This window comes from Platichthys flesus, chromosome 8, assembly GCF_949316205.1.
Source record: "Platichthys flesus chromosome 8, fPlaFle2.1, whole genome shotgun sequence".
In the NCBI taxonomy this organism is placed as follows: domain Eukaryota; kingdom Metazoa; phylum Chordata; class Actinopteri; order Pleuronectiformes; family Pleuronectidae; genus Platichthys; species Platichthys flesus.
The window spans coordinates 4,341,980-4,414,068 of NC_084952.1; the positions used below are offsets into that span (position 1 = coordinate 4,341,980).

The 72,089-nt window shown below is 40.8% G+C and overlaps 1 protein-coding gene across 1 annotated transcript; it reads right to left on the reverse strand.

The window, feature by feature from the left end:
• Positions 1-335: 335 nt before the first annotated feature.
• On the reverse strand, positions 336-47,458 carry rxfp1 (relaxin family peptide receptor 1). Its single transcript, XM_062393857.1, has 18 exons — positions 47,386-47,458; positions 41,208-41,345; positions 24,529-24,612; positions 19,606-19,711; positions 16,844-16,915; positions 15,519-15,590; positions 14,310-14,381; positions 14,087-14,158; positions 13,896-13,964; positions 13,713-13,784; positions 13,435-13,506; positions 12,827-12,898; positions 11,763-11,834; positions 11,285-11,356; positions 10,200-10,429; positions 4,466-4,876; positions 4,079-4,297; positions 336-3,077 (listed from the first exon to the last, which is right to left on the reverse strand). The coding sequence occupies exons 1-18, from the start codon at positions 47,426-47,428 to the stop codon at positions 2,671-2,673; spliced, it is 2,355 nt and encodes a 784-aa protein (XP_062249841.1). The 5' UTR covers positions 47,429-47,458; the 3' UTR covers positions 336-2,670.
• Between the last annotated feature and the right edge of the window lie 24,631 nt (positions 47,459-72,089).

Here is a 72,089-nt window from a genome sequence, read left to right on the forward strand (position 1 = left end):
TAATCCATTATTGTTGTATTATTGTGTATCTAAATAAAACTGCACATATCAAGAAATATACTTTCTCTTCTGAGTGTATGTTCTTCTAGGTGGAATTTAACTGGTTAACTTCCAACACCCCTCTAAAGATATGGAAATCTGAGTTAATTCTGATTGAAAGGTCCGTCGCTGTGCATTAACATCTTCTTTTAACTTCCTTGCATTTGTGACAAATTCCCCAAAAATATTTGATCTTTCAATTTGCATGCAGAACGCTTCATAGCAGCTGCTTTGTACAACATGTAAGTTCAACAAGCAGATTTAATTCAACTTCATAATTTATTTATTGTCGGGCACAGGTCAATACAACAAAGGAACCAATAACACAAGTTTAAAACATACGTTCCCATCAATATTCAATAGAATTCTTTTCAGCATGAATGGTAATGTGATGCAAACACAAACGGTCACACAAAGCACAATGTACTCGCAAACCATCACCTTAGTCTCTAATTTGTTCTCTTGTGTTGTTTGCAAATTATTCACACATTCAACGTGGACAGAAAAAAGTCCTTCACAGAACCAAGTATGCACAGATGCATGCATAATGACCATTGTACAAATGTCTTTACTGTACAGATCACAGTGTTAAGAATGTGTTGTGTGGTTGAGGGTGAGGTCAAATGTTCTGACCCCCAGACCAGCTGGGGAGAGTCTGCACAGGATTTTATAAAAGACAATTTAAAATTGCTGCCTGTTTAGCTGCAACTCACTTTTAACTTTCACCAATTCATACCCGTCCATTTTAAATACAGTACAATCTTTACCAAACCCATCTTATATATTACATTCAATATTTCCCAAAAATAAATATTGGTGACAGAGGCAACACAATGGACTAAAGACAAAAATACAGAATAAATAATGTTAATATTTGTTGTTTCCCTTGCAGACTGCATGAGAAGATTAAAAGGATTTACACAAAGTCAAACATATCTTTGCCGCAAGTAGGTTCTTTGTACAGTGCTGTTGGCAAGATGAGAGCAAAGGAGCAACATACAGCATGAAATGAATTATGTTATATAATGGATCAGCTCATCCATCAGAAGAACTCCCCACAGGCTCAATTTACAAAAAAGAAAAAAAAAAAAGAGTATTAAACCTTGAAGTTAATCATATTCTTTTCACAATGTACAGGTTTGCATTAACTCAGAGGGTTCAATGACTTCAGCTGCACATGTAACATATGTTCTGGTCATGCAATGTCCCCACAGGACGTCTTCAATCAGAGGTTGATAATGAAATTGCTGCACTTCTGACCATTTTGTTTGATGGAATTCAGATCCAATCTGAACACCATTATCCTCATTTTATTAAGCCTTCCTTCCAATTCCTATTTCTTTTACTACTTACAGTGACTTTTACAAACATGTAGGAGCATCTTTGGTGATAAATGTGGGTGTGATGTTTTGCAGAGTGATTCCCATCAGATAATTTGCATGTGTTTTAACAGTTCCCATATTAAAATGAACCGTCACCTGCCATGGCAGCATAGGCTGATTTACAGCTACAGATAATATGATACCAGAGTTTAAGCTGGTGCATCATTGTCAGGAGTGATGCTGATCAATACAGGAAGAAATGTATCAAACATGTCAATATAAAATTATATTACACCAAACGTTATATTTTGACTGCAGTAAAAAAACTACAACAATAAAACCAGTTTAAAGGAAGATTAAGTGTTTTAAGTAACTTTACAAAGAATGTAGTTCAGTTGTTGGTAGACCAGTCCCAACAGTCCATGGATCTATGTGGTTCTAGGTACTGTGGAAAAAACTTGAAATGATATTCAGGCTCGAGTGTGTTCGATCAGGTTGACTTATCTACTTGATCTTTTCAGGAATCAGGACAAATTCATGACTTCCAGTGGACGTTATATTGTATAATTACAAAAATTATAAAAAAAATGTTCGCTCAAAATGTTTAAGACCAAGTGGTCGATCTACCGTGCTAATGCCATAATAACTAAAAGTAAGAAATGCAGCTGTTATACCTAATGACTGCAGAGAGTGCAAATGTAGTTAATTCATAGATGGGATCTGAACCTCTGCTATCTTAAGCCTTAAGTAGCTGCCTCTGCTCTACTAACTGAATTAAAATGTGTAGATTTAATTAAGAGGACATACTAAATAATTAAAAACAGAGCCTTGTGTGGCTGGGAAATGAAACTAACTGGGGTTCAGTGGGCAGAGTCATCTGTGTCTGAGAGATACTTTAACAGTATTTATCTCTAGGCAAGAAAATCCTGTTTTTGTTATTAAGGGATTTATTTTATAACAGAAATTGATTTGGCTGGCGACATTGTCAAAAAACCCCAAAAATGTGTTAATCCGTCTTGATACCACCAGTGCCATGCTGTCATCCCCCAGGTCAATTGACCTCCACAATACATTAGCCCCAGGAGCCACTTATTAGCGGATTTCAGAACCCAACCCTACGTATAACGGATTTGCAGACTGACTTCACGCTTCTGCTGGTGCTCCGGTGAGACAGGCACAAACCAGGATCTCCAGAAAACACTCATGAATACTGATGAAGAAATCAACAAGTGTATCTTTGAACAGGTTAAATGCTTGTAACTGTGGAGACGGAGGAAGCTGGATCACGTTTACCTGCAGTGAGACACAACTAGATGAGTTCATTTGTTTGTGCGTGAGTGAGCGTGTGCAGCGTGGTTTGTTTCTGTGAGCACACCGACACGACCGTACACTGCTTCTGCTGCGTGCACGCCGCAATGACATTGAATCCCTCATCGGGTTCTTCCACGGGGGTGAGCTTGGCTATCGTGTTTGTCATTTCCAGAGCGTGGCCCGGGGTGAGGCCGTGGCTGTTCTCCTGCAGCGCCCACGTTTCCTGCCAGGTGAGCGACGGATGATGAGCGGGGTGGCCGCTGAGCAGCGGCCTCCTCTGCCTGTAGTTAGCCCACACTTGCATAATGGTCTCTTTGAAGGGCCGCGTGGTCAGTGTGTACAGGATGGGGTTAAGGGCACTGTTGATGGGGAGGATGAATATGACCACCCATGAGCTGATGGTGCCTGCAGGTGGAGAGGGAAAACACAGAGAGAAATAAAACAACAGGCCTGGTATGTGGTCTGGGTTTAAAGATGAATACAATAACATGAAAGCCTTTTTTCACAGGCATTTGTATGATAAATGGAAATGGTTTTATCCCCACATGGGGCCTCAGCTCATAACTAAATAGACTGGAATGCAAACACAGGTCTTCAGCAGATATTAAACTACTACATTGTAAGATTAACACAAGATTGTTGAAAATTTAAAGGAAGATTCCACTGAAAATACACCTTTTGAGTTTTTCCTCCTTGTAAGATTGACAGGTGTCTGTAAAACATTTGCAGCTCTGCCAATCATCAGCTTGGATTCACAGCAGATGGATGGAGTGTGTCGAAACATTCATCAAATATCTTTTGGTCCAACTTTTATAGCATTCATATGCTCTGTATCTTCCAAACAATACTTTTCTCATTTCCTGTGATATTTTAGCTTCATTTCTGGATAGTGGGAGAAAGACGTGTCTCCTACTATTATTTAGTGTATATGTTAAACAAGTGAAACTAAAATAAAATTTAAAGATGCAGTTCAGTTTACAAACCATGATTATATATCAAGAAAATAAATAAAATGGGTTTAGCATGGTAACGATTTAAAGGTTCAGTTCGTACTATTTGGTGACATCTAGTGGTCAAGTTGCATATTGCAGCTGGAAACCCCTCACTTCACCCTATCCTTACAAACACAATACAGTATCTGTGGTAGCCTTTACTTGTCTTAAAAACTCAAAAGGTGTTTAGTTTCTCTAGCTTGGACGTCTGTAGAAACATGGCGTCCTCCGTAGAAAGAGATTTTCTCTAAATCCAAACACAGGTTGCACTGCCTTGAGCCATGAAGACTCTCAAAAGTATAATTAATAAAATTTTACAGCTGCACTGAGGGAGCACGATATTGTACTTGACACACAAAGCACAGACACACACTGGAGCGTTTCCTTTAAATGTTTGTAGCACTTCTACTATACCGGGAATCTCCACCTGCAGCAGTGACAGGATCTTGAGGATGAAAATGGGGATCCAGCACAGAGAGTCAGTCACGACGATGGAGAAGAACCTCTTGGCGATGGTCACCTCTTTCTTGATGTGGTTGCTGTACATGGTGGTCTGAGTGCCTGTTCTCTGGATGTTATAGAACATGCTTGCATAGGCGAGGACGATGATAAGGAACGCCACCAGGTTCAGACCTACAGGGGAGATTTGTTGTTTGATTCTGGATCAGCTAAAGCAGCATGTGTTTGCTCTGAGGATTTGCATTTTCAACAAGCTATGAATCCACAAGCAAGTAAATACAAACACAGAAATAGACTGCACAACAAAAACCTTGACAGATTATTGAAAGTACAGATTCCCACCTAGGAAAATCACAATGGAGTAAACGTGAGCCCAAAGCGTCTCCGGCTGCTCCGAGTGCAGCGGGAAGCAAACCCCATTTGTCCCGTAGAAGTTGCGGAACAGCCCCTTGCAGGCCAGAGGCAGGAAAGCAACGATAAAGCCAAACACCCAAATCCCGAGGAGGATGGTGACAGTTCGTCGCCAGCCGGGCGTCAAGTACTGGAAAGGGTAGACGATGCAGATGTATTTCTCCAGGGTGAGGTAAGTGAGGAGCAGCACGGACACCTCGGTGGACAGCATGGCCAAGGAGCCGATGACCTGACACTGACCGCTGTCCATCCAGGCCTGAGCGTGCCGGTTGTACTCGCCTCGAAACTTCAGGTCATAAGCGCCGATCATGAAGAGGTAGACGCCCATCAGCCCGTCTGCACCTGCAAGTGAGAAGAGCTTCTTTTAGATCAGTGGTTTTCAACTTGTCTGAGTCCTGATCCAATGTTATAAATCAGGCGGATGCATGTGACCCCGCTGAGCAGAATATGTTTTATTCCGTTCGTCTACTTTACAGATGAACACGAAACTGGGTGGAAGGACAGAATATGGGGCAGGAAAGAGCTCAGAGAAGTTGAAGGGACTGTTATAAATGGGTTTGTGCAGTTGGTGCAGCTCCAAATAAAGATCTAGTGAGTTGAAATGTGGTTTCATCAGGGGTCTGTCGGGGCTTTACGTGGAAGTATGATCTCTCCATGTGCCCTTCGAGTTCATAAATCCTCTTTTTATCCCACGGTCACTCACTGATGTCGGGGGACAGGTTGGGTCGCTGGTGGCACCGCATCGCAGGCCTGTAATGCTGCTCTTGTCTCATCGGATGGGGAAGCTGAGATGTGTTTTCTCCTCACCGTCTTCTGCCATAACTCTGAAGCTTATGATTAAATTGAGCTGAACCTTTGACTGTTTTATGAGTCTTTTCTCACTCTAAGAGCCAATGAGTCATAAGGAGCACGATGCTTTCACATGAGCAGCCACACATCTCCTGCACGGCCAGAACAGACCTGACTTCTACTTCATTCCAAGCACTAACTCATGTGGAAACGACTTTGACTTTCAAAACAAACTCAATAACATCCATTCTAAAGCAGATCTGGCACAGAAATGTAAATGTAAAAGCAAGTCTCGAATGGGCAATTTTATTCTAAATATATAATTTTCTTTGTTCACGGCCATCTAGCGACCTCAAGATATTATCTAGCAAGCCCCGCGTTGAGAATCGCTGATTCAAAGAACTTTACAAACTTCTGTGCAATAACTATAAAGCAGTGACCTCACAATATTCAGAAGCATTGTGACGAACAGCAGCCGCTCAACCTTGAGTCACGTGACAGAGGACAAACCGCTCGGTGCAAACATTCAAATGGCCTTTTTATACAAAGCTGGATATAAAGAATGGAGCATGTGCAGAATATGAATTACACTGCATACATTCTGAAATCAGAAGCTTTATCCTCTTGGTCACACTGCAGATCTGAAAAATAGCACATTGGATCATATTCCAGCCAGGGGCAGCCGATGTAATGATTTTGTGTCACGATTGATGGTGAAGACGTCCACATCGACTTTTAGAGCAAATCATGAAAGATGCAGCAGCTCTGACATGAGGGAAGGTATTGATTGTCTCTCGTAACTCTCGCCAAATAAGCGAGTAACATCTTATCCTCTATGTCAATAGTCTGTTTTAAGATTGATTGGTTGAACAAATGTATTCAATCCGAGGCTGTTTGAGCTAGAAAAGATCGACCTTGACTATTTCCAAGTGATTAAAAAGGAAGTTGTCAACATCCACTCAGTCCCTTTTCCACAGGTCAAAAAGCTATAGACACCCACTCACATCTGGCTGTTTATGTTCAAGGAGATGGAAGCAACTGGCATTCACTCCAAGGTCAAAGGACCACACGACTCCAGCAATCGAAAACATTCATGGAAACATGCAATCTGGGTGAACTTATTGATTAGACAAGACCCCGAGGTGACGACGGAGTTTCTGGAGCATTGTGACACCGAAAGTTCCTCACCAGTTTTCAACAGATAAACAACTTTTTTTAGCTCAAAATTAAAAAAAAATCCATGTATCTGTTCAGAGCTCAGATAAAATCATCAACAGGGTTGGCCAGAAAATTGTGACCTGAGCCGAACTCTAACATCCGTATATGGATATTTATGGATAAACAATAATTACATAAAAAACACTGAGGGGTTTATATTGCTCATCTAATGAAAAGACTGCCTGTGCATATTTTTCGAATTGAACGCGTTGGCTGTTTTCCTTTAATCTTCACAGATGTCAAAGCATTTGGCTCCAAGCCTGACCTTCAGTGAAGGTTTTCATATGCAGAAAGGTTGCTTGCAAGAAGGATGCAAAGATACTGGATTGATCCCCACATCTTGTTTCCTTTACGTTTCATACTTTATCCGTCCTCTGCAAATTCATCACAATGTTTTGCTGACACACAAAGCAGAAATTTTACTAACAACTTACGACCTCTGAGAAATGTTTGCTTCATGCTGTCACTGCTTGATGTTTAGGTCCTCGACAAAATGATATAGTAAATTCATGACCCCTCCCCCACCCCCCCCCCCCCCGAGGGTCTTTTTTCTTTGATACGCAAACATACCAGTGATCATCAAGAGGCATTTTTAATTCAACATGTGCTGCATATGATCATAAAAGACTCATGTTGGAAAATTGAACGGGACAGCGGGGGTGAACGTCCACCTGGATGATTCTCTAACACAAACGCCTAGATGCCACTTAACAATTCAGGTTTGCCAATTTTCTAATGTGTGTGATATAAATGTGAAATGATACTTCAATTCAGAATGCGAATGTAAATCAGATCATCAAAGAGTAAATCTTGACCCTCAGGTTGACCCTGCTGGCCTGGACGCGCCCCCGAGCTCAGCGTGGAGACGACACTGTGGTCCCATTTGAATGGATACCGAGATAACTGAGAATGAAATAGTAGAAAAGGCGATGAAGATAAAATGTTGGATTCAGATCACATAAATGTGTGAAACGACGCTAGCAGCTCCAGCGCTAAAAATATATGGAATTACAAATTCTATATGTCGAGAGGAACCATTGGTTGAAGTTAACTCAGTCTGCATGGCTTCACTCGGTTCCAGCCCTTTATTAACGGGATGAAAAGCAACATGCAGACACATTCTGATTGTGTGAAAAGTTTTGAATCCATTGTTGCTCAAAAAAAGAATTAATACTATCTTTATACCCTTGTTTTAATTTCCCTAAGCCCCGACTTACATTCTGGTCATAAACTTTCTAGGTCTGTGACGCATTAAGCGAGTGAGCCCTTAAACAAGATATGAATGTGATCCGCGGCTTTCATTGTGGATGCAGCAGGAACGATATTTTCTGCTCTGCATGTGTGGGCCCTTTGATCCGAACAGTTCTGAGTCTTATAGTAAATCCATATAGGGGACCTTCAATGTCTTCTCGCTCTGCACAGTTGTTCGTCAAACTAAATTATCTCTCTGCGGTAACCACATAGGTAATTTACATCACCTCCGAGGGCTTCTGACAACAGGATGATGCGGCTGAGATTGATTTGTTCGGCTTCAGTGTACGTTCCATCCTCCCGTCTGCCTAATGATTCCACAAATCTCCATCGATTTCCAACTCGCACATCTCGAGAAAACGTTCATGCTCACACCTTCACAACAGGCACGTGTCGTTAGGGCCCAATGAAGATCAGTGTTGAATCTGGTGTAATTAAGACATCGCGATATTTCTAATATTAATCAACTTAATTACTGATTTTCCAGTTCAGGGCTCTGCTGACTGAGCATCTCCAAACTGTGAATAGACAGGTTAACAGCTCTTTGAGGAGCAGCGATCGAGCAGCTTCAGAGTCCTGGAGACTGTTTGAAGAGGAGACATTTTTCACCCGCAGAGAAGAAGAGAAGAGCTGAAACTGGAGTGCAGGAACTCCAAGCACATGCAGAGTATAACTGAGTGCAAGGTTTTAAGTGGGAGCATTAGAATATCTGTTTGCGTCCTGCTCTCAATGCCAAAGACCGCACTCTTGAATAAAGATATGGGGAGGAAACCCTTCCAGCATCACCACAGCCCGTTCCGAACAGACATGTGTGTAGTGGGCGATGCACTGACTTCACACATCATGCCGGGATATACTGTGTTCGTCGATCAGAAGCCAGAGAACCATACGCTGCGATGTGAAGGGGAACGCACTCTCATCTCAAATCCAACCTTCTGTTCAGCATCAGTGACGAGTCTCATCTTTAAGTCATTTCCTGTCTCTCCACGAGAACACACATGTCTATCAACCGTCCATTTTAACCTGACACACTCCAGACTCTTATTATAAAACTTTGTCCTGGACTAGTTTTTGGAAAGATAGATTTTTGAACTACTCTTGTTCTTACCAGTCTAGTCTGTACTTTGGGTCCTATTAAATTCAAACTCTATATATCCTGAAGACCTGTCCCCTGAATAAACTCAGTTTGCTGTAGAGGAATAAGCTTTTGAACAAACTCCATCCAAACAAAAGGCAAAAATAACAAAAAAGAAAACCTCAAAATAAAGTTAATTAAATTACTGCATAAGAGTGACTTAAAGGTGTTATTTTGATTACAAATGATTACACACATCTTCCACTAACTTGGCTCATGAGTCCCACTATCTAATCAGCCATCGACTGGACTTACATCTCCTGCTGTTACCACATTTCCCTTACAGTTTAGTTTTATGAGTCATCTCTTGGAGTAATTGATATTTTGTATTCAGGAGATGTTTAATTAGATTTTAGGTCATTCACGCATTAAGTATTTATGAGGGTGTCTAACAGTGTGTATTATATGAAAGCAGTTGATGAAACACATTGATAATCACGCTGAGCACCAATTTTAACTTCACGCTGGGTGTGGAACGCTTTCAGAATTTGTCAGTTCCACCTCTGTGGTTGTATCTGGCACAGCTCCACGACATACAGTCAAGCTCATAAACACACTGAAAGGGTAAATATGAATGTGTGTAAACTGTGAACTCGTTTTCATCAGTCAAGCAGCAATCAAATCAGCATATTTTTAAAATATGTGTTACTGAACAGGTGATATTGAACCCTCTCTCCTCGTATAACGTGAAGATATTGAATTAGACTTGTACTGAGTAGAGCGTAGACCTCCACAAAGGCCCAACACTTACCTTAAATCCAATGAAGCTGCACCAGATAAGATAAATTCATAATATATGATTTTCTCTCATCAATTATTCTCCGAGAAATTTGCGAAAATGTCAGAAATGCCCCAACTCGCAAAGATAAAGAAAGAAAGTGAAATAAATGTAACGCTTTTGTCGGGATCCACACTAAAGTTCAACGTCTTCTATATTCATATATAATCAACCAGTTCTATCCTTCCGTCATTCAGCAAACAAATCAACTAAACAACCAGCCAGCCAGCCAATCATCAACGAGCTAACCAACCAACCAGCCAGTCAACCAATCATCAACGAGCTGACCAATCCAACCAGCCAGTCAGCCAATCATCAACAAGCTAACCAACCAACCAACCAACCAGCCAGCCAACCAGCCAACCAGCCAACCAGCCAACCAACGGACACATAACCTCCTTGGCTGAGGTAATGATACTTGTTACATAAACATTGGTAAGTTTTGCACTTCAAGATAAAAGATATTCAACAAACAGAAATCTGACACGACTCACAGCAGAGGGAGATGATGCACATGGCGTGCAGTTTGTTCTCGGAGCGAATGTACGAGCGCATGCAGATGACGAAGATGTTGCCGAAGCAGGTGGTGGCCGACACCACCCAGACGAAGACCCTCAGCACGATGTTGGCCAGCAGATCCTCGAAGGACGAGATGCCGTCGGTGTTCGGCTTGCAGCTGCGCACGTGAGGAGCATAGCCGCAGTACTGGAACTTCTTGAAGTAGCTGTGAAAGGAGACAGAGTAGGGGCATCTTGTTAAAGACAAGAGAATGGAGTAGAGTATATGTTAGAAAAGTAAATTCGATTTCTCCTATGGTTTGAGATGTTAAATGTGTATTCCTTCACCGAGGAGCAGAGATTAGTTTAATTCCATTTGTGGTGCTCACAGCAATGACCCTAAATTCTAAATACAGCTAATTAGCACTAAACACAAAGTACAACCGAAGCCTGAGGGAAAGTCAGTAAAGTGCTAGTTTTACTCGCGTATTGAAAACATTAAAAATTTGACAGGATAAAATTCATTAGAATTCCTCCTCTGGGGAGCATGAATAACTTAATGGGAATCAATGCAAAAACTGATGAGACATTTCAGATGTCACTTGCTGCTGAATCAGCGATGTGTCGTCCCCAAAACTTTTCTGGTTAATCGCAGTCAGCAGTTCCCAAGGGACTGCTATCTAGTACAGAAATAGTCCCTATGAAAACCATTCTATTTGTGTATATCCTGTTTCTGCGTCTCTTTTTAAAGAGACAGAGATTCTTGGACTGGGTCTTAGTGGAACTGGAATTAAGCCCCTAGATTAAGAAGCTCTTAAAAAGCTTCTGTGATTGTTCCGCAGGCTGTATTATCCTATTCGGGAACTCCATGGGGTATCTCCTTCTGATTCAACCACAGAGTAAACCCAACTGAATCATCTCCAAGCTGGAGATGGGGTTAGGGGTTTTATATATATATATATGTGCATGTGAGGTGTATATATACACAGTACAGGTGAAATGCCTGTGATTTTCATGTCAGTCCAGAACAGATCAGAGAGTGGTATCAGTCTAAACACTGTAAAGCACGATGGAAAACTTACATATGAGTCAAGTATTTGAGAGGTTCAAACATCCGGCGTTGTATGTTTCCAATTTCTATCCCCTCTATGCTCCTGGAGAAACACACAGTCACATGACAGAATAATGATCGTTCAGAAGCAAAGAAACTTATTTTCAGTTTAATCTTTCCTCATTAAACAGCCTTTCATTTCCTTCAACTCAAGCTCATGTTCTAAATAGACAGCACATTAACCCCATTGTATCCCAATCACGGAGAAGCTGTGCTATTTGGAAAGTGGGGACAGTGCAAAACCAGGACCTTTAGCTTATAATTACCTCCTTTACGCCCATTATCTGGATTCTTCACGTTCACTTAATTTGCTGCTGCACCTTACCGTGACCAGAACGTTCTGCAAGTGCCTCTTCACACAAAACGGATCTAGTTTCTCTCTGTGCAACGGGGATCGTTATTTAATTAGTCGCAGGATTCATTGGGGCCAAGCAGTGTGGAATACTTACAAAGACTTCAGTTTGTGCAAGTCGTCAAAGTGGTCAACTTGGAGCTCCAGGATGGGATTGTATGATATATTCCTGTAAAATAAAGTAAAACAGTGTGGAAATAATTTGTATTTGTTCAGTAAAATAAATGTCATTGCTTCACTTCCCTGAAAACAGATCTCACTTTGGTGACATTTGGATTAGTCAAAATGTCAGAATGCATATTTTTAAGCAAGTCTACTTTATTTCAACGCCTTCAACTTTGCCACCCCAGCACATATGACCTTCTGCTACTGTACATATTTCAATTCAATATAAAGAATTTATAATCAGTCGTTATATCTTTCTATGTATTAGTTTACATTGGTTGTGGCTGAGTCTGCCAACTTCAGAGTGCACACATAAGGGATTCTTCAGAAGGCATGGAATCCACCACATGTTCAATATATGTGAGCCCACTGCTAATAAATACCCCCCCCCCCCCCCCTTTCACTTTGAAAGCATCCAACTGGGGAAACACATGGTGGGGTTTTTATTTTGAAATGATCCCAAGGCAACGCAATATACATGCAGCTCGGGGAAAGAATGAAGACACCAACGCATCTTCTCTGATTCTAACATTAATAGATTGATATTTTAGTTTTATTATTTAAACTGACGACATCCCTGGTGTGGTAAGTCCTTTTTTCTTCTTCTAGAGCTGTTTATAAATAGGCTGTAGATCATATAATATCAGCAGGGCTAGCGCTCACAACGGTCAAAAATGAATATAGACAACTACATAAAAGATGATTAGGGTTTATCTTAACTCTGCCCAGCTGTTGTGTGACTACAGCTTCAAAGAAAAAAACTTTAAAGTGTATTTACAAAAAGATAACTCATTAAAAGGACAGCTATAAGCACAAGTCAGTTTAATCAAAGGTACAGCAAAATCAAAGGAGGTGTGCTCCGTATACAGTATTTCTGCATCAAAAATAGCCAGTCGAGTGAGAGCATGAAAGGAAAATCCCTTTTGATATTCATGGGATAGTTGAGCATGAATACAGAGCTGCAGATCCCTGTGTGCTTGTGTAAATGCAACTCACAGTTGAAGCAAATCCCCCAGTAAGACAAAGAGATTGGGCGGAATCTTCACCAGTCTGTTGTTGGAGAGATCCCTGCGCGCCAAGACAAATCCACGTTGGTTCCCCAAAAGAGATAAAGCAAAAAAAACAAATGTTGATGCACAACACTCAGCAACCAGCAAAGGCTCCCAGATCTTGAAAGAGGAAAATATCCATAACCTGTGCGATGTACAGGGGGCAGATTGCATAACGGTGCGACAAAGGCTTCATCTACATGTTTGTAATGTAAGTCACCGGTTTGATGCCCCACAGCTCTGGCTTTTATGTGCAAAGATAATGATCATAGCTGAATCAAAGCTGCGGTGGTGGAGATACAAGTTGAGTGTGAATATCATTTACCGGTCTGACAGAAAAGGATATTGTCATTAAACAGAGCCCCAAATTAGCAACATATATACAGACTATATATAGGGGGCTATATGGATATACATGTATTTCAATTCTTGTTATATGAGCTTAATCATTATAATTCATTAGATATAACAATGTTATGGCTAAACAGTTACCAGGAATACCATATCATCAGGTTCTTTTCAACCCGATAGTTCATTCAAACAGAATGGACTTACAGTTCTCCGAGCTTCTGGAGGACTGACAGAGCTTGTTCGTGTATGTGTCCGATCCTGTTCCGCTGTAAAACCCTGAGTGAGAGTACAAACAAATACAAAAATAGGGAACCAGGTTACCGCCTGACCTTTTAAATCCCGTTTAACGAGCCGCTCACTCTGACTCCGTGCAAGGAACAGAGAAACTCAGGCTGATTTTCATAGGGAAATCCAGGAAAAAGGATTTTCTAAGCAGAAACGTTGCATTTACCACAGATTACATAACGTATGTTCGTACTTACAGGACTGTCAACATATTGCATGAGCAGAACGAGACGTTTCCAATCGTCTCAATGAGATTGCCCTCCAAATCTCTGCAGGAACAGGTTATGAGAAGCACAACAGACACACACATGAAATATCCGGAAATGTACGAGGCATTTTCTACCACCAGGCAGCTCTTGACTTCTTCTCATCCTACTTACAGCCAGTTCAATCTCGGCATTTCCCGACAGACGTCATCCAGCTTTGTCAGAGAGTTGTTCAACATAACCCTGTCAATCAGCGAGACACAACGGGACAAGTACACACATCAACAAGAGGCTTTCAGCAGTTTGACAATTTGAAAAGACATTATCGCAAATGAAAAACGACATTGTACGGAATTACAACTCACAGTAAAACAAGGGAGTTGAGTCCTGAGAAGGTCATGGGGGATATTTGATGGATAATGTTGTTTTCTAGGATCCTTTAAAAACAAAAACAACAGCAACAAGATGAATTGTCAGCCTGCTGTGCAGAGTGTTAATTCTTCAATAGAGACACAAGTATGGAATACGCACAAAGTTGTGAAAAAATAAAACATAGCATTGGTTCCATAGGGAGGAAAATGTACGTACAACCACTCCAGCTTGTGCAGGTCCTGGAACACGCCCGGCTTCAGGACCGTTATCCTGTTGTAGCTCAGGTATCTGCAAGAGACGGGGGGGGGGGGGGGTTATAACTGGTAAAACTTATTTCCAAACATTTAACACGCAGCTTAACATCCCTGGAGCTTTAACTTAGCACTGAGATGGTTTTGAGTGATTCCCGCTCGTCTCTTAGCGGCGCTTCATTTGCTTTAATGGACGTGCGTCTTATCGAGTGCCATCAGCGACTGACATATTGCATCTGTATGTCGCCGCTTTACGTTAACATGAAGTCAGAACAGCCTGCAGGGTTTTCTCTACATTTTTCTTCCCGGCTGCAGGGATTTGTTTCCATTCAGCGACGGGAGCGTTATCAGGATCGGACACTGATGGTGGGAGATAAATCCTGGCTCACGGTTATTTTACATCCTCCCGAAGGCGTTTACAGACGTGGAGGTCGGACTGAACCATTTATGAGTTTGGGTCTATTAATGTTGGATTTTTTTGCCCATTGTACGTAAGAAATGACATAGATTATAGATACAGCATTTCAGCCTGAGAAATTTAAGTAGAGGCAACAACTATTCACATCAAATAGTTTTACAGTTGGATTTTCTTTAAAAATCCACTGTTGATGTAACTTTGAAAGTATGAGAGCAAAAAATGGGGATTCTGTAAAGTTATAATAATCAGAAACATGAGCATTAAAGTTGCAATTATATCAATATTATCAAAATAATATATAGTAGTTGAGATAGCAGTCTGATTTGACACGAGCAGAGCAACGGTGAGAGGAGCCACACAACGAACGAGCCAGTGGTTTTTAAGCAGCAACCAAACTCCGCAGAGGCCCCAGAGTCTCCTTATAAAACCACGATTAAACTTTACTGGACTTTATCAGTCCTCAAAACAAACCAGATTAGATCTTTTATCAAGATCCACGAATGAATCCCTGGCAAATTTGTAAAAATGTGAAAAAAAGACGGCCAGAGGTGAAAACATAACCTCCCAGAGATAGTGATATCATATAGTCATATAATATCTATGTGTGTGTGTGTGTTTGATAAATGGTGCATCTTCAATAAATTCAGCTATACATCTACTGAATGCCATTATAGCTATGTTATGATAATTCTATGTGCAAAGCCTGACATTTACATATCAAACACAGCTGTTTGCTCTCTGACCGAACCAACTCACAGTCTTGTCAGGTTGTAGAGTCCTCTGAAGGCGTCGGGACTCACATCTTGAATTCTATTGTGCTGGAGGTATCTACACAAAAAAAGAAACACGCACACAAAACAATTTGTGAATCGTTTTGAATCATCTGGAAACAATGACAGAGATCCGATAACTCCCTCCACAAAAACAAACACACACTCAATGGGACGGAGGTGAACGTCTGACACACAGCAATCGTCGTCTCCTCGACTATCGACAAACCTCCTGTATCTCACTGTATTCTACAGACCGGTTTGCTCGTGCATATCTCAGGGAGAAATGTTCAAACAGAAAAAGAACGGTCGTGTGCATGTGCGACGCAGACAAGCGCTTCCTGGCGGAGCATCTGTGTGAGGCTGATAAACAGCGCCAGTCGGAAAGGAATGAATCCCTAATGCAGAATGGAAGAAACCTCCTCTGTTCTGTTAGTGCTCCCAGCAGAACCCTCATACATACATTTTACTAAATATGTTAAAGTCATGAGACCTTGAAAAGTCCTATTCCAAATACAGTTTTACTAACTTACGAAGTTTGGCCTCTTTTTATTTTTTCATCTCAAAAGGCGACTCCGTGGTATCAGGAGGACATTAGGCTTCTGGCTTCGATTTAATGAGTTAACTTTCAAAAGATTGCAATTTAATATATCAACATAATAAATATAATTTAGATGTGATATATGCTGTGTGGTTGTCCGTACCCAAGGCAAGTGTGGGTTTGTATTATTTGCCTGTGTAACTTTTCCTAAATCTGTTAATGTCATGAGACCTTGAATAGTCCTCTTCCAAATACAGTTTTACTAACTTACGAAGTTTGTCCCTCTGAGCTAAATGTAATCAATATTGTGATTATTAATTTGAAGCCTCAGGTGCTGGACTGAGTTCAAATTTGGACTGAACATGTAATTTACAACATGTTTGATAGAAACATGTTGTAAATAACTCTTGTAGCAAAACAAAATGATTATATGTATTATTGATACTGTTCCATCGCATCTAAAAATCCCTTGGTCAACCTAAAAACATATCAGCTTTGCAGGGCTGACATTCGTCTCTTATATTTTTCATCTCAAAAGGCGACTCCGTGGTATCAGGAGGACATTATGCTTCTCTGGATGAATAATGGAGAACCAAACACATACTCATGTTTCACCAAATAGGCGTCTTGAAATGAATAAAAGATCAGAACAGTGAGGAAAGATGAATGTATGTATTATTGCATTTGATCATACTGTTAAAATAAGATTTGGACAAATGTACGTAACGATATTTGAGTGTGATCCAATCGATAGCTCTTGAAACACTCACAGTTTCTGGAGGCTCTGGTACTTGAAGAACATGTTCTCCTTCAGCTTGTGAAGCCGGTTCCTCTGTAGAGACCTGACAAGAAGAAAACCAGTCAAATGCAGAATTCACTGTCAAGGTTAAGATGTTTACACCTGGGTTTTATAATAAATGCCTATCACATGGTCTATTCAACTTTACAATGACAACTCTCAACCTTCAAATGATATAAAGAACATACCACATACTATGTTGGGTGAATGTTCATTGAAAACACAGGAAGTCACCATCACCTTCTCCCACTTAGTTACTTACTTGGAAATAAACTTGTATAAGTGGCAGAATGTGTGTTTCTGCTTTAACGACTCAGAGTGAACGCTTCGATTCACCGGTTGATTTCAAAGCTTTTAACGGATTAACGGCTCATCAACTCGCATGCAGTCACCGTCCACAGCAGCCAGTGGTCAGTGATGGGAGGTTTTTCGTCTCTGTGGGCTCGTCGCTCCCTAACAAAACATTGTGTTGCAGGTCTGAACATTCACTGTGGAGCATTCCAGTAAACAAACAAGCTTTCTGTCCAAAACACAATGGAGCTCAGGACATTTTCCACTTTCTTCTGCTAAGTGTCCCTTGCTTTCTTCTTTGAGGTGTACTTGTGGTAAATGATGGATCCCTGCCCGTACCCTGGAGCCAATGGGGGACCTTAGCTTAAGACTTATAATTAAGCTCTCTGTGTTTTAATGTTGGTTGTTCTTTAGAAAATTGGAGTAAATAGGATTCTGAAAATGCTTTTAATGTTTTGTCGATGAACAGATCAAATTTTGTGATGTTACGACTTTAATGCTATGAACTGTATATAAGGATGCAGCTCTCTAAAGTGAAGCAAATCATCTTGATAGCCCCCTGGTGGCTATCAAGATGATTTGCTTCACTTTAGAGAGCTGCAAAGAGCTTTGGAAGAGAACTTTTTTTGGTGGTGAAAAGTTCTCTTCCAAATACAGTTTTACTAAATTATGAAGTTTGTCCCTCTGAGCTAAATGTAATCTATATTGTGATTATTTATTTGAAGCCTCACGAGGTGGACTGGGTTCAAATTTGAACTGAACATGTACTTTACAACATGTTTTGATAGATATCAGGTGAATGTTTTACAGTAATCAAATAAAATCAAAATTTGTTCTATTGTTTTCCCACTCTTGGCGAATAAAAATATTCTGTGTATTATTAATACTGTTCCATCACATCTAAAAATCCCTTGGTCCAATCTAAAACATTAAGTTCACTCTGAAGGTGAACACTCAATGTTTAAGATATTTCGTCTGCACATTTTTCCAAAAGTGATTTTGTTTTACTTTAAACTTTCTTTTAAATGAGAAAACATTAGAATTGATAACAGATAGAGAAAAAGATTAAAGATGATATCACTCTGCAAGAAAACTTACTTTAGACTATGAGTGTAGTTATAGTTTATTTATATAACCTTATCAAACTATTTAAGTAATAAAGAAAACAAATTAATAAATACATAAATACAATATTTCCTTAAGTTATTACGGAGAGAAAAGGAGAAAAAGAAACTGTTGACACTTTTATCCTTAAAGAGGGTTTTACATGTACTGGTACATCCTGGATTAGTTGGCACGGAATGACCTTCTTTCAATTTGGAGACAGAACTGCAATAACTCATTCATTTTAGCCTGAAAAATGAGATGTGCTCATGAGCACGATTAGTGGATTTAATTACAAGTTGACAACCAATTAAACTCTGTAATTATTTGTTAATGAACTATCTATTTATCATGTTTTGGGAAAAAGGTTCAGCTGCAGTGTTTCCTGTGGGGGGGGGAGAGGAGCTCCCTTTATGCAGACATTTTACTTAAACTTAAACATCTTAAAAATCATATGTTTTTTTAAAGTTTTCAAGGCAACTGTGGTCCAATTTGTTTTAAATATTCCAGTTTAAACCCAAAGCATAGACGACTGAACTAAAAAAGGAAAAGGAGGAGGACAGGCATCGCTTCAAAACGTGATTTTACCGACATTCAGGATTTACGTGATTTTATAGACATTCAATCAGGACAAACATTTCAACCTTTTACCCAGTAATTGTAAAGTGGCCGATAACCAAGCTAGAAAACAATTTGTGAATCATTTTGAATCATCTGGAAACCATGACCTCGGTGGAGGTCTGCACTCTACTCTGTACTCCGCTGTTCTTTCCTGAAATTCATATGCATTAGTAGTCGGCTGCACTTTCGGCTGCACTTTCGGCTGCACTTTAAACTCACAAAGCGAAAAGCTCTTTTGAAAATGCCCGGTCCATGGAGGGGAGGGGGGGGTACAAAGCGAGCTGACAACAAAAAATATTACACAGCCAAACTACACCAGAAAGTGCATCATGCCCCGGCAAAGACAAAGCAGACGCCGCGGGGATATGATATTGCGGGGGCCGGCCATTCTCCTGCAAAACTGCATTGATTCCCAGTTCTTTGGAGAAAAGTCTTAAATGATGCATAGAGAATGAAATTGGGTAATTTAAACTGATTCAAACAATGAAAAATCTGCTATACCCACAAGGTTGTACGTCCTTGTCAAATATATGTAAAGAGGGCAAGAAAGTATTTGGATCGAAATAAGAAAACTCGACAGAAAACTCCCCGGTTGGGATACTGCCTCTTTCAAGGGTGCACACGGCTCATCAGGTACATTCCATTAGAGATTAATCTACAAGTCTGGCTCCAAGCAGGTTCCCCACCCACCCAATAAGAGGTTACTTTTCCACTCACATCATGGTGACATTTATCGCCACCGCAGGGACGTCTCGGAGCTGCGCGCTGTCACAGTCCAGCTCCAGCTCCCGGCACTTGCACAGCTCGGGAACGAGGCCTAGCACTGGAGAAGAGAGGGAAGGGACAGGAGAGAGGACACGTCAATCATCCTGACAACGTGTCACGACTGCAGCTGTGTGGGGGAACTGGTGGATCTAGGATTTGTCTAAATCAGGAGCCAGAATTTACACAGAGGTGTCGATTATATGTCCAACATTCATGCACAACTCCTGATTGTTTAATTAGCACATTTGAAACATTCCTTGTTTTGAATACCTTTTGAAAATCGAACAAGGACATTGTTTTCTTCAAATAATCTCCAAAAGCAAATAAATCCCTTCAAATTGTAATTGTTATTTTTGGTATTGTTAATAAGTGCAGCCCTGATTCTGCTGGAGGAGAGTGTAAGCCCTGAGATTAACGCAGTGAATACAACAAATACAAGAAGAGTTCATTCAGTGACTTGGAGGATAAACACAAGTTCGGAATAGAGATCTTCTTTCACGACTGCTTATTGGACATTCTTTGGTTAAGCCACCTTTAATTAAATCCCAGTTCTGATGAGCAAGATGTGATGAGAAGGAGCTGATGAGATTGTTTAAACAAACTTTTCTGGCTCCACAGGAAACAAATTACATCTGATGACATATCAGAATTAGCAGTGTCAAAGTTGCTTAAAAGGCTCCAGGCAAACACTCAGACAATTGGACTCTCAGCTCTGACTTCAACAAACCAAATGTTTTCAGAATCACTATTGATCGAGGCCAATAATGAAAATAGTCTGAGGTGCTCTAATCATGTGGGACAGTTTATAACCAGATGGATTCAGGTGTCTAAAAAGGCAGAGAACAAAGGTTTCCTGTCCTTTTATTTCAGCAGCGAATCGTTTGCTTGTTTGTTGTTTGAAAAATGGATTTGAACATCTGCAATTTGTCTGGACCAGTGAGGGGGGGGGGATCTCTTTATTCAACTGGTTACTATTCAACACCATCCTGCAGTCTGATGCTACCTCTGACGTGTGTAGGTCTAGGTGTGCTTTTTTCTAGAAACACATGAGGGCATCGTGACCTTTGATCCCTAGAATCGAATGTGATAATCAGTGTTTTCAAGAGAACATTAGTGCAACGTTTGAAAATGATTCTCTCAACGCGTTCCCAAAGTAAAGAAACATTTTAAGAGGTCACAGTGAAGATGTAAACAGGCCATCCTGGAGTCCAAGTGAATTTCTTTATATATATATATATATATATATATATATATATCACCTTTACAAAAACATATAGTTCAGCAAGACCTGGAACTTTAACTTTTGAATAGAAAAAGTTGTCTCAGTTCATCAAGTGAACGTTTGTACGAAATCAGAAGAAGTTCTCTCGGGTGGTTTGTTGAGATCTTCACAAGAATAAGAACACAGAAAAAGGCAGAAATGTTCCTTTCAGTTTCTGGCAAGTGGACACCTGTGAGCCTTCCTCCTCCTGTATCTGTGAATCTGATCTGAACGGGTATAAAACAACAAAAGGCCTTTTAGCTGAAACTCTGCTGGTGTTACTGTACGTAAGAAGCTATGAGATTATAATATGAGAGTTCCTGGAAATAATAATGCCCTTAGCTGCAGTTATCAGTCTGAAGCCATCTGAAACGCTGCAAATGGATCCTTATTGGACTAAATCACAAACTGTATGCGAGTGCCAGAGGGAAGGTTTTGTCTTTTCTGATCATTTTTTATTTTCAGGGTGATTCATACACCTATCAAGCATTGCACTAGTCTCTAGACCAATCATGTTGCATTGCTACTCCTGCAAAACCCTTTGCCTTTGTCTATGTGTGGTTTAGAAATAACAGCTGGTGGTATTTATCTCACAACTCGACATTAAAACTGGGACTGAGGAAACTCTATCTCATCAATTTACAAATGTCCAGAGGCAACAAAACCCCCCGCGTCCCTCGAAGACAACCCGTCCCCCCACCCAGGAGAGTTCTCCAGCTCCAGCCGACCAGTTGAGGGTCCTGGGCATTTGTGGGTCTTATCACATGTACCATATAGAGCTAAAACCAACCTGCTGTCGGTGTGTGAGTAACACCGGAGGGCAACAGGTTTTTAGAAGCACTGGGTGAATGTGTATACAGCGTAAAGTGCTTTGAGTGGTTGTTCGGACGAGAGGAGCTAGATGATTGCAGTCCATTAATCATTTAACCTTTTCCCCCACGAGGTGTGCTGGTAAAGATGTTTGATGCGTGTATATGTGTTGATTGCTGCTCCAACAACAAACTGCAGCTCTGAATAACAGGAATACAAATAGAAACGACACGCCTCTGCTCCATGGAATCAATTTGACTTTCATTTCATCGCCCTTTATGTGTAAAAACATAAACGACAATGTGACTGATCAGGTGTTCATAAAGTCAGAGTAAGCTTCGCTATCTCTTGTTTCCACTCTGAAATTCCACTTTAACAGAATCATATGATACATTTAATAATTGTGCACGAGTAGGAAATTCCCTCTGGGTTCCATTAGCTCGTTACTGCTGCAGAGGTGAATACACATGTACCATCCTTTTCTCAAAGCTTGTGTCATTACCGATTTCCGACATCTGCTTTGACACTGAATAACTTGACACGTGCACACGCGTACCTCCATCTGTCGGACTGGACGTTTGTCGATCAAGATCAACGGAAAACGTATTTGTTTTCGCTGTCTATGTAAATGTGTTCACTTCCATTCTGATGCCAGAGCGATGGTGGTGACGCCCTGGTGTGCGACATATAAATCCTCCACTGGATTCTATGCACATGGCTTTGCAGGCTCAGTTAGAGGAAACAACATGGGGCCTCGTCCACATGGAAGGATTAATGCAGATGTATGCTGATTTTGATATAGGGGCAGCAGGGCAAACAGATGCCTTCCACTGGCTACTTGGAGATTATCAGGTTAATGAGCCACCAGATATGAAACTTTATGGCCCAACGTGAGCAGTAACTCTAAGAACTCATCAACTCATGCACGTCAAGACGGTTCACAGGATTACGTGTTTGAAACTGAAAGTAGTTAGCACTCCAAGCACGATCGGGCCTCTGGCACATTTAAAAACAAATGCACGTTTTGGAACGCTCACTGATCTGGAATTTCTTTTATCCATTTTTTTGACGACACTTTCATTTACTGGGATTCACGATGGTGCCCAATCCCTGCCTCTGATCCCTGTCGGCTCAAGATCATGACATGTATCTCTATTTAAATCTGTGCCGCTGGCAGGCAAAGATGATCAAAGAGACAATGTGGTTTGATCCCAGACTTCTATTGTTTGAATGCTTGACTGCGTCCTACCACTGTGTGGCCTCCCTTTAAGTGCACACCTGCACGTCTTAACCCGGCCAAGCCTGAACCCTCTAGCCTTTTTTAAATTATCTGGACTGTAATTTACACTCTATGTCTTAAGGTTACCTCTATGTACTGTATGGACTCTGAAAGCAATATCCTGGATATGAACAAGAGGGTCTCCTTTTGCGGTTACAGATCTCGGTTGGATCACTTGACAAGGAAGGCAAAGAGTTAATATAAATATGGAGGTGAAATGACAATGAATGTCTGCCATATTTCCAGCAGCAACATCCTCTGCATCCCAGGTGAGGTAAGAGATGTGGAATCTGAATCACAGGGGACTGGACAAGGTCACGGCTGAAAGGGCACCGGGGAACCGCCTGCAAATGAGGAAAATCTGCAATGACGATATGACCTGTGAGAAAGAATCAAATATTGAAGTTGGGCAATATAGATGATATGTCTTCCTCAGCTAAAGCAAACCTCGGTCACGACCAACTTGACACCAATTAATCTGAGCGTAGCTGGCAGCTCGCTGAGGGTTCATCTGGTCAAAATGGCGTGAATGCACTGCCCACGCATCCAGGGCTCCGTCTGAAAAGTCTAATGTTTGCATGCTGAGCATGTAAGTGCAAAATATTTCTGGAGGGCTTGTGTCAATGTTGCAGAAATGAGAGAGTGGGAGGATCACATCAAGACCTCTGGCCTCACACTTAGGGTTTTTATTGGTTATTTTTCATATCTACATTTATACCCTGATTATTATAAATAAAGAGCAGCAACACTAATGTTTACAGCAGTAAATTCACCTCAGTATATAAATGTAATAGTTTATCTGGAAACAAACATAAAATGTCAAATAAACTTAAAACATCCATACATTTTTTACTATCCTTTGACACAAAATCCTTGTTACTAAACTCTGCTACTCTGTGATGTGAAAGTATTATTTTTATTTGATCAACACAAAAATACACATAGTAGAATTTCTGTCTATAGAAATGCTAAACAGATGGTGTGGCTTGTGGGAGAGTATGTGGCTGAACAACAACTACTGCAGCAACTTTGGCAACTACTGAAATGTACTATCTACAGGAAGAGCAGAAAAACAGATTTTCAAAGTAAAAACTGCAATAGAATTCAGGACACGTTCATAAATAGAGGAGAGAGAGAAGGAAAACTTCACTTGGCAGCACACACAACTTCAAACAGTCACAAACTCCTTTATACAGAGTTAATCCAGCTATTGAGCTTTTACCTTTAAGCAGCGAGCAAGAGACACAGAACGTCAGTAACAGGAATCCCACAGACCGTCCAAAGGTTTTCTTACTTCTTTTTAACTAAGTGAAATTGCATTATACCTACTGTATGTCCTTTTTTTTTAAATGTGTAGATTTGACAACTTAGAGCTTCACTGTTATCCATGGTCACCACAGCACAGCTCTGTTTCCTCTGTCTTCCTTATTCCCTGCTGCTCATGTCTGCTTGATTTGTGTCATGGGTTGTGGTTTATAGAAAAATCTTTACAAGAGCAGTTCAGAAACAAAATTACAGCACTTACGGCAAATGTTGGACTTGGTCCCCGTGTTGTAGCTCGGCATTCCAAAGTATTTGTCGAAGAGATGGGGCCATCCATTATTGTCTCCTGTAAAATAAAAGCAAAAGACAGAGATTACGAGCGATCGTTGTGTCCTTCAGAGACAAACATCTTTTTTGCATTAGAGCTCCTCTTGCTGCATGCTCACACAGATGCCTCCCACGTCTTACAAGCAGATGTGAATGGTTTCATTTCACCCCTTAATCTAACAGAGGACAGAATCTGCTGTGGATCTAAAATAGTTTTTTATTGTCCATTTAAAAATGTATTTTAAAGCTGTATGATTGTGAAAAACAGGATTTGCCAGCACAGCCTCAGCTCTGCCCCTCTGACCTCTTTAGCTCCCTTGAGAAAATTACAGAGCAGGTGCAAATGTTAAAACATTGACTTGCAGCTGATGAAAGTGGCCACTGTGCCTACTGGACCAATAGCTTTGCAGAATTCAAGGCCGGCCACATCTATCTTCAGTCCGTTGCTCTCTGCCCTCTCCCTCTCGCATGCTGGACAGGTCGCAACACGGCAAGAAAAGTTTGCACCCTCATTCATAATTACTGTGGGTGTTTGACCTGATGCTTCTCCTTGAACACCTCCGTCAAACGCTCGCCGCAGGCGGCTGTAGGCCTGCTGCTGTGACTTTGAAAATAAGGACTCATCAATCTGCTGCTGTCAGACTACAGGTGAAAATTAAGAGGCCCCGTCAAATGGCGCTAGAACATAAAAGAGGATAATGATGGTGTTTATCATGGGGGTAAGTTGTGGTGAGCGCTGTAAAGTCAATATCATACTCATATTCCAACAAGTGCAACGAGGACAAACACCAGTCGGACTTCCTGTTAAACGAATAGGACTGGACAGATAGAACATAGACGATAAGATTATCTGAAATGGCCGTCCACACATAGTGAAAATGAATTTGATATACCGCAAACCCCCCCCAAAAAACTCACTACTTGGTCAGATACTGTACATTCAGATGTGTGTTTGTGTTTTTGTAAGCAGTATTACATAAAGAAAACTACTGGACATATTGCTGCGAACTTTGGTGGAAGGATGAGCTATGGGTCAGGAAAGTAGGAGGATATAACCCTGATTGGAAAAGGAAGAGCAACGTCAACTGTGTAAAAAACCTAACTTCTCTTCTCTCCTTCTACCAGCTGATTGTCATTACCAGCTCCGCAGCACAGGAAGTGACCCGGTCCGGGTCGGTGGATTTGGATTTGATTGAGGGGGCGTGTCTGAGAACATTGCCAGAAAGGCCAATGTTTAATCTCCCAGGACACACCCCCTCAATCAAATCCAAATCCACCTCCTCTCAAACTTTTTGCTTTGGAACTAAAGAAAAAAATTAAATGAAAAGGCACCACTTCAGAGGCGCAGACAGACAGGCAAACTGATCCCCCCCCCCCTCCTGGCACTTAATGCAGGGGGTGATAAGAATAACTGCATCATCAGACCATGAATCAAGAAATCAAACTCGCTTGTGCCGCCTGCGAGAGGACAAAGCGCTCGTCAGTGAGGCTATGGGCACATTTACCCTCTGATAATCCGCCACACGATCCGCCTGCTAATTGTGAACAAACTGTGAAGTGGAGAGGATGAATGATAATGACTTAAGCGATCCCTTGACTCTTTCTCCAGCCCAACGAACAACATTTAAACCAGTTAAGTGTAAAACCTCGTCCTCTTGTGGTTTACGCAGAAGCAATCTACACAGAGGATGAATTTGATTGACTTTGGTAATCCTCTGACTTTATCCTCAAGTGCCACCATCAGGTTGTCGTCTAAACATTTTAATTGAGATGTGTTAACTCTTGGATTGCCGTAACATTTTGTGCTTACACTCATTTTAATACTGATTATAATTAATTAAAGTATAGACTGTATATAAAGATGGACGTCTCCTCCACAAAGGTTAAATATAGGTTATAAACACCAACTCCTCCATGTTAGGGGATAGGACATGGGCCAATCTAGAAAGTCTTCTCAAAGATGCTCTCTCTCACTTTCAAGTAAATTTGGTTTTAATGAGTTATTTTGATGTGATGATCAAAAGCTGCAACTGACTCACTATTGGTCAATCATTTGTTTCGGTAGGACAATCCCCCCCGATTGCTACTGCACACACTCTGGTTCCAAATCCATCCTTTATCTATACCGCTTATCTTTTGAGCTGGAGCCAATCATGGCGGATATTGGTCAAGAGGAACTTCACACACTGGACAGCAGGGCCAGCATACAGAGAGAACCATCCGTTCACACTTTCACACGGACAAAACCATCATTGGTGTGATGGGAGGAAGCTGGAGAAACTGGAGACTACACAGGCAGCAACCTTCAGCAACAAAAGAGTTTGTATCCACAATAACTTAGCTTCATTTTTAGATCTTGGAAGGATGAGACACATCCATCATCTTTATATGCACCCAGCTTGAAACACTGACAAAATTAAACTCTCTTTTGAAAATCCTTCATTCAGTTCAAGATGGTTTCCTGCCCTGAGACACATACATGTAGACATGTAGATGAATCTGTTCATGTACAGCATGCACTGTGGGAACTTACCAATAATAGTTCACAGCATGTGCTGGTTTGTGATCAAAGCGGCTGCGGTGGGACTGCAGGGGCCAGTGGAAACTTGCTCCTCCCGCCGTCATTTAGATTTGTGTTTAGCATTTTACCGTTCAGCGCTGTAGCGGCGCTTCAAAGGTCCGTCACACACTCGCCGCAGCTCGCGTGTGAAATACAAATCTCAGAAAAATGCCGTTGCTGCTGCGATGAAGAAAGACAACGCTCCTGGCATTAATTGATAAGCGTTCCACGAATTTGAGTGAGTTCAGAGACAAACACACACACACAGACACACACACACACACACACAAACACACTGTTGGTTATCTCTGTTACAAACCTCACTGTCTTCACAGATAAACCATTATGACGCTGGTTGTGGGTTCTTCTAAATTCTTTTGCTATGTTAAGACAGCATTTTGCTTACTGTGCATTGATCTGCACTTTTGGGGGGAAGGGGGGTTGATGTATATATAGAGCATGTAAACCTTTTCTAATTAAGATTAAGATTGCCTTAATCTTTGGATGAAATATGTTTTGAAAGAGAAGAAAGAAGATATTGTGCACGTGCCTGATCTTAGAGAGAAGAGAGCTGAATTCGAGTTTTCCTCGGATTTTCCTTCCAACATGTTGCAAGTTATCATTCATTCATGAGTGTATCCAACCACCGACCCCCACAACTGTGTGTTTAGACATCTACTGCAGCTTGGCAAGGAAAAGGTAGAATGAAAAACAGTGGGGAACCTGTGATTAACCGACCACTGGCAGAACTTAAGTTGACAGACCATGGAGCTGGTGATGCCCACACACTGGCTGTTCCAGATAACCCACAACATGACTGTGGTTCTGCTCACATGATACTCATCTATATTTCATCCACTGCCAGTGGTTGGGCCATCCCATATTTCCTTAATGAAGGAGGGCGTCAGATATACAAAAAAAATCCTGTTGCTGTACCTGGGAGAGCAGGAATTGTAGCCATGCATGGTTAGACCAAATATTGTTTTGGCTTAAACCAGCTACAAGTAGTATCATCATCATCATCATCATCATCATCATCATCATCATCATCATCATCATCATCATCATCATCATCATCATCATCATCATTATCATCATCATTATCACTATCAGACACTTCACCAAAAAGAAGCAGTTACACCTGACATTTAAACAGAGGTGAATATGATATATGAATTCAGCAATTAATAGTTCTCTAAAAGGATGTTCGAAAAAATCGAAAATGCACTCAGCAGGAAAAAGGTCCCCCACCCCGATGATTAGTTCTTGTAAGATAATTATGTGGCAGCTCCCTGGATCTGGTAATGATTTTTATATTGACCAGTGTCGTCATTAATGTCTCTTAATTTATGCCTTTGTCTTGATTATTAAGTTGCTCTGATGAAGGCTGTAATGAAAACGGCTCTGATAATGGATCCTGCGGCTGCATGATAAGTTCTAGGTGACGGCACAACTCTGGTGAGAGCAGGCCGACCTGAAAATAAATTAAATTCTCATTCACTTCAAACCGTGCTTTCACTTGTGGACTCTATTAGTCTTGCTCTAAATTAAGCAGCAATGACAGGTTCATTTTTTCCCCAAAAACCCATAAATCAAAACACCTCACACAACTTTCAGAGAAAACTTTTGCTCGTTTCATCTTCCTTTGGCCTTTGTTTATATATACATCGATTTATTCATTTGATAGGTTAAAACGGGTTTAATGGCTGTATTCACAAATGTGGTGTTTCTGGTTTAACCGAACCATACGTGTTTTGACAGTCCTCTAAGCAATAAAACCATTAATCTTTGGTATCATATGATGAATGCCTGCATTTATAATATATAACTTTGGATGCTATGGGTCCCTCAATCAAAACAATAACAAAAGCCCTAGTTTGCATATGTCCTGCGGCAGCTCAGGATCATGGGAGTTGTTGACTCCACTGCTATTGCATATGAAAATCTATCCAATGTAATGTATTCAGGTTTTATTCCTGTCGGGTCAAGTCTTGTGATACAATTCAAAAAAAGGCAAGAAACAAGAGAGACTGCTCGCAGGGTGTTTTTCCTTCGTCTTGCGTCGTTTGAGCTGGAAGTTATGGAAGTGATGGGTGAAGCTGCTGGTGAAGCAGATGTGAGGAAATTAAAAGGCGACTAAAATAAAACGTCTCATTACCTTGTACATAATTGTGGATTTCTCTGGGAATGAACATTGTTGTTAACATTTTGGATGGTGAAGGTACAGGAACTGTTGTTTTGTGACATTTTAATGAAGAATTGTTGTATTTTATCACTGCAGATATTAGCTCAGACCTCCCACTATTCACAGATGGGGAGAAGGGTTTAGAAAAGAACAGAAGACAAAATATAATTAACTTTTTACTTTGCTCCTTTTGGGCTGTGTTTATATCTGTGAAGTTTAGAAGTTGTTGGATGGAAATCATCAACTTTTACATGTAAAAAAAAGATTGAGACCCCCACACTTCTAACAACCACCCACATCCAAGACAAGATTTAGCTTTTATAATTAATCTCTGTTGGCACAGGAGTTCCATTACTGTATTATATTCTGTGCTGAATATTTTCCCATCACAAGTCTAATTAGAGGGGAAGCAAACCACAGATGGTGATGGGATATGATCAGAATTCCATTGAGCCACTTTGAACTTTAAAGGCAATTTCATTTGTGACTCAAAGCACAAAAAGACCAATAATGGAAAAGTGATTAAAAAAGCGATGGCATCATTCTGGCTCAGAGATCAACAGCCACTCTGATAGCAAACAAGAAGCAGGGAGACGGACAGTGTGTGATGTAGCATGCACACTATTTGAAGTCACATTCAAAGAGATACATGACATGCTTGCAGATGCAGCACTGACGGAAAAGAAAAGAAGAATTCAAATGTCTTTCTGAGAGCAGACCTCCGCTCAACCATCTGTCAGTTTCTTAAAGAAGATGGAATAAGGCGTGCTCCTCTGTGGACGGGGGGGCACTTTGTTTTAAAATGAACCCACTGCAGATCTGTCGGGGGGGGGGACCTGAAACAAGGTGGAGCTACATCGCCGCAGTGTAAAAAAAAAACATTGCTCCTGAATCGCAATTACAAAGTCAAACAGTGGCTCTTAATCCTCGACTCAGGTTCCCGCGACCTGGAGCCTAATCCTGCAGGTGCTACCTGGGACACCGGGTAAATCTAATTAAATAGACTAGTAGGGCAGAGCCACTCACAGCACGCCAGTTCACGCCTTGCAATACAATGTGTCTCCAGTGTGTCGCCGTGTTTGTGTGTTTGTGTGAGAAACAGGGGCAGGGGCAGAGTGAAGCCAAGAGAGGTAGAGTAAATCAAAAGGCAGCTCTACTTTGGAGAAAGCAAATTTTTTGAAAAAAGAAAGAGAACGTGGCATCCAATGTTGAAATTGTAGCTGTGGCCATAGATGGTTGAATGGGCACAAAAGACTCCACAGAAAGATGGACACAAATATCCAGGATGAGGTTGTGACTCTTTGTAATAACTCATCAGAAACATCAGTTTGAAAAGAGACAATCTTTCTTTCAATCTCTGGATTTACTGAACTGATGTATTTTCAGTCTGCCTACATTTCCTTTCTAAACCCAGATGAGCTCACAGGGACTTTTTCCCCTCAGCCCTGAATTCTTATCAGATCATCTTCGAGTCCAAGTGGCAACCGGTCAAAATTTGGAGAAATGTCGTAAAGGTCGATTTGAGTTTATGTTCAAGAGACCAAAGTCCTTCTCGAGATATGTTGTTCTCAGGAACAGGACGAATGGACGGACAACCGGCAAACATTATGCCTCTGGTTATCACCTCTGCGGAGGATAGTTATATTTAATGTGTACTTTGACACTTTGGTTTGGCCCACATCCCATCCGCTAACATGGATGAGGCAGGGCTTATGACCAATACTGCAACCAGCCACCAGGGGGTGATCGGGATAATTTAGCCTCACTTTTGGGGACATACGTCATGCCATCCATCATTACATATGTCCCAGGGCTTGGTCTAACAACTGCTACTACACAGTGCGTCCCCGTTTCTTTTCCTAATTGCATACTCTGTAAGATCTACGGCATCCAGAGGAGTGTTGTGGTTCTGGGGGCTCAGCTATAGCACAAAGAGATGATGCATCCGTCAGGTTTAATTGGGCAGAGGGATGTTTCTCCTGCATGCCTCTGTGTAGCAGGAGCGAGCCACAGAGAACCTATAGCTCGGTCCAGTGGATTTAAACAATTCCTGTTTGCCAGGGGCCAGTGGAAGCACATGCATCTTTAATAATCCAAGACACTTCCCACCTTATCAGGGGAACAGTCTCCTCAATGCTCTATTGCATGAGAATATATTCAATTACACACCGACTGTCATTACCGCTCCTTTGATTTTCATTCTAAAGTAATCTCCGCTGCACAATGGGCTTGAAATCAGGCAAAGCACTGAACACAATGTGCAGTAGACTGTGTGGGGTTTTCTTACATTTCAAGAAAAACCTGCCATTCTCCAGGAGAAGAAAGGAATTCGTTATCTCCGTCAAGGACGTTAGGTTTTTGCCCCCGTCAGTTGATTTGTGTATGGGTTGGTTTGTTTGTTTTTTTATCTGCAGGATTACACGGAAACTACTGAATGGATTGCTGCCAAACGTCCAGAAGACATTGGCCAAAAGAGAGAAACTATTACATTTGCCACATATCTCTGAAGATGCAACACAAAAAGTACCACAAACAAAGAAATAATGAGTCAAAAAAGGAGGCTTGTGACTTCGGGGATTGAAGTTGGAAATCCTTGGGGCAGGAAAAATAAATCTGATTAAAGTGTGACGGCCCCCGACTGAAGTGACTCCTGCTCGGATGCAGTGAGACACGAGGGACATAACAAACAGGTCCTTTCAGGTGCGATTGTGTATCTGAGCAGACACGTGAGAAAAGTCAGCAGCAGCCCATTTGTCTCGTTCGCTTCTACGTGGAGACGCTGGTGACTGAGCATTTACCTGTTGGTAAAGTTGATTTGTGAACTTGTTGCAGTGTGTCGTGGGGCGTGTGCTTTTCTTTCACGCACACAATCAAAGAGGTGAAAGGTTTGATTTAATAAGCCTGTCTGTCTGAGATTGATTTCACGGCCACATGCTGCATAACCCTTTGTTTATCTGAGAGTGTCCATTCAGCTCCGCAGTGGCTCAATCACACGGAATAGAAACGGAAATGAACCTGATTTGACAAAAAATAACAAATTTGTAAATAAAGTTTGAAGAGATGATGAATTATTAATCAATTGGTTGGAGATTTGTGGGGCCATGCCAATACCAAAATTGAAACATTCAGATAAATAATAAAGAAAAACTTCAGAGCATACCAGGATGTGGACAAAATCTAATGAAGGAATATTTAGAGCACACTAATCAGTTGCAATTTCTGCTTGTCTCTCATTGTGAAATAGAAATACAAAAATGACGATAACAAGGAATGACGGTTTCCGTATATACAGAAATACTGCAGCAATAGTAAGCAACACATATAACGTAATATTTCCCAGTAGAGATTTTAGACTCTACTGTTGCTCTGGAGCCATTTTTCCATGATATACTCAGGCAGGTGAAATGTCCCAACAAAGGGTGAGGATGTAAATTCATTAAAAACTGGCCTTGTAAATGTTTTATGGAGGAAATGTATAGAATACATTTCTTAAAGCACAAACAAACAAACTATTCAAGTAAATCATTAACAAGAAAACCCTAATTTTCTTCATGGCAGAAAGGGCCAAGCGTGATGTTCCTTATTTTGAGGATGCTTCCTTTATGGAATTTAATCAGTGCACCTTTCATCTGGCACCACATCAACAACATAGATCACTGATTGTATGAGCATCAAAGCAATGGCAATCAACAGGCTGCACATGCTTTAGCTTGAACAATGATTCTTTAATGAAAACCTTTTTGTGTTTGTGTTTTTTGTATTTTGTAATGTTCATACAAACGCACACTTAATTAAGCAGCAACAGTCGTGTCTTCAATTGGAATATTTTTCTACTTCTGATGTTTGACTCCATGAGGCACTTAAATCAAGGTACCTGGTATTCTGTATCTGTACCCATCTGTACTTTGTTCTGTACTTTTCTCTTTGAAAATGCTCTTTCACCTCCAGCACTAAAACATATATTCAAAAGACAGGTAAAGGTAATGATTATCTTTCAGACACAGCTTGTGTTCGAACAGCCTTCTCAATAGGTTACATGTATTTCGCCAGCTTTGCTTTTCGCATTACAAATACACCTGGGACCAGTTTCATCTCGCCACTGCCTCCAATTACCTTCAACTCAGCCTGATGCACGACTTCCCAAGAAAAAGGTGGCGTCACTTGCTACACAGATACACAAATAAGGCTCTCCATAGACACCACTTGCTTTGAATCAGTGCTGGGGTTGTAACAATCTAATTCGGTCGGGACCCTTAACGGCACGGACTCCAGTACCCAATGCTATTTATTTCCTCTGATGCTATAATGAGCTATTCCGAGAGCTATTCTGGAGTAAATCAATGGTCCTTCTCCAGTGTTATATTATAGTGCACATATGTCTCCTTGACAGCTGCGGTGAGTGGACAGGGGATCAATATCCGTCTTTATGGGACAGTTCAACACAGAACAATGAGATTGCTGTGACAAAACCTGGAGTCATCCTCATCCAAAGCTTCTTATTTCAACCTTATAAAAAAAAAAAATCACCACTCTCTGCATCCCAGTATCGAAACCAACAGTCTTTGCACTTTGAACATATATGTGAAGTACCTTTCTCTAGATGGAAACAACATTTATTCTTTCAGATGTCTGTATCCTTTGGCTTTCATGCCCCCCCCCCCCCCCCCCCCCCCCCAAAAAAAAACCAAACAAACAACCTCTGATAAGCAGCTGCTGTTGATAGGAGCGTTGAAATAAAGATTCAGGGCGAAATGGAAACAGAGAACATCTGAACCAGGGGTGTCCAAATTTTTTATCCAGAGGGCCACATATAGAAAAAAATATGAAGGTCTGGGCCACTCACGCCGCCACGCCCCCCTGCCCTGGAGCGGACTGTTGACAGTATTGAGTGACAGCTGCAATACAGTGGGCCATAGTCCTTCACATTTCGTTCAGGTAACGCTTTTATCCAAAGCGACTTACAATAAGTGCATTCAAGGTGGAAACCCAGAACAACAAGAAACAAGAAAGTACAATTTCTTTAACGATAGAGGAAAAATACAAAGTGCTCCATATAAGTGCTACTAAATAATTAGTTGTTTTTTTTTGAGGCGGGCCAATTTAAAATGGATGGCGGGCCGAAATGGCCCGCGGGCCATAGTTTGGACACCCCTGATCTAAACTGTATAAACAACGACATTGCTATATTATAAATTATAACGTAAGAAATCTACAGCCCTGATTTCAGTAGCAAGGTTTGAATAGAAAAAAAATGATTTTAGGCAGCCAACGAGACACTATGGTGAAAATTCACAACACGTAAAAATACACATTAAACCTAAATGTCATGTTAACACGGGGCTGTAAAGGGCAGCTTAATACATGTTTCTGTCATTCAGCGTTCCTCTGTGCTTTTAAGATTAATTCGGCTTTTCAAAATCCTTAATAACTTTTTTTCCCTGAATCAATTTGTTCTGGGCCTTTTACTGTGTTTTGGGGTTCGAGCAATATTTCTTCCAGAAACAGATTTTCATTACAAACCCAAACATTAATCATATATAGAACAATATTTTGAAAAAGGCACAAATGATATGAAGGAGAAATGAAAAAAAAAATAACACAAACGTCTGGGAATAAAACGCATCCATCAAAGACTTGTTTCATGCACATTTTTCACGTGAATTTCTGTGAACTGTAGCTGGGGTGGAGATTGTGGCATAAAAGAAAACTACGGGATTATGAACATTTCGCTGAACTTCTAAAAACCATTCTCAGGCCACAGTGAGAACATAATAGGGAGTGATGACTCAGCAGACATTTGTTTAAATGTCACTCAAAGTGACCCAGCAGAATTTAATTGGGGTCCTAGTTAACGCTGCATTTGCTGTTATTTATTAAAACTGTGAGATTTACTCTCTTGTCATCTGTTAAAACATTGAGCTCCGGTCCCTCATGTATTCCAATTAAAAGACTGCCGACAGATTCAGAACACCAACAACAACTTTTAAGCTTTCAAATCACATTTTCCCGAGATCATTGTCTCGATGCTATTTGAGGGGCAGCTTTAACAAGAACCAGCTCCCACTGCTGTGATGCACACAAGGAACCCTGGAGCGGGGATTAAACCAGTAACAACATCACCAGTGAACATGGTCATTGTGTTGGATATTGTATAGAGCTCACGGCTTAACAGCATTTCTGTCCTTCTATCCGGAGTATGACCTCAGTGTGGTGTAAATAATCATTCAAATCAGTTCTGCAACTTCATATTGAGATTGTCGTTTTAATGTTAGAATCTTAATATTTCTGTTGTGTCTATTGCCAGCAAATTAAAATAGAGGTTATTCTTTTCCTGCAGTTGTTGTTTGGCACTTGAACAAGTCAAGAGGTTGGAGAGGATCTGAAGAGTATTGATCACATACAGATGTATATCCCAATGTCTTTGAGATCAGGCTCCTATTGAAGTGAATCTTTTTATAAAGGATGAGCAGGCTGTGCGTACATGTGGGTGGTCGAACCCTTTCAATGTAATGTTTGATTTCTGATGCGTTTATCTCCTCAGGTTTGTGTCCTGCAGGCCCCACTGTTGTTTTTGTTTTTCATTCCTGCTTTTCAGCTTCAGATATATCTCTCTGAAAGACGACAGCGTCTCATCTTTCTCAACCAGTCGCACTAATGGAAGCGGAGAAAGCAATAGTTTGGACAGTCAACCAGCAAATGGGGACGTAAACAAATTCACAACGAAAGTAAAAGGCTAAAAGCAGCAGGGCTACAGCCGGGACTAATGGCTGATTTGAAAAATTTCAGAAATACGGAAATGGTATTTTCAGCATGATGGTCAGGGGGGGGGGGGGGGGGTTGCTCAGACAAAAATGCCAACTCCCTCAGTACATAAATCAGTCAAGCAAAACTCTACACTGCAAAATAAAGATCTCCTTCAAGAAACTCAATCAACTCCACGGTGCCTGAGCAGCCGCTGCCCCTCTGAGTAACCTGTTGTTCCGGCTGTGAGCAGTGTCACTCCACTGACAGCGCGCACTGTCGTTGTGGACACAAGGTCAGAGGGGAACAGTGAGATTAGACACGTATTACAGTTACACACGTGGTGAGAGGCTGTGCAGACAATTTTTGTTCTGCGGGAGCGTCGGCAGTTGATGGACGGACGCAGCCTTTAATATTTATTCATCGTTTCCTGAGGCTGTCATTGAATCAGATCTACACTGAAGGATTATTATTGCCAAAAGGAAAATACGAACAACTCTATCACGCAATTTCATCTTTAGCGTTTTTTGTGCTTATTGTGCGTCTTATCTCATTCTTGGCAAATACAGATGCTAAGACTAACATTTTTTTCCATTTCCCTCGTGTATAAAGATGGACGACGTGACAGCTCCCCAGATGTGACGCCCACATTTGTCTTGTTCGCCCCCTGGTGGCATGCTGCAGTGAGGGTCATTATCCTTACCTCCTCCAGGTTAACAAACAGGACATGGATCAAACATAAATATAAAACTTAAATCGCAGTGAAACCCGACCGTTCCCACAACGTGCAACACTTTGGCGACTGTGGACAGAAAAAACTTGTTCAAGTGTGTAAGTTTGTTTTTAGTTTGTTATTTGATGGAACGAGGTGATCATCACGATGACACTTGAGACTGACTCATGATTGGTCGAGCACGTCTATTGGGTCCATCCCCTGGGATACACTTTGGCTTCTTGTCTGGATCGTGGGTGGAAATGGAGACCTGTCAATATAGTTTATGTTATTCAAAAATCTATGCATTTAATTTTTAATTAAATTTCACTTGCACCTAGTGATAGGACCTTCGGGGACTTGGCTCTGCCTACAGTATATTTTAAAATAAAAATTAGGATAGATGTGAGACGCTGTGCTCTTTTATTAAAACAGAGTTAACCCTGTGTATTATTTGTGTGTCTGACGCAACTAAAATCTCTTTAAATCTTTAATTTATAAATGTTTTGTACACATTGAATAAAGAAAATGGTAAAAACAGGAACAACAATAAAAGTAATAAATAAGTAAACCTGAAGAAATGTAGAAAACAGAAGTAATACATCCAATGTAAACAGAATATATATTTAACCAGAAAGAATTTCTGACTTCCTTGACTTTCGCTGACCTCATCCCGTTTCTATATCAAGTTCTCAGCAGCTTTAATCATTTTTAAAAAGGTGTCCTTGAGGAACACAGTTAGCGAGATGAAGAGTCCTCTCCTTCACCCACAGGAGCTTCTTATTCCAACGTCCTGACACATCTGCTGCTACAGCCACAGGAGAAAATATGATGATGTCCACGGCCTTCAAGTCCTGACTCAGTGAATAGCTGCTAGCTACCTCCAGGTGCCAACACTTACTAGTGACCACTGTGCTCGTCCTCTCTCTCCGTCAAACAATATGTGCACGTGCCGAGTTGTGAGATTAAGATCAGAAGATTGAGTGACGCACAGAGGACCCAACACACACGCATGTATCTCTTTGAGCACACTAATTGACACAATGCATTCCCTTCAAAAGAAGAAATGAATTCATGGTGCACACTGGGGGAGCCAGGGATGGAACCATCGACCTTCTGGTTGCCTCTTGAGCTACAGCACAGCTGGCCAATGATTAGATTTACACAGGGGGACTGATGCCATGGCAGAAAAAGAGAATAGTACCACATATCACACTTACTACGTTTATCCCTTCAACAACATTTTGATCTTGTTTATACAGGGTGAAAGTCTTCAATTATACAAGAGGCTGAGAGATTTATCGGTTGGTTGATTAAAATGTAGCTAATACGAGTCTGTGTTTAAGTTTGACGACATGAACAAATTTATTTTCATTTATTGCGTTTATGTTAAGTATAGTTTATATTCAAGATCTAAATATTTGTTTGTATTTTCTATTTATTACTTATATATAATTCAGTGCAATGTTTAAACTGTAAAATATGAAGCCTTACATACATTTCTTTGTCATAAAGGCTCGATAACAACATATTTGGAATCATAACCATTTAGTTTTTCAATTACAGGCAACCAAAGATATCAAACATGATTCACTGCTCAATAATCAGGCATCAAACTCATATTTTAATTATCGAAACATGGGAAGATAACAAATGCATTCAATAATATTAATTAATAATAATACTAGTAATTTATGATCTGATTAGTCTTCCACTCCATGCTTGGTGACCTTGTGCTGCAGTACGATGCAGGACTTGGTGATAAGTATTCATTCACTAAGAGTGAATCCGACCCTCTGGAGGCAGTGTCGTTTTCATTAATCTGCTGCAGGAGCTCAGTCGGCTCCATGCATACAAATAATCGACAGCATCTCAGCTGCCAGCCGAGCCGAGGATAATAATAGATGCATAGGATTGGGTGATTTCTCTTCTTTCTTTGCACGGCACCCTGTGACGCCTAGAAACCTTCACAGACGTCTCAACTTAGCCAGCCTAGATTTCCCTGGTGCTCCCAGTGGCCAGAGAGTATGAGTAAGAATACATTAAGAAAGATATTAAACTGCAAAGATGTTTTTACAGAAGGAGGATTAATTGTGAGCCTGCAGAGGGTCAGACTCATTCTTCGTTAGTAGTGTTTTTAGTAGTACTACATATTTATGACAAGAAGATGTATCCGTTCATCGCACAAGTCTCCCCCACGTTTCACGATAAAACGATAAAAGGAATTTATATCACTACAACCGCAGACGTTGACTCTGACCAGCAGAGGGCGTCTCCGCTGGTTTTAAAAGCAGATGGATTTGTAATGTCAGTAAACACGTTCATCAGGAGTTTACTCTTTAGTTTCTAGTCCTCGTCAAAACAGCAGGATGTTCAGTTCGTAAGTTATAAAAATGGTAAGCATGGGAGGATCAGTTCCCGGACTAAAATGTAAAGCCAGATATGCAGATTTGTCCATTTGCAACATATTTCGAATTCAATTTAGTTGCCGCAGGTTTTTTGTTGTTGTTTTAAATGAATGGATTCTGGGAATTGATTTCATGTCCAGGAGATATTTATTCACAACAACACACTGTTAATGTTTTAAAAGGTTGACAAGCAAAACAACCATACAACAAAAAGACCTGTGAGAGTTAAACTGAAAAAAAGCAACAGAGCTTCTTATAAAGATGTTATATAAATAAATTATATAAATGTTGTGTTCTGCTTTGTGCCACACAAATCCCTTTCTCCCAAGAGTTTGGCTCAATTTATTATCTATTATCTTAATACAGTATTGTTTATAGTATTTCTTTAGGGGGTACATCATAGGACATTTTAAAACGTTTCCATGATTCCTTAAAACTTTTTCACTGAGCTAGACGAAAAAAAAGCACAGGCATATTTAGGAGAACGGAATTTATGAGTTTGTGCAATTTGGTGCAGATATAAATATAAATCTGGATCTAATGAATTTAAATGTGGTTTCATTGGGAGACTGTTGCCTTGGTGGAGGTGTACGCTCTACTGAGTTTGTTTCTAGTCTCATTACGTGCTTCCAACTTCCAAGCAAGTAGAGAATATAGATTTTATATTAGGTTCTATCAATCACTTACATCGCAAACAAATGTGCAAGACAAAGAAACTCAGACGCCTGAAGAAATGTTCAAGCTTCTCAGAAAGGTGGAGGGTTTCCAAGCATTAGTTTGATTTGATAATCGTAACCTAATAAAGTTGTTTCTCCCCTCTAATGTCCTCCTGTGGAACTTTGACACACACACACGCACAATGTAGGACAAATATTGACATAATTCATTTGACAGCCCCTTCCTGAGCACTCAAAATTATCCTCACTTTCCAAAAATGTCCTCACTCCGTAAGGTCTATGCTCAAAATGGTCCTCACAGATATATATACAAGCAGACACACACTCCACCTTCTGTTGAAGCGACACTCCGGCCCCCTGCTGCTCTGACGCTCTGTGACATTTGGAGGGATATACTTTTCCAAAGTGCTGATGGAAGCTAGAGTCAGATCAGCCTGTGGGATTCCTGGAGAAATCATACTCACTTCCATAAATTTGATATGTTAAACGGGTATTTATACCTGCGAGTGATATGAGAAGCTCAACCATGATCTCCTTCTGCCTCTGCACAAACCTCCAGGTCCCTCTGCTGTCAGCTTTACACCAGTCAGAAGATCTACCAGTATACCATCGAACGGAGTGCACACAGTATTCCTTCAAACATGCTTCACACCTTTAAATTGGGTAATTTTAAAGATAAGATAAGTTGACTAAGCCGTTAATTTGCAAGTTCAAAACTGTTTCACTTTGACCTGGTCTCCATCAAAACTACTGACTGTTTTGTCAAACCAGTGCTGCTTTGAAGTTCAAGAAGTGTGTGGAGTTAGAAAATAGCCGACCAGCAGCAGCAGCAGCAGTGTTGCATGCTGGGAAAAGGGTCACTGCACCTAAACAGCGACAGAGCAGATGAATCGTATTCATGCTCGCTGTTAAATTAAAGTTTGAAACTTTGTTCAAAGATAAACCAGCTACAAAAACTTCTGAATAAAAGTTCCTGCAATTTAATGCCTTCAACCTGCAATGCACTGATATCACATTCACAGGAAAAATGCATTTTTCTGCGAATACAAGCGGCAGCGAAGTGATTCTAACTTCAAACCACCTGCACTTAAAGGAACAGTTGACATCAGACAACAATTCATCCAGAGGCACGACTGAGATGAATCTGGGGACTGGACAGAAGTCACGAGGATTTTACAGAAATGCCTGGGATTTAGTCTAATGTTGCTTTTTTTAAATCCAGAGACTCAGTTTTTTCATGCATCAGCTATTAGCCCACCTTTCAGTTGCATAATGAGGTCATACAGCACAAGCTCTTAATGAAACCTATTCAACGAGATGCACTGACTCACCACAGTTCTCCTCATCCGCCTGATTCCCACAGTCATCGATGCCGTTGCAGTGCAGGAGCTGCGGGAGGCAGACGGTCAGGTTGCCACAGGGGAAATATCCGAGGGGACATGTCGCCTTCTCCTCCGTCACATTGAGTGCTGCGAACAAAGCAGAAGAAAAACATGAATGTAATCTGCCACTTCAACTTGCACCAATCCAGAGCCCTTGTTAAAGATTAATTTTAATAATTACACCAATTTCTGTCTGGCTGTGATTCGCATATCTCCTGACTCACTTATCTTTTTCAACAGTTTTGAATTTGGTGCGATATTATAAAAGTATGAATAACCAGGAGAGCAGCGCTCGGTGGCAGCAGCAGCAGCTGGGGGCTCATGAAGTAGGTGAAGTAGAAACTGTGAAATTAACAGGTGAGAAGCTCTTTACGCAGCAGCGGAGGTGCAGCCTCAGGGGTTCTGAGTGAGTCCAGCAGTCGCTCTTTACTTCCTGTTGCTAATTCCCTGCAGGTCACCGCAACCAGAATCACCACAGACCAAGCAAACAGCCCAGTCCACAGAGGAAGGCTTACAACGCCCACTGCAGCAAGTCCCTCTCGTTACCAGATATCAGTGGGCTCCATCAGTTCTTTGTGCATGTTCATCTGCTGGGTTTCTTTAATCAACACTCTTCTGTAACTACTGTTGACATGTACAGTAAATATGATACAGACTGAGTCGGCTCCGCCAGCTGCAGGAGAAGGTGACTCATCCACGTCCTCTCTTCCTGCCTCAATTAGTAGAGATTCCTTATGGATGTGCCAAAGTGAATCCGCCACATCATACCAGCGGATTGAAATAGAAGCGACAGGCCAACTATAAGCTGTTCATCCGGAACTGTCTTTCAATGAAGGACTGAATTTATGGATCTCCTCATCACCTTCAAGGTATTTAACAGTCTGGTTATATCCTCAGCCTCTGTTTTAATGATGTCTTCTGCGTCTTTACAATCTACTCTGTGACAGTAATGTATTGTACACCTTTCAAAATACAAGTCTCCCCGTGTGTGATTGATCACATGAAATGAATCATCATTATTTAAATGAATAATACAATTACTTGACAAAGTTGAGTGAATTCTGGCGTCGATTTTTTAATAAACCTTGTTTGATTTTAAGATTATCAGATTGGGCAAATGTTCTGTCTTCAGTGCAACTCCAGATAACGTTATCAAGTGTTTTACTGCTTAATAACTTTTAATTTGACTTCCAGTGTTTCTTCTTAAACAAATGTCCTTCATAAAACATTTATTCACACTTTAATAAACGCGTATTCATCATCCTGCTGGCCTCTGGAAGACTCACTGTCCTGCTTCTGAAAAGAATCACATGATTGTTAAATTTTCCCTGTGCACAATACAAAGAAGCCGCTTCAAACACAAAAAATCTAATTTACTTCCACTGTTGTTCATTTTGCTTATTTAAATAGTTTATTTTCTATTTCATCCATATTTTATTTTATGTCGTACTTTTTTATCCACATGGTTTATCGGCTTTAGTTCCATGGCTGCTCACAACCTGTGCAGCACATCGTGCCTCCACCTGCACTGAAATGTGCTCTTTATATAAAGATTTGCTTGCTTTCTTGCCAATGTGCCTCATTTCCTGGGTTCATTTAGTTTTCCACATCGAGCATCACTGATGAAACATCAGGGTGAGCTATTTCCTGCATCAACCATGACTACGTTTCTTTGGAGGATTTTTCAAGACAGGAAATGGAAGATTACAGATACGCAAAGTGAGAATATCGTGGCCGATGACCAGCTACTTTAACCACTGACCACCAGTCGGGAACATTAGAGACCGACTGACCATTAAAGACAAAATTTCAACAAAAATAGTCACTGCCTCAGATTCGATAAACAAGATAACAGGCTTGACCGACTATTTGGAAACAGTAATTCAGGAAAGTAGAAAACAAGATTAAAAACCTTCGGCAGCAGTAGTAGTCCATTATGTGTAGTGCACATCGTGTGGCACGAGGGCCCACAGTAACTTAACCTGATTCATGGTGATGGCATGTGGAGAACAACACAATGTAATCACCTCTGATCATTGACCCCTGTCCCGGGAAACCGCTGAGGAAAAGCCAGAAGCATCATGGATCATAAACTCGATTTCAAGTTTTAATCACTTTTTTCTTTATTGCCAAATTATGAGCTGAATGCATTGCAAGCTAAAAAGTTGCAGAAGACACCAACTCATTTCAATGCAAACAGGGAGGGGACGCTCGGAGGAGCCGTGTCTCTGTGCGTCTTCTCTTCCGCTTCCCTAAAGCATCAACAGCTTGCAACATCAGCTAACGTTCGCATTAACGTCCACCGATTTCAGGCACTTTCAACTACAATAGCCCAACAGGCCCCAAAGGCACCGGATCATTTAAGTCTTTATGCATGAAGGACTTCCTGCGGTGAAAACGAAAAAACAAGTTACACAAAGTGAAAAAAAGCATATCCGCTGATTTGAATCTGCACCGAGATTTAATGGGTTCTTTCCTGACTCTCACTTTCCACCAAGTTTCATTGGGATCGATCCAGTAGTTGTTGTTTATTCCAATCTACTTTAATAAACAAAAAAATTAACCAACAGACTAATGGACAGGGGTGAAATATGTGTTACCCAAAGCCAACTGATGATGTGTGAGTGTAACTTAAGATTTATAGTCTTTATTTTATACTTCTTCTGCTTTCTAACATCACCTACACTACTGAGGAAGATCGCCACATGTCAGACAACCATCAGTCACTCAAAGCTTGTCTTGAGCTGAAAGGGAGTTTCACATGTGTCACATTCTTCACGAGGACCACGACCGCCTGTCTTCCTCGTCTGGAGCAGGAAAGTGAAAAACCTCCAGCACCTGTGTCTCCAGCAGCAGCAGCGGAGTCGAGGAGATGGGGCTCAGACGTGCAGCACATTCATTTAACCTTATGTGGTTTCTAATGAAGCTAAAAAAGAAAGTCGACTCATTTCACTGGTTTTCTTTGGCTTCACACATTCATCATATTAAAATAGTGAGATTTCACGTCATTGTGTAATTCCCCCCCTGACAGGAACTAATGAATAACTCTCTGGGACATTCTCCCTCCCAGACAGATGGAAAGATGTTTGAGGAAAATACTCCCCCAGTAATTTACCAGCAAATCTGAAATTATTTCAGAGGCACACATCCTCTAATGAGCGGGCTACACACAATGCCTGCCACTACATCACCACAACAAATTATTTCAGTCAAAGCGTCCCGATCTCTGCAAATGATAGCTCTGTGATTACATGTCAAAAAAGAAACAAGCTTTTTCACAATGAGCAGCAGAGAGAACCAACGACTATGACACACGAGCACATCTCCTCACAGAGTCTGTGGACATGTGTCGCCTGCGAGCAATACCAATGACAGAGCAACAGTTGGCTGTGACATACCATCCATAGACGAGGATCACAAAGCTCCTTTGTTGCATGTAATGAGGCCTGTCAGCTTTTCAGCAGGAAACTAATCTGACAACAACTGTGGATCATTGGAGTTGACAGGAAACAATTCCACACTTGGAGGAGAGGGTGAGGGAACCAGTCGATGTCGTCACTGGGGCTGTGGGTCGTTAGTTGTGCAGCTCCGACCTTTTACTTAAGACACACAGGTGTCGTACGATGGAGGAGCACAATCCCTTTTTTATAACCGCCACACACACACACAGTGAAAACACTCGGTTATTAAGGGGGGGGGGGGATGTGTTGAGGAAGTCTCCAAAGGTTATGGATTCTTGCCTTTAACCCATGAAGACGAGGAAGCAATAAATATCTTGTGACACTGATGCGAGGAAGCTCAAGCTCTCGGCAGGTGTAGATTTGATTCACCTATCTCCATCACCGTTCATCCGATAGACATCAAACTTGGCATGAGTGTCGCTTGGGGCCCAAGGAGGCGTTGCGATGATTTGAGTTTTGGAGATGTCACTGATGTTGAAAACAGCGCATTGCACAGATGCCAGTGCCCTGTCCCGAACACATCCACAGGTAGAAGCTACAGAACAAGCTGTAGCAACAGACCTCAACCTCTTATCGTCTAAAGTCTTTTTCATGGAGACAAACCAATGTGCTGCTCTGTGAACTCCGCAGATAGAAACTTACCAAAGCAATAAATCTTGTCTGCACAAACACTCAAAGTAAAAGCACCGGAGAGATATTTCAAGACCTCAGATAAACAGCCCCATTACTCCTGTTGACTCTTTCCACCCGCCTGAATGGGATTTAGTAGTTAGTCGTTATTTTTTTAACGTTTGTTCATCACCAGTAATCCTTGTACCAGTACTTGCCCGTGATAATTAAAGAGTGGGAGTGTATTAGTCACGGATCAGTGGGTTTCTGTGAATGTGGGAAATGGAAATGCCTTCCCACAGCATCAGATAGCAGGATGATGAACCCAGGGAACGAGCTTCTTCTCTGTAAAACTCATTCTCCAAATGTTCACCCAGCGTCATTACTCAGCTCTTTAATATTTTCTGTTTAATTTCACTTCCGACCTAAATCGTTTTTGCGACGGGTAAATAATTTCCCTGTCAAGTTGTTTCTATGAGCGTTTCTCAAGAATATCTGCAGCCGCCATTACCATGGCCCATTCCAAAACAGGCATCAAGTTCCTTTTCAAGAGCCAGAAGCAGAAGTTGAACGTGGTTATTTCTCACTGCAGCTGTGCTGTGGAGAGCGCATCAATTACTGAGCCCGTCTCTGCCGCCCCTGAGCGGCTTTAAGTTTACATTGGGGCGCTTCAGGGCACCGAGGAGACCATAACGCTCTCTGCCTACAAATTGAAAAGGGAAGTTAAAAGAAACTTTGTGCAGGGGTGAACATTTTGCTGAGCAACTCGGACGAACACAAAGTTAGTTGAAAAAAGTTTATCTTGGAAAACAAAGCAAAGACCACAGTTGATGGAAGCCTACATGCATAACTTGGTCTTATCTGCTTTCATTATTAGAAATGAGAAAAATCTATCAAAAACAGAAGAGTGATATTTCATTGTCTCTGCAGGAAAACATCCCCTGGACTTCACTATATTTCTGCCACTTGTTATCAGGGTTTCCTGTTGGGAATCTGGGAGACAAATACAGTAAATCTGATAGAAAAAAGCTCTTCTGCTGCTGTGAAGTTTGATTTGCATTGTGTGTTGATGCTCTATTGCTTGTTGAGCGGGAAGGAAAATACCAGAGGCAGTTCACGGTTAAACTTCGACATCATTTACGAGTTCCCTCCGCCTGCTGGAGGGATCCAGTGCACAGAAGAGACAGTCACACATTCTCCTCAGACCCGAGATGCATGGCTCCGGGTGCAGAACGTAAGAAATCACCATCATGCAAGATTCCTGTGTATGTGCCTCACGCTCCTCACGTCATTTTCAGAACCTAAATCTTAAGCTTGACTAGTGCACTATTGATTTGATCTTCAGCCACATTAAGAGAGTTCCTTCTTCATTGTACCCTCGGCACCATTGTGAATGAGGCTCTTATTCCTCAATGTGTTTTCTGAGGCTTAAATAAATAATCAATCAATTCCCCTTGTGATTTTCAATGCATCAGTGTCCAGACTCCACTACCAGTTTCTGGTCGACACAAATACGATTAAAGTTCCTGTTATCTATGGACCACAAGCAAAATGTTGCCAGTTATAGTCGTTGCACCGTTGGCACAGTTCATTCACTGTGTGGATACAATTCATTCATGCTTCACACAGACTTTTTACTCTCAGAATAAAATGCACAACAGCCTCTGCACAGTTACTCGTCTGCTAAGGACACAGCTGAAGATATCCCACATGAGAATAATCAAGCATCCTGCAAGATGCCAACAACTAATCATTTTATTTCCCCTTCAAGATATTTAATCAGGCTCAGGTATTTCCTCATAAAGCCCCAATGCGTCTCCCGGGTGTTTCTATACCGGTACACCGGATTTACTCTGCATGCCTGAGAGGTATCCTCATGATGCAGACACTAGCCCTTCAGCACAAAAGACAAATCTCTCTCAGCCTCTCTGTAAAATGTCAGGGCTATTCCGGCATTGGATCCTCTCAAGGCTGCTTCTGAAACGTTGGGGATTCCAGTGCAAATTGGACACAGATCACACATTTGGAGAGAAAAAGGGAGAAGTTGCTGAACTCACCTGTCACTCCGTACGCGAGGATCACAGCCACATAAACTCGCATGGTGACCCTCTGGAAGTTTCAGGAGAAACCCGCACGAGTAAACGATGATGGTGGTTGTGGAGCGAGAGGAAAGGAGATGTATTCTCTAGTTTTCCAAATGGTTGGGAACCCGTGCGTAAAAACGGTCTCCAAAAGTTTTCTCGCGTGGAAGGTGCGTGGAGAAGAGAACACCCGGCTGATGCGGAGGAGGAGGAGGAGGGCAGGAGGAGGAGGGCAGGAGGAGGAGGAGGAGAGGACCTGTGGCCGCTGCGCACGTTTGGACGCGGTGTGTGGAGAGACGCGGGATAAAGGGTCTAAAAGAAGCTGCTGCCATCGTGACGCACGAGGAGCGGCAGCGGCACAGGTGGAGCGCGCACAGAAGGATGGGAGGGGGTCGATTCCCGAGTGACAGCGCTGATGCGTTCAAGGTGCTTCTTTATTCTGGTATTAAAAAAAACAGAAAAACATCTTTCATGGTTTATTTCTCACGGGATCACCTGAGATGGTTTCCTCTACTTTGCCTTCCGTTTTTAATCCACTAAATAAACAGAACAGAGAGGATCAGCGAGGGTTTAATCCTCAGGTACAGTTTGTATATATGTGTGTGTAAAGGGACTCGTGGCTTTGGTCTGACAGGCAGAGACACACATGACTGAAATGTGGTTCATCTCGTGTCCCTCCATCACTGTCTCTCTCCTCAGTGCATCAGACTGTTTTAGAGCAGCCGTCACATTCTCTGTGGAAGCAAATGGATGAAGGTTATAATTGCTGGAGAGTTAAAGCTGCACCAGCAAATGTTCTTATTTAATAATGGACTATATGTTCACTTCTTAATATTTAATCATTAATATTAAAAGAGACGCGTCATCCAATTCTTTAATTTCCCTTGGCTCTAAACATTTTACTGTTTGGCAGCTTTGTTTTGGAGGCTTGCGTTTTCCCACATTTATTGTTTTTTTCTCAGTAATTCATGGAACCTGATGAGACAAAGGAGTAATATTTTTAGGGGACTTATATATGTGAGTGTGTGCAATGTGGTGGTGCTTAGACGTTCTGCTGAGTGCCATTCTAGTTTGTGCCTTCGGGCGTCTGTTTCAGCGTAAACGCTCATATAAATCCACTGTGTATTATCTGCTCAGCACTGAACAGCAAATAGGAAACGTTTTCAAGCAGCAGATAAACATAGCAGAGCATTTAGCAGCTGAAGAGTTTGATAATCCCAATCAGAATTAATAGAAACGGGAAAAAAAACAGAGCTGAAAAGACTAATTATTGGACTCAAGCCCGTCAGCGAAACAACTTTTATAGAAAAGCTTATTTTTGCTCCACGAGTGCTGGATGTGTAAAGGCCAACTGTTTGCCAGAGCAAGTTTATTTAGTATTCAAACATCAATGTCAAAAGCTTTTTCTGTTGCCAAAGAAGTATCAGTGGTTGGTGCTTTAGAAAAGTAGACCTCAGACTGTGTTCAATCACTTCAAACAAACCCAATAAACACCGTTCAATTCAAAAGAGAAAAGCAGCGAAACTTCTTCAATCATCGTAGTTAGTGTTTGTGGAAAGGTTGATTCACAAACATGTGCAGCATGCTGTTTGGAGAGTGTGAAGCTTCACTGCTCCCGTATTTCAATGTTAAACACAGCGTTCTTCTATTCCCTTTGACAGAGAGTGTTATAAATACAATTCAAGGGCATTATGGATTTATTTAAACATCCATTCAATCCTGCAACATCCCCCATATTCAACATGTAACTAACATGCAAGGAAACAAGAAAAAAACAACCATCACCTTTTAGGCAAGAAAAAACATTTTCTTAAAGGTGACGCATTCAACCTTTTGTTGTTTCTTCCAGAAAATGATGAGACATTTTCAAGAGGCTTGTTTGAGGTTGTTAGAGAAAACACCTCAATCCTGGGCTCTCAGCGCATCACACGTGTTTGTTTCTAACTGTTTAGATTCTCTGACAAGTCTCACGTTGTCAGATCATTAGATACAAACAAGCCCCGCGGCTGCCCTGGCAAGCCACGGTAGCTTGTAATGTGTTGGCAGTCAATGAATGACTTGAATTATGCCGCTGAAGGCGTCTCCATATCGGCTCTGTGTTCTCGGTAAAAAGGGGATTGAGTTTATATTGAGTCTTTGCTGCTTAAGTATGCAGGTTTCTGCATTAGATCTGTAAATGTACCGACTTCAGAAACAGCAAAGGAAATGTGATTTCACGGTGGGAAATGGTGGGACTGACAGTTTCTGTAAATAATTAGGTTTGACCTGCTTTACTGGCAGAAAAAAAAGTGCTGACTCAGCTGCCGTTGTGAAATCTTGTCTTTATGAATTCGGGCATTTAGCAGCTTTGAGTTTGCAGCTTGTGATGAAAAACATTCGCCCAGTGCAGATTTTACAGGGGAGTTCCAGGGCTGTGGGATCAGATGCATAAACTTTACCCAATTGGATGACAGGTTAGTACATGATGCACAAACAGTACCTGGCACGACAGCACCTATACTTACAGGACAGCATCAGTTGTCTATCGTCATTTGTTGTGATCGAAAACAGTTACACATCATTGTTACTGTTACTGTTATAAGATGCGACAACACTGTTTCGATTCAGGCCTCAGACTGTGTGTAAAGATGGCCGACGCTTCACCCTTCCTTTGAGCCCTGCCGATAAAAAGCTCTGGGGAATTATGTCCTTCTAACGTCCGCTACAGCAGCATCAGATTACTAATTAAAACCAAACTTGACCTAAAGAACGTTGAACTTGCATCAGTGTGCTAGAGTTTCATGATTTTAGGTACAGAAACCACTTGATTGTGTTCAAGTACCAGGGCTTATGTTATGAAAGGATCGGTTGTGCTGCAAAAGCACTGACTGAAAATTGCAGAAGAGACATTTTGAATATGCTCATGAATAAAAATAAGATAAAAGAAAAAGTTATTAAAGCCATTTTTGCTGCACGGCTCTCATTTTTTATTTTATTTGTCGGTTCAGCTCTCGAAAAGTCCGACCTGCCAGCATCAGGTCAACCAAGGACCAAGCACATGTAAAAGCAAAACAGTTCAGAGCAAATTAATGTGATTATTGGATGAACAAGTTCAATAAAAGAAAGAAAACCACTGTGTATAGTTTAAATATAGTGCTTATCACATGAGGGTTGTGGGGGGGAGGGGGGGGGGGCTGAAGTCCCACTGATAACGAAGTAGAGCAATTGCAAAGTCTAGTACTGGATTAAAAGCAAAGAAAAAAAGGTTTTTTACAGTTTGACTGACCCATTTTCTAAGATATTAAAATTCAGAGAATATTCACAAGCTACAAAAGGTGAAGGAGAATTAGTTTGGATTTTGTACTTTTCGAGAACAGAGGCACATCACTTTAGAACTTACAAGTACAATTAGAGAGGATGTATTTCTATACCTCCGTTTGGCAGGCTGTCACTCCTGCTGTGAATTTATTAACTGAAGTGGGGTTTTTTACCAGTTCGGCTGCAATCACTTGCCACAGGAGAAAAGAGGTGGTTGTCAGAAATATAACTGAATCCTTGAGTGGGCGGGCAATCGTGTTCAAGGCCTCGGCCGCCAAGATTGGATCAAGTTATCGGATGTCAGTGTTGATAATAAATAAAACATGTTGTGTTGTCGCTTCCTGAAAAAAAACAGTAATTTGAAAAATGTGATCAATATTGAAAAAGACGTGCAGAGATTAAATTGATGTAGAATCAGAATGGAAATACATTTTAGTAGTTTATAAGTGTGTGTGTGTGTGTGTGTGTGTGTGGGGGGGGGGGGGGGGAGGTTGTCAGGATATGTTTTGCTCGTCTTGAGAGGAACATTGTTTGTCTCTTTAAAATCACAGACGCTGCGTGTCTGTCTGTGTCTTTTGTTTCGAACACAGTGGGAGGGTTGGATTTAATTGTAAGTTATTAGAAGCTGACAGTGAATACGTCTCCTGCAGTTAACAAGGAACTTTAAAAAAAAAAATGTTTACACACACAATCCCTGTGAGCTCTTGCCCCTCATAGCGCTCAGTTAGTGCTCAGTGTTTTAACCCAAAGCTCAGACTTAAATCAGGTGTTAACGCTCAAATAGCCTCTTAAAGTGGTGAGAATGGGCAAAAATTTCCCCACAATGATGGTTCTACAGCAAAGTAGCCTTAGACAGACACACACACACACACACACAGCTGTTTATTTTTCTGTCTAATCAGCAGTGTTTTGAAAGTCGATCAGTGTCTCTAGTCTCTCTCACACACACACACACACACACACGCACACACACACACACAACCCACCACAAAGTGAAGAGATGAGAGCGTGTGTCATCTGCTTATCTTTCGTTTGAAAACTGATAAATAATCACATTTTGCTGATGCCTTTGCGAGACGTCGGTGAAACCCTCCCACGTTCCTCTGAGGGCAGGCAGCTCCACCGGCTCTGAAATAATCTCATTACGCTGAATCTAAGACAAAGAACTTCCAATTAACTAAAACAAGCGGAAGGAGACAGAAACAGTGACGTCCGGGACGCTGATCGAGGACGAGGAGGCAAACACACATCAAGCATCTTCATCACGTCCCCAACGCTAACTTACAATGCTTTAAAATAAGAAACTGTGAGTGTGAAAAAGAGAAGAACGAACAGTGGAACAGTGGAGAGTTGGGAAATGTCTGTCAACTGGAAGACTGACGCTTTCATGGCTCAGTCATTCCCTCACGCAGGTCCTTGAATACCATAATAATATCATAACAAAACCCAGGGAGCTGCTTATAACACAAGAACCCACACTCATCATATTTTGTAAGACTGGAAATGGGCAGAAACAATGCAAAAACACATTGGAAACAATAACATTGGATAAGAGGTGGTGATTTGTTATACAATCAGACGTTTCCATGAATAAAACAATAGTGGGTTGATTGTTGTTTGTTCCATTTCAACAAATGTGTCCTTTCAACCCCAACAAACTCCAATGGATGGACCCCCTGAAATCAAACTATCCCAGGGTCCATTGCATTTCGCTGACAAATCATTTTTCAAAGAGGCGACAGCTCCGGTAAGTAATGAAGCATCCAAAGATCGTGTGTCACTCTTCAAATCAACTGATTGGCCGACCTGTTCAAAATCAAGGGGCAATAAGAACTTCCTTGTTGTGTTGGACCTGCAGCTGTGCTGCCACACGACAGCCACAAGGGGGGGTGGGGGGGGGGGGTTCTTCAGGGTTGATTCTCCTGGAGAAGAGATTCTGGTCCATGTCTTCAGACCAGTTTTCCTTTTTGAAAAAGTTTCATCACCCCTCCCCTCACCTGGCTCTGTCTTCCTCTTTTCATCTGCTTCAGGCTTAGAGCCGAACATGTGAGCGTTGATGAACACACGACTTCCTGCAGGACACGGAGACGCCCCCTGCTGAGCTTTGACGGATCCTTTGGTTTTGTGGGTTTCCGTGCAGGACACTCAGAATGAAAGAGAACATGGGTTGTTGTGGTTTACTCTCGCTCCTCTCCTTGCCTGGCGAAACCGATTCCAAAATGTGTAACACCTCTGCAGCTTATGTGGAAGGTAGAGGCTGTTCAATTTTATATTCAGAGGATTTACCTAAAATAGAATAAGCAGAGCAAAAAAAAAAAAAAAGTGTTGTGTTTAAATCTAATGGCGGAAAATGGTTTCCACGTGTTTCATCATGCAACTTCCTGTGTTCATTTGTGTGCTTCCAGAGACTTTGTGTGTGTTTATGACAAGACAGGTGTAGCATTAAATCAGAGACACCTGCATGATGTAAAACAACAGAACCGCGCAGCAACAGACTCCAGATCTCTAAAGTCCAGTGTTTGTTTCTCTGAGTTTTGTTAATTCAGTTTTACGGTACATTTTGGATGCTGAATCTCTGCGGTGGCTTCGTCTCTAGCGGAATTTCTGATACTTCATTAAGCAAATTAGAAGCCACCACACGATATCACGCACATCGCAATATGATATCCAAAAACTATACCTTCTTATTATTAGCATGAGAGTTTAATCAAAGCGTCTCATTGTTAGATCCACCTCATCTAGTCACCCCTTGTCCTGGTTCTCCTTGTGTGGCAGCTACATTACGCTTCTCCCAGTCCTCGGGTTTTTCGCCCTCCAGCCAGTGACCCAGGAATTAATCCAAATCAAAATGAAGTGAAAGCTGTGCAGGATCTTAGAGAGGAAACACTGGTGTAGTGCATCTAATGCTTTCTGTTTCCTCTTATTTCAGCAGGCACCACTGAATCAATGGACTTGCTGCAATATCTATAAATGTATTATTATTCCAATCCTGTACATTGGAACAACTATTCTTGAGGAAATTAATAACACAACAAACAGCAAATCGAAACCCCCTCACCAAAGTTACATTGAAGGTGAAGAGTGGGAATGAGAGAGGAAACTTTCTCTATATTCACAGTCACTGAACAAACAAACTCATTTTGATCTGAGCTGCTATTTTAAGGTCTTTTCTTTTTTTTTAAAACCATTTGATGGATATTGCTGAGAAAATCCTCATGATATCCCTGATTCTGCAATTTGGTGGTGATCCAAATAAAAATCTGGATCTAGCAGATTTGAATATGGTTTCATAACGGGACTGTTGGGTCTTGGCGTAGTTCTGCTTTCTACTGAGTCCCAGGTTTTTAACTGACTGGATTTGGATCTGTGCTGTCATGGCCTGACTGGGACTGACCCAGTTTGCTTAATGAGGTCAGCATCGCCTCTGCTACAATCGCGATGGATCATATCACATCAGAACATCAGGAAGTGAGTGATTCTACTCATGCAAAGACTATAAAGACCCTACAGGAAAAAAATTATCTCTTCTAAAAAAAAACATTTTGATGGGTAAATGTCAAATTTTTTGCACAGTATCAAACTATATTAATTATCCTCGTTCATAATCCTGTTATATATCGCTTTCTCATTTATGTTTAATTGTTCCATTTTATGACCAGCAGCACCGTTACTTAATGGAACTATTAATGAGCCGCCCACACAGAGGAGAGTTTCCTTTTCAAGTTCCAACCCCTTAAGAGCAGGTTGTGAAAGGAGGTCTTGGAGGGTTTAATGCTGATTGAAAATGGAAAGCATATGCTATCTTATTAAAAAGCTAGTGGGCCTGCATGTGATAGCTGTTCTCATATGTTTCTTAAACCGATCATATCTATGCACAATTTAGTCAGTTCTAATTCAGGGGTTTGTGCAAAATGTATGTTTTACCAGTTTCTCTGCAAATATTGCTGAGATAAGAGGAATATGGAAACTGATCTCAGAGGATTGTGGATATATGAAACGGGGTCGTGATCAATGGCCTCAATATACATTTTTCTTTAGGCAGCGATCTGTATGACTGTCGGCACAGACTGATTGATGACATTAGTATAATGAAGCTCTCTGATTATGGGAGTTCAAAAAGGCTGAGGCTGAGTAATTAGGACGGCTGGATTTTTCTTTTATCGTTAATGATTCTGAGAAAAGCTGAATATTTTTACAACCCTGTCTCCTTTACGTTCATTTAACTGCGACAGCAAATACATTTGGAAGAAACACATCCTCACTGCTTTGAGGATGTGGTACTGGAATGTTCAAAAAACAAAAGAAAATACACAAGAATATTTTACTGATATGTTTGGGTTTCTAGATATTTCCAACTTGCCAAAAAAAATCCTTTTGGAATCTTATTTTTTATAATTAATTTGTTTTTGCAACAAAACTTATAAGTTATATAATCAGAATTTTAAATAGTTTAGAAAAAAATTGTGATCCATAATGACAATAAAGGAAAATAGGCTTCATGGCTGTAAAATAATTCAATACCTTATTAGGAGGGAGATCTCGTGTGGCAAACATATCCAGAACATAAGGATGTGTGTCCTCCTCTTCCAGCAGATACTTGACAACCATCATAAAGATGTGAACCGTTAAGTCCTGGAAATGGGATTTCAGGAAAGATCAAGGTTGCTGTTTGATGCATGACACTGATCTTCATTCTGTCATATTGCTTGTTAGGCTTGGCTCATTTTTCCACCCACTGCAAGACTAAACCAAAAAAACTACCTTATCAAAATATGTATGTATTGTACTTATCAGCATTGGAAAGCATGGGGAGGAGTTGTTGTTTTGATATGATACTGAAATTATCAACTTGTTGACAGGAAACAGAACATGCATTCAAATGAATGTTTCTTTGTTATTTACATTTTCCCAGAGGAGGTTTTGCTCTCATTGCTTTTGCTTCGTCAGTTTGTTTTTTAGTGTTTCTGCAGAATTACTCTTTTGGACCAATTCCGTTGAATGTTTATGAGGCATGTCGTCAAACAAGAGACCCAATGGAGAAGTAATTCAATTCTGGGGGCAGATCTGGATTAATAGGCAGATACAGTGTAATTATCTTTTAATATTATTGATTAAATGTTGATCTCGAAACCTTCTTACGTAACACCTCCAAAAGATATTCAGCCCCCGGGTCTAATTTATGTATTTGTTTAAAGGCTGGGAAGGTTCAACACAAAAGCTCTGATCTGTGTAAAGAGACGTCGAGAGCATGGAGAATAATCAATGGTCGATGGCAAAGGATAAATTAATCAAGCTAAAAATAAACCTCTTCAAGTGGTTTGTGCTGTCCTAACCCACAATATATCAAATCACACAATCGCACAGGTAATCACAGCTGCAGTCTACACTGTGATATTTCAAAGAACTCAAGCGATATGAGCTGTTACACAAACTGCTGTTTCACATTCATCATGTGGCGGCTTCAGATTGATCAGAGAGAGAAACACAAACAGGTTAAGATTCAGTAGCTCTGTCTTGTGTAACACATTTAATAAAGCTTGATTCTCAGCTATTCCCTCTTTTTTGCAGTATTGAGCACAGGTTGAGATCTGGCTTTCAGCTTTAATTTGTGTGATACATCGGGGGGGGGGAGGGGATTTAAATTCAAAGAATTACACTTGCACTTAATATGCAAATAATGACAATTCCATCACGAAGGCAGGAAAAGAAAGTAATAAAGCTAAACATGAATAAACAACCACCCAGCGACCCATTTTCCTGAATATTAGAGAATCACAGAAAAGGGTTTTTGAGGTTTATTGAGGGTGAGCACCACCTCACTCGCTCAATCGACAACTCCAACGATGTCCAGATACGTCAGAACCCAAGCAAGCACGAAAAAAAAGGAGGCCTCCATCATGTGGCAACCAATTTCTCGCTGCTATGAGCCAGATTAATAGATCTCATTTTTTAAAGTTAGGCTCATATTTGACAAGTACTTGAAACAGGCAGAGAAACTTGATTTCAAATTTCCACACACGTATGTGAAGTTAGAAAAGGGCTCTCTGAGAGCAAATACTCTGCTACAGTTTCATAATGATCCATAAAGTCGCTACCGTCCACGCAGACAGTCAATACCAAGAGTATTTCTACAACAATGAGTAAAGTTTGGAGACTGGGCCCAAGACTTGTGCCGCTAGTGGAACACAGGGGTTTGACCCGTAAAGAAATTCTAACCGCTTCCTTAGTCCTGCTCACCCTGCACAGATGGGATCAACCCCCCCGAAACTGAGATTCGGGACTTCCACTCTACCGTCACTATTTAACTGGAGTTCACCACACTGGAGAAGAGGCACTGCACACACTGCATTTCAATCTCTCCGGCTTCTGCACTTCTCAAGGCTGTCACTCATTCAGCCCAATTTCTCATTTTATTGGTCTTTGTCACTTCCACGACCGCATTGAGCTGCGTTGGCATTGAGAATCCGGCTCTAATGCAGCTACACAACATAACTGCTGCAGAGGCATGACATAAAAAGAGCAAAAGTTTAATGCTTTGAGGAAGAATTAACCAAATCAAATCTGTCTTTATGTTGTTATTCTTTTGTCTTTGTAAAGAAAATGTAATTTTCCGAAACAAAAAGCCGTAACTTGATCTTAATTATGATCTCTTTGTGCAGGCTGACTCAATTATGTCCCCACGAAATTATGTTTATATGAAACTAATTGGCAAATATGTTCTAAAGAAAAAAAAAAAGAATCCTAATCATATTCACAGAAAGACACAATGTCGATTGTTTAAATGTCACTAATCTATAATTAGATGTGTGTTTTCTTTATACCAATACTGACATTTGGGCAGAAACTTTATAAAAGAACCTGTGTGTTTACAGCGTTTGGAAGAACCGACCGACAACATGAACGCACATCCTTGAAAAGCTGCATCAATAAAAGGCAGCAGCAGGTGGCTCGGGCCTAATGTTACTTACTAGTAATCGGGTTTGAAATCAAAGACCCGAGACTGTGAATTAGTTCTGTGTAAATGAGGAAGCAGTGAGTTGGAACATTTCAAACACAAAGCAAACTGTATAAAAATAAAATAAGCAGCATGGTCCCATCTGGCAGCTGTGTTTTTTAGAAAATCTGCAAATGCATGTTTATATAAGGTTATGCCCCGAGATGTTGAAAGGAAATGACTGGCAGTGCAAGGCGGCATTAGTGGGACCAGAGCAGTGAGTGATGAAAGGAACGGGGGGGATGTTGTTGCTTCGGTAGAGATGCTGGTGTTGATGCACACAAAAGGGAAAGAGGAGCACTGGTGACATTTGTGGAAAAAGATGTTTCTCCATTATGTGAAACACCTGCCCTCGAAAAAAAAAAAGGGGCATGTCCATCCATCCCTGCATCGTCTACCCATCCATTGTCTTCCACTCATCTCCCAGCCAGGCACCCAGGAGACATCCTGATTAGATGCCTGAACCACCTCAACTGAGCAGCGGAAGTTCAAACGCCTCACACCCACAGCCACCTGACAGAGAAAACTAATTTCGTCCGGTCTCCTTCTTTTGGTCTCTACATACATTTTCCTGACCACAGCAATCTAGATTGACCAGAAAAGCATCAACCTTCCGGTTCGGCTACTTCTTCAACACAACAATCTGGTATAAATGCCCATTTTACTGCTGATGCACCAACCAGCCGCTCCATCTCGCGATCCATCTTCACCTCACTCGCAAACAAGACCCCAAGATACTTAAACTTCCCTTTCTTAGAGAAACAACTCCCCCCAACTACACGTTAAGAGCAATCCACAGTTTTCCGGCAGAGAACCATTGTCCCGGACGTGGAGGCGCTGACCCTCATCCCGACCGCATCATACTGGCCTGCAAACCGCCCCAGTGCCACTGGAGGTCACATCCTGATGAAGCCAATAGAACCAAATCGCAAAAAGCTGTGATGAAACGATTATGTTCCCCAATCCTGTCCATGAAAATGACAAACAGAGCGGAGTCCCAAACGCACTGGGAACGTGTTTGAGTTCCAAAATTCAAAATCCCCATTGAAGTTTGGTTATTGCTTTATTTCTCTGTATCGAAAAACTTTCTGAACTGTTTGAAAAAAAGTTTTACTCTGATGCATGGAAAATGAAAAGGAAACTAAACTTATAAATTAGCTCTGAGAAATATTCACAATGAATCAGAAAATAAAATCAAGAGAGCCTGAGGCGTTACAAAAGTAAACTTAAATAACACAACAAATGTGAGTTCTGTTTTTAATTAGTGTGAACAATTCTTTTTATCGAATGTGTCAGACAAGATCCTGCAGATAAAAGAAAGATTAATTTGGTCTAATGATGGTATAACTTTAACCCATATGTCCGTATTATCAGCAATCTGCATATTTCTCTTCAGGATATACTGGGTTCATTTTCCACATCCCCAAAAAGAACTGAGGCAAACAATAGGTGTTTCACAGTCACAGCTGTCATACGTGGGTTCTGGGCTCTATTTGCATTTTAAACCTGCACATCTGGCAATATTTCACACTGTATAGACACATACAGGGAAGAATTAGTGCAAACCAATTTGGAGCATTTCCCAAGTGAGGGTTAAACCTGAGCTCCAAACTTTCTTCTTTCTTGCGCATGTCAATGTGAGTCAATAAAATGAAGGACTTTGTTATAATTGGAATATTTAAATGAAGGACCAAGCAGAACGTGCAAATTCTTGTTTTGATTTTTTACCTCCTGAATAGGTTTGGACCTTCTGCAATTTCTCAAATGAGGCCTCAGTGGGGCTCGAGCATGACTCATTCCACTTTGCAAAGGAATATTTCATTCAAGTATTTTCATGTTTTATTAGGTTTTACTTTATTATATGTTTACATGTATTAGACTTTGTTTCTCTCGAGGTCAACTGTTCATTTGATTTGTTTAAGAAGATCTATTTACATAGATATCTATCTATTTCTCTCTCTCTATCTATTAATCTGTTTATTTTATTGTTTTATTCCCATTGATTGTTAATTTTAAAGAACTTTATGACATTGTAAGGAAAATAAATATTCAAATAAAGTTTTTAATTGCGGTTCAGTGACCTATATCACTGTGGCTACACGCAAACACACACACACACACACACACACTCTGGATCTGTAGCACACTATCATCCTGATAAGTATTCACCTGAAAGTAACTGTGTGATAACATGTATGAAAATGTCACCGTGGAGGAAACGTTCCTAATCTCCTCAGGTGCAGCCTTGAGCTGAACTTTTCTGGTTAAGTGACTGATAACTCCAGTTGCTCTTCTCAGGCTTCACGCTGTTTAGTAATTGCTAAAACTTTCTACCGCTGTTGTCTAGTCTAAACTTGACGAGTTTATTCTGCTCCTACATTTTAGATGATGCATCCACTGCCCCAGGATAAATGGCATTGGATTTAATGTATAATACATCATATCAAACATGTGTGAGATACATTGGTATGTAATCGACCGCCTGCTGCACATGTTGCCGCCATCTGCTTGTTTACATGTTTTTGAATCGCGGATGATCACGTGAAAATGAAATATGCAAATTGCGAACTCCTCCCAGCCGTCAAGAGGCCGTCGGCAGTTGGTGATTATTTTAAACCCGGCGAAGGTTCAACTGATGACAATGAAGTGGACGGTTCTCTCTTGAATGAGCTTGAATCAAAGCAAACAGGCTTCTAGTCTCTCTGTGACACTGCCTGTTCTCTCTCTCTCTCTCGCTCTCTCTCTCTCTCTCTCTTTGTGGTTGATCGACATTGCTCCATTAGTTCAATGTTTATGATGGGAAAGACCATACTATTTTTGTGTTGTATATATAATTGTCTCTTTTTTTTTATCTTGAAGGGAAGTGTTACTCCTCGTTGGAGTGCGATTTGTTCTTGTCACTCGCTGAGTGTTGATACACTTTATTCTAGTTATACCCCTTTAGATATCGGGGAAAAGTAATAGCACCACTAGAAGTCAACATCTGTTTAGTATTGTCGTAATTTTTGTTTGTCTGTGTGTTGGCTCTCAAGATCAGAGTTTCTAAAAGACACACCATATTAGTTGAATTTGTAAATCGCCCGAGGTTACAGAGAAGAAACATTCAGCCTCATTGAATACATACTTCCATTGCTATGTGTCATCTATTTAGATTTCATTGTACAGTTTAGAGCGAATGGGATTGATCCCATGTCCTGTTCGTCACCGGAGTAGAAAACACAAAAGGTGGACCCATACGTCACCAAATGTCAGGATATTGATTAACTGTGTCCAAAGAGTAACAACGTGTTCTTTCACTTGCATTAGAGAGAAAATTGCATTCCACTGGCTGTTGAAAATAATCACATGTCAGTAGCTTGTGACAAAATGAACGGCAGCCTGCATCATCGCAGTAATGGTGATGGACAGAAGCAGCAGAGAGCTGCCAAACAAAATGTCAAAAAAAATACAGTATATACAGCTGCAGGGTTCTTCTCTCACGCTACTGTACACACTGTGAAACGCAGAATACAAATCAGGCAAAGAAACTAAAAGAAGTGTGATGGTCTCAATGTTGCCCAAAGAATCGAAATTAAACTCTCTCTCCTCTTAAAAAGGATGCATGACAACTGGCAAAAAAAACCTCTCTCTCTCACAACAAGCAAAACATTCATATCTGGACAAAGCACAACAGGCAAATGGTCATTTCTCTGAGAATGAGCCACTTCCCGGTCACAGATGCAGAAAATATGTGCAGAGGAAAAAATCGATTTGAGGATGAGTGAATATAAATTTTCATCCCCCTTTCATCTGCACACGTCAATATGTTGTGAACCAGAAGCATATATCAAGAAGGTGGTCTGCATATGTGTTGTCTTTCCCATGTCATTATTTGGTTGTTGGATGTCTTCAACGGTTGAGAACCTACTTGTTGCCTCGGAGGTAATGAACCGAAGCATGTGAGTGGAATAGAAAGTGCTTCACTGAGAAAAAAAAGAAAAGAAGCTAATTTGCTCCGTCTCCTTTATAGATCCATCCAGTATGGAGTTCACAGCTTTGCCTCACAAGATTGGCAGGCAATTTCATACTTTTTGCCTTTTGAGTACACAATTACTCAGAGCAAGGGAGTAGGTTTGATTTGGACATTGGTGGGGTCCGTGGGATATGAAAGTGCTTCCTAAAGTTGATAGGTTTTTTTTGTATTCGCAATGATAATTGAAAAAAAAAAATCAATAAATCGGCTTAATTAACATGTTTATAATGCATATCTGAATATCAAAAGAGAATATGCATTCTGTAATGTTATAGGTTAAAGCAACTAATGAAAGAAAATGAGTCAACTTAGAAGAGTTTTCAACTTTACTCTGGTGCAACTGTAAACAACATCAACAACATTGTAAATAAATATTTTTGAAATAATACAACAGGTGTATCACTAAATGTACAGGTCAGTATAATTTCCTGCTGGGCATTTCTTCCTCCAGTGCCCATGAGCCAGCTGCAGGGTCATCAGCCAGGAATCACTCTTCCTATTTGAAAGAACCAAACCCATGCCTACGTCTTTCTGTAACAGAAATGAACTGCTGATAGATTTCTTTAAGGTCAATGTTGTCCAGTGTCTCCTGATGGACATGGCACACTGCAAGATTGTTCAATCTGACTTGAGTCATGGTGGTTCTCAGCCATGTTTTAAGCCTCCTGAGAGCACTGAAACTTCTTTCAGCCTCAGCTGATGCAACTGGTATAACTAAAAGCAGCCTGATATGGAAGGGCTATAGTGCAGCCATGGATACTGCTTGAACCAACTCTCTTGAAAATGGAGGAGCTTGTGTGGCAGCTGTTGAACTGGAATGTAATTTGGGTGAGGTTGGTTTGGTTGGTCCAGAATATCTTCTTGAATGCTGACACTCTCCCTGACCCTATCCTTGGCACTCTCCCTGCTGCTCTCTCCATTTGGATCAGTTTCCTAAGAAATCACAGTATACATTTGACCACGCTGTAGCAACTACTGCAACAACACTATTAATATAGGCCTATTGTTATTCAGGTCTTAATCAGACTAATATTTGACACAATGCTGAATCTCATGACTAACATATTAATCATTATTGAACCTCACCTGTGATTTTCCAGCCTCTCTTCCATCTCCTCCAGCCTCTCCTTCTCTAGCCTCTCCTTCATCTTCTACAGCATCTCCTCCAGTCTCTCCTTCTCTATCCTCTCCTCCAGTCTCTCCTTCTCTATCCTCTCCTCTATCCTCTCCTCCTCTATCTCCTCCAGTCTCTCCACTGTCTGTCACCTGACAGAAGTATGTTGATGCATGACATATGAACATATATATTAAGGTACATACATGGGTAGACAAAATGTTCACACAATTATTATGTTTTATTCCCCCAAAATATATATGTATAAAATCACATGAGCATCTGCAATGTGCTTGTTGTTACTGTAAATGAGAGGGAAACCTTGAAGGAAAATAAAGGTTATTAAATTTAATTAATGTTTATTTATCCCACACAAATAAAACATGAAAATAATGGTAGGCCTATACCTTAAAATGCAGATCTCCTTGGCATTATAGCCTATGCTGACTAATAATCAATATCAGTATTGTTATGGCTCTAAAATATATTGTGGCAAGATGAGGGAGGCAGAGTTGCAGGTACTGTTTACTGTCGTTTATTCAGCAGCAAGTAAGAACTAGCACATCTTCCCCATACGGGAAGTATATATAGCTACTGCCTCTAACATTACCCATCAACCCACTGGGTGAGAGGACACACCCATGAGTGCACGCCACAATATAACCTTTTAATTAACTTACACGTTGACTTCTAAAGAAGTCTCTTATGTCCAGTTTTCCTTTCTTCGACATCCTACACACATACACACACGCACACATGCACGCACAGCGCGCGCACGCACAAGCATAAAACACACACAAATTTAAGTGTTACTGCAAATGACATCACTGATATTAAAATCCGTCTCGCTGACGTGACCGAAGGCAGAACTTACACTCGCAGATGCAGATATTAGCTATGCACTGAGGAGTCCTGTTGCTCCTCCTGTCTGGGACTAGCAAGTTGCAGGTAGCTTTTTTTTTTTTTTTTTTTTTTAACAAGCAGATGGAGTGACAGCAGGGACGGCCAATCAGGTTGAATATAGGTTTGCTACAGCCAATCAAAGCGCGACAGTTGTTTAGAGGCGGGACTTCTATCAGAGACTGATTCTTAACCCTCTGTGTACTATAATTATTGCCTAAACCAGTGATTCTCAAACGGGGGTACGCGTACCCCTGGGGGTACTTGAAGGTACTCCAGGGGCTACTTGAGATTTTTTTTAAATATATTTAAAATTAGCATCCATTCAAAAATCCTTGAAAAATTGTTATTTAACAAATATTCAATAAAATATAAGTGTAAGTTCATGAACTAAATTTTATATTCAGTAGGCTTTTCAATTTAATTATCCTAAAAAAACAGAGTCTCCCCCGTACCGATGGTTTGACCCAACCTGGCATACGCCACCTCATCACCTGTCATCACCTGCCTTGAAAACTTAAACAATGGAGTCGAGTTGAAGTGCAGCAGCAATGCTGCTGAAACACGGAGGGACAAGTACCAAAGAAGGCGAAACCAGAGCAGAGAGCCTTCTCTAAACAACACCGTGAGAGCTTGTGCCTCTTCGGAGGGGCGCTAAAATGGAAACGTTTTCCGTTGTGAAGTTAATGATTCATAACAATAAGTCCGCGTCTCTACCGGTACCCTTTCAAAATAAAAGCATGTAATACAAAAGCGGATATGAAATTGTATGACCCTAAAGCGAGCAAATATGTCACAATAAAATAACAGAAAGACACTTCAATAATATTAACAATAACATAGATTGGGTTATTTACACTTTATGTTTTTTCTGTGGGGAGAGATTAGCCAGCAGTGGCATTAAGCCACCAAATCTTCAGCGGTATCTTCAGACAAAACATGAAAGTCATGTTGGTGAGCCACCTGAGTTTTTTAAGAGGAAACTTTCTGAATTCAGGTCCCCTCAAGACACGATGCGAAAAGCCTCTCCAAAGCAAACGGAAACGAGCTACCTGTCAGTATTCTTTTCGATCCTTAAAGAAGATATTTTAAGATGATGAATATTAAAAAAATATGGTTTGAGCTAATCTTTTATTTAAAACTAAGTTAATGATTTATTTTTTGGGAAGAAGTGTTTAGCTATAATTAAGTTCATGAGTTCAGTTTGAGAACATATCTTTATTATGATCCCAAAAGAGGTCACTTTAAGTTGATATTTATTTTGAGGTGCACAAATCTTTATTTATATTGAGATAATAATAAAAGTCTTTAGTTATTTTATATCTTTTTATTTCGTAATAGTTCAAGAGAGACCACTACAAATGAGCAATGTTATGGACATTGATGGAGTTTTAAATTTGAATGATTATATAGGGACGGTAGGTCGGGACCCTACCGTCCCTATATAATCCTATGCCCTTGACTCAGAGCATCTCCACGGCTAAAATCCATCAGATCTTTCACATTCAAAAGACCTAAAAAATGCAGAGTGTGCTGAGCGACAGCAGAAGAACACGAGGGAGAAAAGACTCGCTCAAAGCACGGGTGTCAACAGCCTGAGATATTTCTTATTTTATTGCACATCCCAGTGCATTCTCCATCTGCTCTTTCAGCTCCTATGGAGGCTTCTCAGCAACCGCTCGTCTCCCCCTCAGGCTGTGTTTTGTTCCATGGCTCACACCGTGTTCAGGTTGGAGCCGAACCGGACGAGGTGGAGAAGGGCAGAGCTAACAACTCAAATCCTGTCGAGGTGAAAAGATTTGGAGCGAGTTAAAAAATGTGAACTGGCACGGAAAGATTTCATTAGGTTTTCCAAAATACGCTGTAGCCTGAAGGAGATAAGGAGAAGGTTGAAGTCACTCAATGTGTAATGAACTAATCTCCCAATTAACTGGGTGCTGGGGAAGAGGACATTATCAGGAGCTGGCTTCTCCACGTGCGCTTCTGCATCTCGGCCTATTCAGATGTTTTTTAATAAATGACATGCATGTTTTCTCCAGCACTTTTAAACATAGCTTTGAACCTAAGTATCAATGTATTTTTTAACCCACATAAAGACAACTGTTAAAAGCAGTGGCATCAGATAGTCAGAGAGATTCCTTCGGTTGCTTAATTCAATAGAAAGGTTATTTCCTGATTAAGTGCATCAAAGCAGTGCGTCACTTTGATGTGGGGGGACCAATATCAAAAAGCCGCAACGCAATTACCATACAAACGAACAACGCAATAAAAAAAAGGTTGGGACTCTTTGTCATTTTTACTTTACTGTAAAACCCCTACAGCTGTTTTACAAAAAAGAAAGCTGACATGTTTCTAGACATAGAAACATTAAATAACATAAGACCAGTAGCAAAACAACTACTAGAAATATAGGCTTTCCATGTTTTTACTAATAATCTTAAGTAAATATAATTTTTTAAACACACCTAGGAACAGCCAATACATGTATATTTAAGTCAAATGATGCTGCTTCTTGATAACTTCAGGTTTAAGGGAAACCTATCCTCTCTTCTCCAGCAACTGTACTTTATATAAAATGATTCTGATTAGGAGGACAAACGTGTGTCACAATGTGACTCAATGCAAAATTGATGTACACTCACAGGAAAACGCCAGCCACGTGCAGACGTATGCAGACGATACTCTCTTTTATTTTGATGGATTATGTGGGATTGCATATTTTATAAACCTACTTTCCCTTCTTATTTCCATACAACTATTTAGATCTATTTATAGATTTTTTTTTCATTTTGTCAATGTGTTTCGGCTGATACAAAAAAGGGGAAATACAAAAGATGTTCCAGCCTTAGTGTTTTATAGATTTTTCACGGAAACAGCAAATCTTACCTATGCTTGTGGTAAAATTATTAGCAGCATTTGCTTTGTGAATGTTTTTATTTTTTGTCGTAAAGTGTGGCTGTTGCTCTGGTACACTATGTACTGAAAACACACTGGACACATGGGGTGTCTGATTCTGGTTATATGACACAGAGCAAGGATAGAGCTATAAAGAAACGAGAAGAGGACGAATTTGAATAACACCAAAGCACTCTTCCCATGTGCAATAGAGGCATCAACAGGGACGTAAACTCTAATACCATTGTCCCACACAATTTACCTCTAGATAAAACAAAAATGGCAAACTAAAACCTGTTTCGTAACCGCCTTTGTCCGCCAGTCTGATAATATCCTATATCAGCACCCTGCAGAACCAGTCTTCTGAAAAGAGGATACACACCGTGTCAAGATAATGAGCTGCTGGTGCAACTCTAAGCCCCCTAATTTAAATAATTGAAGCAATTAGGTTATGTTTGCACAGCAGAGACTGATAGCAACTACACAACACACACACAACTCTCCTCTGGTGGAAGCGGAATAGCTGTTGTGCATCGTGGAGACAGAACACTTGACGATGAGGACAAAGACAGTTGTGCTATGTCTTGACTTATCTTATCAGGGAACAATTACACCCATCATCGATAAAACAGCTAATTATCATCTGAATGAATCCCTTAAATTGTTTGGAAAGACGAATGACAAATCTTTTGAGTCACCGAATGTGTTATCAATTGTCTTGTGTTAATCAAGCAACACTCAGAAACCTACAGCTGGGCATACATTATATGATATGAGACAATTTCTCTACCCAATTTCTTATGATTTACTCTCTACCCAATTTCGCATGATTTACTTTGGAGTTAGAGCAAATTAAGTTGTCGTCAAAGTTCAGGTAACACAGTCGGATGATGATGATAATGATGGTTGGCTTTCTTCAAGCTGTCCTTGTTTGAAGCGTAGACAGGAAATAAACTCTGACTTAATTTTTAACATTAGACAGACTGGTCTGGAGAAGACGACAGATAGACAATTCATTTTCTGTCAAAGTGTGCATCAAAAGACAAATCGATTCTGCTCCACATAGTCTGAATCCAATCGTCATATGTCAAGACCTTAAACCGGCTAATTCTCCACATTCAGATACGATTGTGTCTATATTCATGTGTTTTGTTGCTGTTGTTGCACATGGATGCCGACACACTGGGAGATCATTTTTCTCGTTTCCAGCGGAGGTCCTAGTCTCGAAACTGCAGGTGTGTTATTCCTGCAGCTCCTACAAAACATTACGTTGATAGAAAGCACCACTGTAAAGCCATAACAGCACCAGGCACTTTGTTTGCTGGTGTATTAAACTGCTGAATAAAGCACCTCCCTTTCTCCACTAATGACTGTGGAAGATATGACTGTGGAACCTTTGAAATCTAAATATGAATGTAGAAAAAAACATTTTTACAATCAATTTTTATTCACAGATATATTTACACTAACCACAGTCGTCTGCAGTGTGACGTGTTACCCCAATAATGTGCGATAAAAAATCCAGAATAAAGACCTTTCTCACACATAATTTGAGCTATTAAATATATAAATGGATTGAAGAACCAGCTATAGGATGAATCACTACTGTTTTAATCAGCGAATGTGCTGCAATAACGACCTTAACATATGAAAATGTGAAGGGCTGTTACAATTACATTCATTAACAAAGGCGCAATTCACTTTATTGAATAATTAGATCTGATGTATACTCAAGGATGTGCCGGTCCCTGTTAACTTGTTAAAAATGCAATCAAAGTCATAAGATATGATAACGTTCTTTCGTGAAAGGAAATTAGGGGTGGCGGGTCGTCGTTTAAAGTCAGCCATGCTCTGTGGTGGTTTATAGCTCGTATCTCATGAGGTGATTTCAATTATTCCGAGGCAATTTTCCCTCTGTTAATCTCCCAGATATGTGTTTTCACTCCCTGCAGACATTTGTACTTGCACCAGACATTAACGATTGACCCGTTTGCGACTTCGTACATTCTTCATATTTTTCTCTCTTCTTCTCATTTTTACTGTCGCCAATGAGGAGGCATAAAGTGGCTTTGAAGTTCCCATCGACTCAGAGATGAAGAGCATATTATGAAGCCAAACAACCATTCAAACACACATCGACGAGTAAACTTGAGTTTCCAAATAACCCTCACCCGTATCTGCATGTGTTTGGACTTTGGGGAGGAAGCCAGAAGACCCGGAGGGAACACATGAAGAAAAGGAGGAGAATATGCCATCTTGTCTTATTCTTCGTCATCTGATACAGACGTCCAATTGGACTGCTGTGCTAACTCATTCATATCTAATGGTTAAAGGTCAAACATGTTCTCTCATATAATCAAACGCACTCTTTCATGTACATTTCCATTTCCCTTCAGTCTTCACTGAATAAATAACATGAATCTGCACAGACATAGAGGTTGATTGCATCTTGATGTGTTGGCCGAGGTAATTCAACTTCGAGGGGGCAATTCGTTTTTCTTTCGTTCTTATTTCTTTCACTGCCTTGTTTACCCTATTGATAACCAAACATATCGCTTCTATCACGGCCTGGTTCAAAGTTATATAATGCAGGAGAAGTTGTATAAACTGCTACCGAGGAAGGATGTGAGCAAAGAGTTGCTCGGATTCTGTTTACATCGACCAAGACCAACTCTCCGCATCTGAGTGAAACTTGGAATTTAAAGTGAGTTACATAGAAGCATATTCACTCTGTAGAAGAAAGCCTCAGAGCTCTTAGATTCAGGGACAGGACTCATAGCCAGAGGCCAAGGCAGCATAACACAGTCTAAAGAAAGATGATTGACCCTTCTCGACTTCTCCGCTCTGTGTCAATCACTCCGACTGCAATCTTTAACCCAACATAGGAATCTCCGGAGAGCATGTGGGCAAGTTGTTAGCACAGAGTAGACTAATAGTGCTACCATGATTTTGAGTTCACCACTGGGAAACTGAATGAATATCAATTCTTTGGTTTGATGTCTCTCACCTGAATCCAGACAACAACAGGTATCTAGTGACTGTGGATCATGAGGCTCCTTCTAGAAAATCATTACGAAAACTGCATGGATCAATCGGAAGGTGACGTAAGAGTTTAGTAGAAATAAATACGTCAATTTCAGGATGAAATTATCTTTCGAATTGCAGGGAAATCACATTTACAACACAGAGCGGCTAATTGCTGTGAAAAAGTTATGCAAGACATAAAGGTTAAATGCGGTTTTCTGAAACCTGCTATAAAAACTAATGAAAACTTTATTGTAATAGTACAAATTCTAAATAAAGGTAGATCCTGCTGCTGCACAATTATCTCCACAACAGCTAAATGGTCTTTAAAGCACAGTGTCAGCCTGCTGCTGCACTGAGGCCACACAACACAGACAAAGAGTCAAGGTTGCAATCTTTTGTGTTCATGGGTTTTATGTGAATTCCCTCCTGAAGAGGAATAAACAATACTTTCCAAGTCTAACGTATAAATTGTTGTAGTAGTCTACACGTTGGTCTTAATGTTAAATTCTGAAAGTAGAAATACAAACACGGATTCAACATTTACCTTTCCAACTGTAACATTTCAAGGGCTATTGTGTAGAGACGTAGCATTGCTGAGAAGGCTTACGAACATTCCATGCCTTCATTAAAGGAAATTCAATTTGGCTGCACCACTCAGAAGGTGCGTCGGGAGTTTCAGGAGAAGTGTTTTCTTTGGCGGAGAGGAGCTCCAGTAACCACAGAATTTGGTATTTTTAACTTTGCAGACCTTTTAGATACACAAAAGACCAGATGCCAGAGGAACAGAGAAAAACTGTTCACTCATAATAGAATGATGACAATGGAACGAAGGTCCAAAAACAAGAGATACAGCAACGATTGTTAACCATTTCACCACGAACGAATAGCTCTCACACCATGTGCCACACAACCACTGGCCTTAGCTTTACTTTGAGATCATTGGCTTACCCTGCCAACACGAGCAGTTCAGAATTCATTAAAAAACAATTGACAGGTTAGCATTCATCTGAACACAGCACAGTTGCTGCTGACAACACACCGCTGAGCTGACAAAGCATCTGGCGACTGAGCCAAGGATAAACTGCTTTCATTTAGCGAATAACACGACTCTGGTGTTTGCCTCCGGGGCAAGATTTATTGTTTTGCACCCCACTAGTGAGAGAAATCTTAGAATGTCAAAAATTGCTCTTTCATTTTTAAATAAACCAGCGTGGCCTAGTGTTGTGTAACATCACATGAAACCTCCCGGGGCAGCTGGAGTTCATCTCTGTCTGAAAGGCTGACTGCTCCCACAGATTATCTTGAGAGACTAAACACTGGCCTGTCAATTTGAGCTGCATCGCAGAACACACACTCACAGAATCTCGATGAAACACACTGACCATCTGACTTTCAACCGCTGTGAGAAATCTGCATAATTCAAACACTATGCACAATAACAACAAAGCAGGAATGTCAATAGTCATGCAGCTCAGCTCAGGGCTGAAAATGAACAAAAGCATGATGTCGACAGTGGAGAAAAGAACATGGTATATATCTTGTTCGATGGTTGATGATTTGGCGGATGTGACTGCTAAGTGTGTCTTTTCTATTCCTATCCTTTATTACTGGAGTACATCTGCTGACGTTTGCCATTTACTCATAAAGACCGGGAAAGAGATTCTCCACTTCCGACTTATTCGCAGCGACAGGGAAATTTCTATTCAAACATTCAGATAGAGCATGCAGGAGACAGGACAAAATGTACAAGGCGTCTTCCACATGTATGGCTCTCATTTTGTATCTTGAGATATTTGCATTCTTCCTGTTTTCGTGTTAGTTCCGTGTGGGAAACATCATCAACACACGCTCTTGCCCGCTGTGGATTATACACAAGGGTTTCTACTATACTCTCGAAAGTGCTGGCAGGAATAAAAAAATGTATAATAAATTGGAAGATCGTTATTATCACATGTGAATGTTATAATATGCACAGATTTTACAACCTGGGATCAAGTGAACATAAATTAATCGCATGTATACGTGTGAAAACTGAAAAAATTGAAGTTTAAATAAAGCATCACAGTGAAGGCACCATTTCAACTCCATCCTGGCACTTCTCCATATGCTCTTCATACATAACGGATCTACTGAGTGATCTCCTTATCCCCCGTCAGACTGGCACCAGCTTGTCGTGGTGTTTGAGACGAAGCACAAAGTCCGACCAAGTTCTTTTTTTTAATTCATTAAGCCGTTAAGACCCAAAGTTTATTTGATGTGTGATTTACTGTGTACATTCTGTCGGGTTGTGCTTCCCAGGAGCTGGTCAGGCTGTTGGATCATCTCTTTAAACTCTTGCTGTTTGCAGAAAACATTTCTCTGTCTCCTCCATTCCATTATCCCTCCATCTCTCTCTCACTAGACCGATAAGAAGCATCAGCAGGTGGATGTCTTATGATGCG

What these genes read in the sequence shown, in the direction of transcription:
- rxfp1 (XM_062393857.1), bottom strand. Translation starts at nt 47,428, where the DNA reads ATGCGAGTTTATGTGGCTGTGATCCTCGCGTACGGAGTGACAG. An exon ending in GCGATAAATGTCACCATGAT is followed by an intron (nt 16,916 to 19,605) that starts GTGAGTGGAAAA and finishes TCTTCTTGTCAG; the next exon opens with GTCTCTACAGAGGAACCGGC. An exon ending in CTCTACAACCTGACAAGACT is followed by an intron (nt 14,382 to 15,518) that starts GTGAGTTGGTTC and finishes CGTCTCTTGCAG; the next exon opens with ATACCTGAGCTACAACAGGA.